A 69818-nucleotide genomic window follows, 5' to 3' on the forward strand; every position below is an offset into this window, starting at 1 on the left:
GACAAGGAGACCTCCTTCATCCTCCATGCCTGTTTCTCAGACAGTGAAGACGAGGCACAAATGTGTGCTTTGGAGGTGGCTGGGGGGCTCAGACACTGCAGTGTGCAGGCGCCTGCCAGGCCTGATGTAGTGATGCTCGCTCAGGGCCTCTAGGGCAACCCAGGGTCATGTTTGATTTGACGAAGGGGTTAAGTGCGCTGCTCTTTAAAAGCCGGAACACAGACAATGTGAAGCTTCCTCCCTCAGACCCACCACATTGGTGGGCTTTACTTCAGCCCTAGGGCCTCCTTCTGTCCCCTCACCCCTCTCAACTCCAACCCCCCCTCCCCAGACTGCAGAGAGGGGCCGGTTCTTGCCAGAGTCGCTCTTAGCCATTTTGTGAAAAATCCGTTTATTGTCTTCATTGCTTGGGAAGTTATAATCTTGAGGCTGCAGCTTCCTAAGGCGTTGCCATGGAGATGAATTTTCTGTCATAAATAAAAGTATTCTGGGGTCAGGAGATCTCAAGCATAACTAGGACAGATTTTGAGGGGGAAAATGCCAGAATTTCAGAAGCACATGAGATGATTTGGGCTGCCTTTTCCGGAGGGTGTTTTTCAGGCTGTCCTGAATTTGGCCTCTAGATGTGGGACCGTCCCTCTGCCGTACCCCCAACCCCGTTCCCCCCAGCCGACACTGTGTCTGCCTGCCCCTCCCCTCCTCCACCTGCTCAGGGCCAGAGCCTTGGGGGACCTGGTTTGGAAATCCAGGTTGGGGTGACGTCTGGGGTCACCCAAAGACGGGCTGGCTCCCAGTGTGTCCTCAGACTAGCCTTTCTGTCCCTGGCCCTAGACCCTGCCTGGGTGAGGGCCTCATTCATTCAGCCTAGGATTTTTGGAACATTCCTCACACGCCTCCTACGGGCCAGGGCTCACTCAGGTATTTCCCCTTGGGCTTGGGGCGGGCAGGGGGACACTCCCACTCCCGCATGACCCCCGCTTCCGAGGGCCCTGACCCCACCCCCACTCTTGCTCACTTCCCACCAGCCCCCATGGACGTTAGCTTTAGGGATTTCCTTTTGTTCAGGGTTGCTGCAGGTCAGTGTTCGGGAAGGTGGGGGAGGCGGGACTGGAGCCCGGGAGGAAGGTATGCAGGGCTGAGGGGCCTCTGGAAGCCACCCAAGCCGACAGCCTCCGCCAGCAGTCAAGGGCTGTTTGCCAACCCCCATGCACCCCCTCATTAGGTAAACACAGAGTCCTCCATCAGCACAGGGCCCCAGAGCCATCCCTTGCACAGAGGCCCCGGGGTCCCCCGCGCTCGAGGGCCCCCCATGACCCTGGGACTGGGACTGCGGCACCCTGGGCCTCTCCTCCCAGCCCCCTGAGGCTCTCACTGGAGGACCCATCTTCCAAGGCTGCCACAATCCCAGGAGGCGGCTCCAGCCCCAGTAGCTCCAAAAAAACGAATGGGGAGGTGAGGAGGGAGAGAACAAAAGAAAGGAGGGAATGAAGGAGGGAGGAGGCTACGGGGTGAACCCTTTGCAGTTTGGACCTCAGACTGTGGTCCCCTCACCTACCTCCCCGGACAGCACCACCCTCCCTTCCCACCTTTGATGGGTCCCTGTCCCAGGAGAAAGCCCATAGAGACATCACGCGGGAAGATCCTGCAGGAAGCCCTTCCTCCCTTGCAAACACTCGCAAAAAACGGCCCTTGATCATGGAGAAACAGGCTTCCAGGGCCCCCAGGGGCTGGGGTCCACGGTTGCAGGCCAGCAAGCCACAGCTCCCAGGCTGGGGCTCTAGTGAGTCTAGCCTCCCCAAGACCCACTTCTGCCAGGGGTTCTCTGCCTCCTGATAAATAACTGTGACACTATCTGCCCACACCCCTTGCTGAGCAGCAAAATCAACACGGGACAGGCTGTGACTCGCCAGGCCACGAGGAGCTGCAGGACGTACACACTGCATCGCCATCTGTGGGGCTTGGACAGCCACAGGAGGAACATGGCCCCAGGAGCCTGGCAGGGCATCCCACTGCGAGGGCCCCTCAGTGCCAGCTCTCGTGGCCTCTCACCAAGTCTGGCCCCAGCCCAGCGTTCCATCGCCACAAGCTTGTGCAGTCCACACCCGCCACCAAGAAGGGCGCTGGGGGTTGGGGCCAATGCCAGGTGGGGCGGGGAGGGGACGCTGTGGGAGGGAGGGGTGGCTGAACAGGATAAGGGCCCTGGAATGCACGGCTCCACCCCTGGATGGCTGTGTCCTCGTCCACAGAACAGGGACAGGGCCGCAGAAGGGCACTGTCAGGAGGCGGGATCCCTGTACCCTGATGAGTCCCGGGAAGCGGCAGAAATCACGGTCATGAAGGATTCGTAACCGAGGCAGGGCTCTTCTCAGAGCGGGAGAAACAGACAGCGTCCAAGGAGCACCCCACACTGTCCCAGCTGATAAATGAACACAGCTGCAGACCATAGCAGGGTCCTCAGGACCTGCAGACCTCAGCAGAGTCCGAGCTCTCCTGACTCCGCGTCGGACTGAAGCATCCTCGAGGGTGTCTATATGAGCCTGTGTGTGAGCTTGTGTGTGAATGTGTGCGTGCCTGTGTGTGAATGTGTGTGCCTTTGTGTGAATGTGTGTGCCTGTGTGTGAATGTGTGTGCCCGTGTGAGCCTATGTGAGCCTGCATGTGAATGTGTATGCCTGTGTGTGAATGCATGTGCTTGTGTGTGAGGCGCGCTTGTGTGTGAGGCATGTGAATATGTGAGCCTGCATGTGCCTGCATGAGCCTGTGTGTGCCTGCGTGAGCCTGCGTGTGACTGTGTATGCCTGTGTGAGCATGTGTGTGCGTGTGACTCCATGAGCCTGTGTGTGAATGTGTGAGCCTGCATGTGAATGCGTGTGCCTACATGAGAATGCGTGAGCCTGTGTGCAAATGCATGTGCCTGCGTGTGAATGTGTGTGCCTGTGTGTGGACCTGCACGTGAGTGAGTGTGCCTGCATGTGAATGGGTGTGAATGCATGAGCCTGTGTGTGAATGTGTGAACCTGTATGTGAATGTGTGTGCCTGTACGTGAATGTGTGTGGTGCTCCATGTGTTTTTGTGTCTATGTGTTTGTCTCTGTGTGGCTGTAACTTTCTGTGACTCTCCAAAAACCCTGATTCAAAACCAAAGACACCACAGGAAAAGAGGACTACAGAACAATTTCCCACTTAAGCATGGACACAAAAATCCTTAACAAATGATTAACAAGTAGAATCAATATAAAAAGAAACATATTTAATGACCAAGGTGGGTTAATCTCAGGAATGCAAGGTTAATGTAGCATTTGAAAAACTAATCAATGTAATTCACAATAATAGAATTATGTAAGAAAAAAATCACATGGTAATTTTAACAGATGCAGAAACCATACAATGAAATGCAATAGATGCAAAAAAAAATGGACACAATTCAACAACTTTTCATGATTTAAGAAAAACAAAAAACCCTCTCAGAAAACTAATAGGAGAAGCAAAGCTCCTCAACTTCATTAAAGGCATCTACAAAACAGCTACAGCTAACATCTTACTCAATGTTGAAAGGCTCATTGCTTTCTAGCTAAGAACAGGCATAAAGCAAGATTGCCCATTCTTTTGTCACTTCTACTTGTTCTGGAGGTCCCAGCCAGTACAACAAGGCAAGAAAAAGAAATAAAAGGCATACAGAATGCAAAAGAAGAAATGCAACAGTTCTTATTTCCAGATAACATGATCATGTATGTAGAAAACTCAAAGGAATTTCAAAAGAATTCTACTAAAACTAATAAGTGAATTTAGCAAGGTTGCAGGATCTAAGGACGAGATACAAAAACAAATTGAAATTGAACAACTAGACCAAAGATCAACCAGCAAGTAGAAGACCTGGACAACATCATACACCAACTCGATCTTATGTGCATCTACAGAACACTCCATTCGACCATAAAGGTATACACATTCTTTTTCTTTTGGAGATGGAGTCTCGCTCTGTCACCCAGGCTGGAGTGCAGTGGTGCAATCTCAGCTCACTGCAGCCTCCACCTCCCGGGTTCAAGTGATTCTCGTGCCCCAGCCTCCTGAGTAGCTGAGATTACAGGCATGCCCAACCATGCCCGGCTAATTTTTGTATTTTTAGTAGAGACAGGGTTTCACCATGTTGGCCAGGCTGGTTTCAAACTCCTGACTCAAGTGATCCGCCTGCCTTGGCCTCCCAAAGTGCTGGGATTACAGGTGTGAGCCACTGCGCCCATCCAGAAACACACATTCTTTTCAAGTGCACGTGAAACATTCTCCAGGATAGACCATATGTTTGGCCATAAAAGAAGTCTCAATAAATTCAAAATAATGAAAATCATACCAAGTATGTTCTCTGACCATAATGAAATAAAATTAGAAATCATTAATCGATGAAAATTTATGAAATTCACAAATATGTGGAAATTAAACAACACACTCCTACATAACCAATAAGTCAAAGAAGACATCCCAGTGAAAACCAGAAAATACTTTGAGATGAAAGAAAACTCAACTTACCAAAGCCTATGGGATGCAGCTTAAAACAGTGCTTAGAGGGACATTTATAGCTAGAAACTCCTAATTTTTTAAAATAAAAAAGAAAAGATGTCAAATCAATAACTTAATCTTCCATCTTTTAAAAAATGGAAAAAAGAAACCAAACTAAACCCAAAACAAGCAGAAAAATGAAATAACAAAGATTAGAGAGCTACTTGAAAGGCTGAGGCAGGAGGATCACGTGAGCCCAGTTCAACACCAGCCTGGGCAACATAGCAAGACTCTGTCTCAAAAAAAAAAATTACGGGGGAAATAAATTTTAAAAATAAAGAATAGAAAAACAATAGAGAATATTAACAAAACCAAAAGTTGGTTCTTGAAAAAAATAAAATAGACAAAACTTTAGCTACACTGACCAAGAAGTAGACAGAATAATCAAATTACTAAACTCAGGAATGAAAAGAGGGAACATTAGTATCAGCCTTACAGAAATAAAAATAATAAAGGAATGCTGTGAACATTGTGTGCCAAGAAATTAGATAACCTAGATGAAATGAACAAATTCCTAGAATCACAAACTGACTCAAGAAAAAGAGGCCCGAAGAAAAATGAAGACTTATAGTAAGGAAAGAGATTGAATTAGTAATCAAAAAACTTCCTACAAAGAAAAGCCCAGGACCAGATGGCTTCGCTGGTGAATGCTACCAAATATTTAAAAAGGAATTAACACAAATGCTTCCCAAACTCTTTGAAAAAATAGAAGAGGAAAGAACTCATTCTGTGAAGCCAGTCATAACCTGTCACCAAAACCACACAAAGACATCACAAGAAAACTACAGACTACTATCCCTCATGTATGGACACACAAAATTTCAATAAATAAAAATATTAAATAAATAAAATATTAAAAAGCCAAATCCAGCAACATACAAAAATAATGACTGTGCTCCATGACCAAGTGGGATTTATTCCACGAATGCAAAGGTGGTTCAACATACAAAAAAAAAATTAGCATAATATACCATATTAACAGAATAAAAATAAAAATCACATGATCATCTCAACTGATGCAAAAAAAGGACAATCCAATATTTTTTCATAATAAAAATAAATAAATAAACACTCAACAACTAGGAATAGAAGGGAACTTTCTCACCCTAATAAAGGACATCTACATAAAACCCACAGCTAGCTAAGGCAAAAGATTTAGAAGTCTTCCCCTAAGATCAGGAGCAAGACAAAGATGTCGGCTTCAGCCACTTCTAGTCAACATTCTACTGGAGGTACTTTCTAGCCAGGGCAATTATAAATGAAAAGAAAACAGTTTTTACAAAGAACAAAGCTGGAGGACTCACAATTTTGGATTTCAAACTTACCACAATGTCAGTAATGAAGACCCAAGGCATAGGGAGAGACATATAGATCAATGAAATAGAACTGAGAGTTCATTTAAAAAGCTATACATTCATGGTTGATTGACTTGTCAAGGGTGTCAAGACCATTCAGTGGGGAAGAAGAGTCTCTTCCACAAATCGTGCTGAGACAATTGGATTTCCACCATACAAAAGAATGCAGGTGGACCCCTGCCTCACACCACATACAAAAATTAACTGAAAGCAGATCAAACACCTAAACATGAGAACTAAACTATAAAACTCTTAGAAAAATATCATAGTCACAAACCATCATGAATGCATCTTGTGTACAAAATTCTGAGCAACTCTGGTCTAATGTGGTTTAATCCAACAGTTCAACCACCTTACAGATGAGGAAACTGTGGCTCAGAGAGGGGTGAGGCTCTGCTGAAGGTCACTGACCCCCCATGAGCAGAAATGATCTTCAGAACACCCCTCCCTTTCCTGCACCAGGCCAACTCACTGAGCCATTTTGGTATGCAACTCTCTGCTGAGCCAAGAATGAACAAACAAATTAACTTCTCGGCAGGGTGCAGTGGCACTTGCCTGTAATCCCAGCACTTTAGGAGGCTGAGGTGGGAGGATCCTTTGAGCCCAGGAATTTGAGACCAACCTGGGCAACAAAGAGAAGCCCCGAGGCCACACTAGTCCCACCTACTCAGAAGGCTGAGGCTGGAAGGATCAATTGAGCCCAGGAGGTCGAGGCTACAGTGAGCCATGATCGCGCCACTGCACTCCAGCCTGGGCGACAGAGAGAGATGCTGTCTCAAATGAATAAATACGTATAAAAATAAACAAGTGACTTTCTTGAGACCCAATAGCCATAAGTCCTCCCTGACATCCACAGTGCAGGGTCTAGGCTTTTCCATCCATCAGGGCTGGAGGTCTGGCTGTGTAGACAAGTCCTAGCTCTTGGTTCCTGGGGGAGGGGATTTGGGAGTCGACCGTGCCAGTGGACGCTGAGTAGCACAAGGCTGTGCCAGGAGGTCCAGAGGAGCCCAGGACAGGGCAAAGCCTGGACTAGAGACAGGCAGGTGGTCCTGAGGTCAGGTGGGGTTCACCACTGAGTTATGAGTCTCTGCCTGACAAGCTTGAGAAGCCTCCCACGCCAGGTGGCAGCTGCCTCTCTGGACCACAAGCCCCGGCACGCCAGAGCGGCTGCATTCCCTTCTGAAATGCAGCTGTAGGGAAAGACCCAAAGCTCCGACCGCTGACCCCTCCCTGGGGATTCAGTGAGACCTCGGAACCCCTGGGGCAGGCGTGCTGGGGACTATGTGGGGGGATACCTGCGCCATTCCCCAGATGCCTCTGGGGACCTGCTGGGGCTGAGCAGGGACAAGGAAGCCTCAGTGTTGGGAGCACCTAGATGGAAAGGTTCCCAGCCAGGCCTCCCTGGCAAGGAGGTATGCAAGGGCAGCAGAAAGTGCCAAAATGGGGCTCCCAACCCAGCCTCTGCCCCACAGCCACATCTCCCAGCCCTCTCCGGAAGGGGTGTCACAGTACTGGCACCAATGGCCCTAGTGGGGGACAGGGGCTGTGAGGCTGGTCCTGCCCCGTGTGTGCTCTGGGCTTTTTCCTCCCAGAGTCCCCTGAGGGAGACAGATGGGGGTTGCAGCTGGTGCTCTGTGGCCAGCAGGGGATGGGGGGGTCTGTCGGCAGTGGCTCCTGCAGCCTGGGTCTAGGGCCTGCAATGGGCTTCCCTGCCTGACTGGGGTTGCCTAGAAGTCAGAGTCAAGGAGGGGTGTTTCTGTCTGTCTATATGTCCTGCACACCAGACAACTAAGGGCCTTGGTGGAGCCCCATGTCCAGGGCCTTGGGGCCACCAGGCTCCAGCTCAGAAACCAGAAGGGCCCGGGATGGCTTCCACCACCCAGGGAGGGGCGAGCAGGGGCCTCAGCTGCCGGATGCTGGTGCGTGGCTGGGTGACCGGGGGCCGGATCATAAATACTGCACATTTTTTGGTGGCTCAAAGGCCAGGATAGAAACAGTGGCTGTTTTATTCTGTAGAAACCACACGCTTTTCATCTGAGTACCCTCAGGGAGTGGGGTTGGACTCCAGCTGTGCCAGGCCAGGGTGGGAGTCCAGGGAGCAGGCCAGCTCCCGCTTGCTGCCGTCACCTTTGAGGCCCCGCTGGGTCCCGGCTCCCACCCCAGGGAGAACGGGAGCAGCCTCAAATGCTGATGGCAAAGACCCAGGGCCCCCAGAAGTGCGAGGGCCTCCTTCAGTGCCCGCTCGGGGCCAGGGACTCTGCCAGGTGACCTGGTGTGCCCAGAAAGGACTCAGCCCCCAGCGCTGGGCAGGGCAAGGTGGCCTGGGAAGTCCTTCAGGGAGGGCAGGCAGGGACGCTTCAAGAGCCCGGGGTCTAGAGGTCTCATGGTGCCGGCCCTCACCACACCTCCTGCAGCTCTTGCCTCTACAAGGGCCGGCCACTAAGGAGTCCTCTCACTCAGTCTTTCCATCAGGGAAGCCACTCACAGGTGGGCAAAGGGGGGTAAGGGTTGGCGGTCCTGGAGCTCAGCCCATCCCACCGAGCCTCCCTCTCTTCCAACCAGGGCAGTGGTGCAGCCCAAGGTCACAGTGAGGTCATCCAACGTCAAACAGCTGGGCAGAGCCCAGCAGAGCCCAGTACTCTCACCCCATGCTTGGCCGAACCTGGGAGGGGGCACCTGTCTCCCAAGCACTCTGACTCCCTGACCCCAACCCAGACCAGGCCCACCAAGTACCTGTGGTCCAGCTCACACCGGGCCCTGTCACCAGGCAAGCTTGGAGGCCTGGACGGGGGGCTCTGGTTGCCAAGGCCCTGCACACGGCCATCCCATAAACAGCCCTCCCCGGCCACTCACTCCGTTTTCCCAGCTGCCGCCCCATCAGAAAAGTCCTGCCCTTCAACCCCGTTCCTTCAGCCTGGGCAGCCCCACCTGCTCCGGTTCCCCCGTGCCACGACGAAGCCAGCTCAGCTGAGGTCATGAGGTGGCAGACAGGGGCCAGGGTGTGACTGGGACAGTCGGGGTCAGACAGGGCCCAGAGCCCTGGAAGCTTCTCAACTTTGTTCTAAGCCTACAGAGCAGCAGGGGCTCTAGGAGGGGTGGGGAGAGCAAGGTCGCCTTGGGTTTGGAGAAGATAACCCTGGCTGCTCTTGGGAGAGCAGGTGGCTGAAGATGGCACGCAGATGGGTGGGTGACAAGGTCGTCCAGGTGAGAAGCAGCCAGCCATGGGGAGGCTGGTGCAGGACCCGGAGCAGTGGGGGCCATACATACACGGGATCTGCCCTTGGGCTGCATGTATCCTCCTGCCCACCTCTGCTCAGCTCCTGCTGCTGCCACCTGGCTTCCTGCCCAGGCCTTCTTCAAGCCTCTGGGGGGATCCTGGAACCTCCCGGCATTCATGTGTGCAGGCTCCAGGTCTCAGAATTTGGAGCCCGGAGCTGATTCAGTGAGGTCTCCCACTTGAACATTTCACACCCCAGCCCCTCCCTGTATTGCTGGTATCTGCCCTCCCGTAAACCACATGCCCACAACTCTGTCCTTCAGGCTCTGCCTCTGGGGCACCCAGGCCAAGGCACCCCCCAACATCCCACTTAGTAGCCTCATCTATGAACGGCACCCCGATTTCCTCGGGAAACCCCATCCTCCCCCATTTTCTGTCTTGAGCTTCTGATGGAAATCTATCCGACAACAGAAACGGTACATGGGACTCAGACCCAGCGGATCCCAGGACTCCGGATGGAGCCAAAGTGAAAGGTGGGGCCTGGCGCGGTGGCTCACACCTCTCATTCCAGCACCTTGAGGGGCCGAGACGGGAGGATCGCTTGAGGCCAGGAGATGGAGACCAGCCTGGCCAACATGGTGAAACCCTGTCTCTACTAAAAATACAAAAAAATTAGCCTGGCGTGGTGGCAAGTGCCTGTAGTCCCAGCTACTCGGGAGGCTGAGGCAGAAGAATCACTTGAGCCCGAAAGACGGAGGTTGCAGTGAGCAGAGATCGTGTCACGGCACTCCAGCCTGGACGACAGAGCCGGACTGCGTCTCAAAAAAAGAAAAGAAAAGAAAGGCTGGGCGAGGCAGGCGGGTGCCCTGGACATTGGGGGACGATCCCGCGGCAGGGCTGGGGGGTGGTTCATGACACCCCTGGACCTAGGAGCAGGAGGCACGAGGCCATGCCAGGCCCCACTCCAGGCCCCACACCCGGGGCTGTCAGCTTGGAGAAGCGCAGGGTAAGGGGGCACCGGGAAGCCGGACCCCGCGGAGACCAGGCACCGCGCCGAGGTCGTGGGAGACGCTTCGGCCCCCTCCTGGCTCAGAGGCCCCACCACTTCCCCCGGCTGGCGACCCCTCGCAGATGCTCTTCAGGACTCTCCTCCCGCCTCGGCGCTCTGGGGACCCACGTCCTCCCGGGCTGCCAGAGCGGAAGGCGGGGCTGAGGCTGCCACAGCCGCCGCCCACCCTGCTCAGCGCCACTCACGGGTTCATCCCGCGGCGCACCCGCCTCCCGACGGCTAGGGGGGAAACTGAGGCTCTGAGGCGTCAGGAGCCGGCCAGCGTGGCCGCAGGGGCAGGGCCACCGGACTGTGAGGCGCTGGCTGGGCCGTGGGAGGAGCCCGGTGTCAGCCGCTGGGCTGGGGGTCGAGGCGCGCCCACCTCCAGGGTCCCCGGCACGGGAGCCGCAAGGGCCAGGCCTCCTTCGCCCGCACCGACCCTCCTAGCCCGCCCGTCCCCGGGGCGCCGGAGCCTGGAACCAAAATTCTACCTGCAAACGGAGGAGGCTACCTTCAGCTTCATCGCTGGGCACGGGTGGCGGTCACAGCGCTCCCGGGGTCTGTCACCCTCGCCGGGCGCCCCCGGAAGCGGCGGAACCCAAAGGCGGCGGGAACCTGCCACTTCCGGTCCAGGCTTGGCCCCGGGCCGCGTCCACGTATCAGGAGCCTGGGGTCCCCGTTCTCAGGATTGGGCCTGTGTCCCCTCCTCCTGCCCATCCCGGAAACCCGGGGGCCTCAGGACCAGGACTTGCTGGAAACGGCTGTACAGAGCGGACGGGGGATCTGTGAGGGGGATGGAGGGGATCTGTGAGGGGGATGGGGGATCTGTGAGGGGGATGGAGGGGATCTGTGAGGGGGATGGAGGGATCTGTGAGGGGGATGGGGGATCTGTGAGGGGGATGGAGGGGATCTGTGAGGGGGATGGAGGGGATCTGTGAGGGGGATGGAGGGGATCTGTGAGGGGGATGGAGGGATCTGTGAGGGGGATGGAGGGGATATGTGAGGGGGATGGAGGGGATCTGTGAGGGGGATGGGGGGATCTGTGAGGGGGATGGGGGGATCTGTGAGGGGGATGGAGGGATCTGTGAGGGGGATGGGGGATCTGTGAGGGGGACGGGGGATCTGTGAGGGGGATGGAGGGGATCTGTGAGGGGGATGGGGGGATCTGTGAGGGGGATGGAGGGGATCTGTGAGGGGGATGGAGGGGATCTGTGAGGGGGATGGGGGATCTGTGAGGGGGATGGGGGATCTGTGAGAGGGATGGAGGGATCTGTGAGGGGGATGGGGGATCTGTGAGGGGGACGGGGGATCTGTGAGGGGGATGGAGGGGATCTGTGAGGGGGATGGAGGGATCTGTGAGGGGGATGGGGGATCTGTGAGGGGGACGGGGGATCTGTGAGGGGGACGGGGGATCTGTGAGGGGGATGGAGGGGATCTGTGAGGGGGATGGAGGGATGTGTGAGGGGGATGGAGGGGATCTGTGAGGGGGATGGAGGGGATCTGTGAGGGGGATGGAGGGGATCTGTGAGGGGGATGGAGGGGATCTGTGAGGGGGACGGGGGATCTGTGAGGGGGACGGGGGATCTGTGAGGGGGATGGAGGGGATCTGTGAGGGGGATGGAGGGATGTGTGAGGGGGATGGAGGGGATCTGTGAGGGGGATGGAGGGGATCTGTGAGGGGGATGGAGGGGATCTGTGAGGGGGATGGAGGGGATCTGTGAGGGGGATGGGGGATCTGTGAGGGGGATGGGGGATCTGTGAGGGGGATGGAGGGGATCTGTGAGGGGGATGGAGGGATCTGTGAGGGGGATGGGGGATCTGTGAGGGGGATGGAGGGGATCTGTGAGGGGGATGGGGGATCTGTGAGGGGGATGGAGGGATCTGTGAGGGGGATGGGGGATCTGTGAGGGGGATGGAGGGGATCTGTGAGGGGGATGGGGGATCTGTGAGGGGGATGGGGGATCTGTGAGGGGGATGGAGGGGATCTGTGAGGGGGATGGAGGGATCTGTGAGGGGGATGGGGGATCTGTGAGGGGGATGGAGGGGATCTGTGAGGGGGATGGAGGGGATCTGTGAGGGGGATGGAGGGGATCTGTGAGGGGGATGGAGGGATCTGTGAGGGGGATGGAGGGGATCTGTGAGGGGGATGGAGGGATCTGTGAGGGGGATGGAGGGGATATGTGAGGGGGATGGAGGGATCTGTGAGGGGGATGGGGGATCTGTGAGGGGGACGGGGGATCTGTGAGGGGGATGGGGGATCTGTGAGGGGGATGGAGGGATCTGTGAGGGGGATGGAGGGGATCTGTGAGGGGGATGGAGGGGATCTGTGAGGGGGATGGAGGGGATCTGTGAGGGGGATGGGGGATCTGTGAGGGGGATGGAGGGATCTGTGAGGGGGATGGGGGATCTGTGAGGGGGATGGAGGGGATCTGTGAGGGGGATGGGGGATCTGTGAGGGGGATGGGGGATCTGTGAGGGGGATGGAGGGGATCTGTGAGGGGGATGGAGGGATCTGTGAGGGGGATGGGGGATCTGTGAGGGGGATGGAGGGGATCTGTGAGGGGGATGGAGGGGATCTGTGAGGGGGATGGAGGGGATCTGTGAGGGGGATGGAGGGATCTGTGAGGGGGATGGAGGGGATCTGTGAGGGGGATGGAGGGGATCTGTGAGGGGGATGGGGGGATCTGTGAGGGGGATGGGGGGATCTGTGAGGGGGATGGAGGGATCTGTGAGGGGGATGGGGGATCTGTGAGGGGGACGGGGGATCTGTGAGGGGGATGGAGGGGATCTGTGAGGGGGATGGGGGGATCTGTGAGGGGGATGGAGGGGATCTGTGAGGGGGATGGAGGGGATCTGTGAGGGGGATGGGGGATCTGTGAGGGGGATGGGGGATCTGTGAGAGGGATGGAGGGATCTGTGAGGGGGATGGGGGATCTGTGAGGGGGACGGGGGATCTGTGAGGGGGATGGAGGGGATCTGTGAGGGGGATGGAGGGATCTGTGAGGGGGATGGGGGATCTGTGAGGGGGACGGGGGATCTGTGAGGGGGACGGGGGATCTGTGAGGGGGATGGAGGGGATCTGTGAGGGGGATGGAGGGATGTGTGAGGGGGATGGAGGGGATCTGTGAGGGGGATGGAGGGGATCTGTGAGGGGGATGGAGGGGATCTGTGAGGGGGATGGAGGGGATCTGTGAGGGGGACGGGGGATCTGTGAGGGGGACGGGGGATCTGTGAGGGGGATGGAGGGGATCTGTGAGGGGGATGGAGGGATGTGTGAGGGGGATGGAGGGGATCTGTGAGGGGGATGGAGGGGATCTGTGAGGGGGATGGAGGGGATCTGTGAGGGGGATGGAGGGGATCTGTGAGGGGGATGGAGGGATGTGTGAGGGGGATGGAGGGGATCTGTGAGGGGGATGGAGGGGATCTGTGAGGGGGATGGAGGGGATCTGTGAGGGGGATGGAGGGGATCTGTGAGGGGGATGGAGGGATGTGTGAGGGGGATGGAGGGGATCTGTGAGGGGGATGGAAGGGATCTGTGAGGGGGACGGGGGATCTGTGAGGGGGATGGAGGGGATCTGTGAGGGGGATGGAGGGGATCTGTGAGGGGGATGGAGGGGATCTGTGAGGGGGACGGGGGATCTGTGAGGGGGATGGAGGGGATCTGTGAGGGGGATGGAGGGGATCTGTGAGGGGGATGGAGGGATCTGTGAGGGGGATGGGGGATCTGTGAGGGGGATGGAGGGGATCTGTGAGGGGGATGGGGGATCTGTGAGGGGGATGGGGGATCTGTGAGGGGGATGGGGGATCTGCGAGGGGGATGGAGGGGATCTGTGAGGGGGATGGGGGATCTGTGAGGGGGATGGAGGGGATCTGTGAGGGGGATGGAGGGGATCTGTGAGGGGGATGGAGGGGATCTGTGAGGGGGATGGAGGGGATCTGTGAGGGGGATGGAGGGATGTGTGAGGGGGATGGAGGGGATCTGTGAGGGGGATGGAAGGGATCTGTGAGGGGGACGGGGGATCTGTGAGGGGGATGGAGGGGATCTGTGAGGGGGATGGAGGGGATCTGTGAGGGGGATGGAGGGGATCTGTGAGGGGGACGGGGGATCTGTGAGGGGGATGGAGGGGATCTGTGAGGGGGATGGAGGGGATCTGTGAGGGGGATGGAGGGATCTGTGAGGGGGATGGGGGATCTGTGAGGGGGATGGAGGGGATCTGTGAGGGGGATGGGGGATCTGTGAGGGGGATGGGGGATCTGTGAGGGGGATGGGGGATCTGTGAGGGGGATGGAGGGGATCTGTGAGGGGGATGGGGGATCTGTGAGGGGGATGGAGGGGATCTGTGAGGGGGATGGAGGGATGTGTGAGGGGGATGGAGGGGATCTGTGAGGGGGATGGAGGGGATCTGTGAGGGGGATGGAGGGGATCTGTGAGGGGGATGGGGGATCTGTGAGGGGGATGGGGGATCTGTGAGGGGGATGGAGGGGATCTGTGAGGGGGATGGGGGATCTGTGAGGGGGATGGGGGATCTGTGAGGGGGACGGGGGATCTGTGAGGGGGACGGGGGATCTGTGAGGGGGATGGAGGGGATCTGTGAGGGGGATGGAGGGGATCTGTGAGGGGGATGGAGGGATCTGTGAGGGGGATGGGGGATCTGTGAGGGGGATGGGGGATCTGTGAGGGGGATGGGGGATCTGTGAGGGGGACGGGGGATCTGTGAGGGGGATGGAGGGGATCTGTGAGGGGGATGGAGGGATCTGTGAGGGGGATGGGGGATCTGTGAGGGGGACGGGGGATCTGTGAGGGGGATGGGGGATCTGTGAGGGGGATGGAGGGGATCTGTGAGGGGGATGGAGGGATCTGTGAGGGGGATGGGGGATCTGTGAGGGGGATGGAGGGGATCTGTGAGGGGGACGGGGGATCTGTGAGGGGGACGGGGGATCTGTGAGGGGGATGGAGGATCTGTGAGGGGGATGGAGGGGATCTGTGAGGGGGATGGAGGATCTGTGAGGGGGATGGAGGGATCTGTGAGTGGGATGGGGGATCTGTGAGGGGGATGGAGGGGATCTGTGAGGGGGATGGGGGATCTGTGAGGGGGATGGAGGGGATCTGTGAGGGGGATGGAGGGGATCTGTGAGGGGGATGGAGGGATCTGTGAGGGGGATGGGGGATCTGTGAGGGGGATGGAGGGGATCTGTGAGGGGGATGGAGGAATCTGTGAGGGGGATGGAGGGATCTGTGAGGGGGATGGGGGATCTGTGAGGGGGATGGAGGGGATCTGTGAGGGGGATGGAGGGATCTGTGAGGGGGATGGGGGATCTGTGAGGGGGACGGGGGATCTGTGAGGGGGATGGGGGATCTGTGAGGGGGATGGAGGGGATCTGTGAGGGGGATGGAGGGATCTGTGAGGGGGACGGGGGATCTGTGAGGGGGACGGGGGATCTGTGAGGGGGACGGGGGATCTGTGAGGGGGATGGAGGGGATCTGTGAGGGGGATGGAGGGGATCTGTGAGGGGGATGGAGGGGATCTGTGAGGGGGACGGGGGATCTGTGAGGGGGATGGAGGGGATCTGTGAGGGGGATGGAAGGGATCTGTGAGGGGGACGGGGGATCTGTGAGGGGGATGGAGGGGATCTGTGAGGGGGATGGGGGATCTGTGAGGGGGATGGGGGATCTGTGAGGGGGACGGGGGATCTGTGAGGGGGACGGGGGATCTGTGAGGGGGATGGAGGGGATCTGTGAGGGGGATGGAGGGGATCTGTGAGGGGGATGGAGGGATCTGTGAGGGGGACGGGGGATCTGTGAGGGGGACGGGGGATCTGTGAGGGGGATGGGGGATCTGTGAGGGGGACGGGGGATCTGTGAGGGGGATGGAGGGGATCTGTGAGGGGGATGGAGGGATCTGTGAGGGGGACGGGGGATCTGTGAGGGGGACGGGGGATCTGTGAGGGGGATGGGGGATCTGTGAGGGGGATGGAGGGGATCTGTGAGGGGGATGGAGGGATCTGTGAGGGGGATGGGGGATCTGTGAGGGGGATGGAGGGGATCTGTGAGGGGGACGGGGGATCTGTGAGGGGGACGGGGGATCTGTGAGGGGGATGGAGGATCTGTGAGGGGGATGGAGGGGATCTGTGAGGGGGATGGAGGATCTGTGAGGGGGATGGAGGGATCTGTGAGTGGGATGGGGGATCTGTGAGGGGGATGGAGGGGATCTGTGAGGGGGATGGGGGATCTGTGAGGGGGATGGAGGGGATCTGTGAGGGGGATGGAGGGGATCTGTGAGGGGGATGGAGGGATCTGTGAGGGGGATGGGGGATCTGTGAGGGGGATGGAGGGGATCTGTGAGGGGGATGGAGGGATCTGTGAGGGGGATGGAGGGATCTGTGAGGGGGATGGGGGATCTGTGAGGGGGATGGAGGGGATCTGTGAGGGGGATGGAGGGATCTGTGAGGGGGATGGGGGATCTGTGAGGGGGACGGGGGATCTGTGAGGGGGATGGGGGATCTGTGAGGGGGATGGAGGGGATCTGTGAGGGGGATGGAGGGATCTGTGAGGGGGATGGGGGATCTGTGAGGGGGACGGGGGATCTGTGAGGGGGATGGGGGATCTGTGAGGGGGATGGAGGGGATCTGTGAGGGGGATGGAGGGATCTGTGAGGGGGACGGGGGATCTGTGAGGGGGACGGGGGATCTGTGAGGGGGACGGGGGATCTGTGAGGGGGATGGAGGGGATCTGTGAGGGGGATGGAGGGGATCTGTGAGGGGGATGGAGGGGATCTGTGAGGGGGACGGGGGATCTGTGAGGGGGATGGAGGGGATCTGTGAGGGGGATGGGGGATCTGTGAGGGGGATGGAGGGGATCTGTGAGGGGGACGGGGGATCTGTGAGGGGGACGGGGGATCTGTGAGGGGGATGGAGGATCTGTGAGTGGGACGGGGGATCTGTGAGGGGGACGGGGGATCTGTGAGGGGGACGGGGGATCTGTGAGGGGGACGGGGGATCTGTGAGGGGGACAGGGGGGATCTGTGAGGGGGATGGGGGATCTGTGAGGGGGATGGGGGATCTGTGAGGGGGACGGGGGATCTGTGAGGGGGACGGGGGATCTGTGAAGGGGACGGGGGATCTGTGAGGGGGACGGGGGATCTGTGAGGGGGACGGGGGATCTGTGAGGGGGACGGGGGATCTCTGAGGGGGACGGGGGATCTGTGAGGGGGACGGGGGATCTGTGAGGGGGACGGGGGATCTGTGAGGGGGACGGGGGATCTGTGAGGGGGACGGGGGATCTGTGAGGGGGACGGGGGATCTGTGAGGGGGACGGGGGATCTGTGAGGGGGATGGGGGATATGTGAGGGGGACGGAGGGGATCTGTGAGGGGGATGGAGGGGATCTTTGAGGGGGACGGGGGATCTGTGAGGGGGACGGGGGATCTGTGAGGGGGACGGGGGATCTGTGAGGGGGACAGGGGGGATCTGTGAGGGGGATGGGGGATCTGTGAGGGGGATGGGGGATCTGTGTGGGGGACGGGGGATCTGTGAGGGGGACGGGGGATCTGTGAGGGGGACGGGGGATCTGTGAAGGGGACGGGGGATCTGTGAGGGGGACGGGGGATCTGTGAGGGGGACGGGGGATCTGTGAGGGGGACGGGGGATCTGTGAGGGGGACAGGGGGGATCTCTGAGGGGGACGGGGGATCTGTGAGGGGGACGGGGGATCTTTGAGGGGGACGGGGGATCTGTGAGGGGGACGGGGGATCTGTGAGGGGGACGGGGGATCTGTGAGGGGGACGGGGGATCTGTGAGGGGGACGGGGGATCTGTGAGGGGGATGGAGGGATCTGTGAGGGGGATGGGGGATCTGTGAGGGGGATGGAGGGGATCTGTGAGGGGGATGGGGGATCTGTGAGGGGGATGGAGGGGATCTGTGAGGGGGATGGAGGGGATCTGTGAGGGGGATGGAGGGGATCTGTGAGGGGGACGGGGGATCTGTGAGGGGGATGGGGGGATCTGTGAGGGGGATGGAGGGGATCTGTGAGGGGGATGGAGGGATCTGTGAGGGGGATGGGGGATCTGTGAGGGGGATCGGGGATCTGTGAGGGGGATGGGGGATCTGTGAGGGGGATGGAGGGGATCTGTGAGGGGGATGGGGGATCTGTGAGGGGGACGGGGGATCTGTGAGGGGGATGGAGGGGATCTGTGAGGGGGATGGGGGATCTGTGAGGGGGATGGAGGGGATCTGTGAGGGGGATGGAGGGGATCTGTGAGGGGGATGGGGGATCTGTGAGGGGGATGGAGGGGATCTGTGAGGGGGACGGGGGATCTGTGAGGGGGATGGGGGGATCTGTGAGGGGGATGGAGGGGATCTGTGAGGGGGATGGAGGGATCTGTGAGGGGGATGGGGGATCTGTGAGGGGGATGGGGGATCTGTGAGGGGGATGGGGGATCTGTGAGCAGGATGGAGGGGATCTTTGAGGGGGATGGGGGATCTGTGAGGCGGACGGGGGATCTGTGAGGGGGATGGAGGGGATCTGTGAGGGGGATGGGGGATCTGTGAGGGGGATGGAGGGGATCTGTGAGGGGGATGGGGGGGATCTGTGAGGGGGATGGAGGGGATCTGTGAGGTGGATGGGGGATCTGTGAGGGGGATGGAGGGGATCTGTGAGGGGGATGGAGGGGATCTGTGAGGGGGATGGAGGGGATCTGTGAGGGGGACGGGGGATCTGTGAGGGGGATGGGGGGATCTGTGAGGGGGATGGAGGGGATCTGTGAGGGGGATGGCGGGATCTGTGAGGGGGACGGGGGATCTGTGAGGGGGACGGGGGATCTGTGAAGGGGACGGGGGATCTGTGAGGGGGATGGGGGATCTGTGAGGGGGACAGGGGGGATCTCTGAGGGGGACGGGGGATCTGTGAGGGGGACGGGGGATCTGTGAGGGGGACGGGGGATCTGTGAGTGGGACGGGGGATCTGTGAGTGGGACGGGGGATCTGTGAGGGGGACGGGGGATCTGTGAGGGGGACGGGGGATCTGTGAGGGGGACGGGGGATCTGTGAGGGGGATGGGGGATCTGTGAGGGGGATGGAGGGGATCTTTGAGGGGGACGGGGGATCTGTGAGGGGGACGGGGGATCTGTGAGGGGGACGGGGGATCTGTGAGGGGGACAGGGGGGATCTGTGAGGGGGATGGGGGATCTGTGAGGGGGATGGGGGATCTGTGAGGGGGACGGGGGATCTGTGAGGGGGACGGGGGATCTGTGAAGGGGACGGGGGATCTGTGAGGGGGACGGGGGATCTGTGAGGGGGATGGGGGATCTGTGAGGGGGATGGAGGGGATCTGTGAGGGGGACGGGGGATCTGTGAGGGGGATGGGGGATCTGTGAGGGGGACGGGGGATCTGTGAGGGGGACGGGGGATCTGTGAAGGGGACGGGGGATCTGTGAGGGGGACGGGGGATCTGTGAGGGGGACGGGGGATCTGTGAGGGGGACGGGGGATCTGTGAGGGGGACAGGGGGGATCTCTGAGGGGGACGGGGGATCTGTGAGGGGGACGGGGGATCTTTGAGGGGGATGGAGGGATGTGTGAGGGGGATGGAGGGATGTGTGAGGGGGATGGAGGGGATCTGTGAGGGGGACGGGGGATCTGTGAGGGGGATGGAGGGGATCTGTGAGGGGGATGGAGGGGATCTGTGAGGGGGATGGAGGGATCTGTGAGTGGGATGGGGGGATCTGTGAGGGGGATGGGGGATCTGTGAGGGGGATGGGGGATCTGTGAGGGGGATGGAGGGATGTGTGAGGGGGATGGAGGGATGTGTGAGGGGGATGGAGGGATGTGTGAGGGGGATGGAGGTATGTGTGAGGGGGATGGAGGGATCTGTGAGGGGGATGGAGGGGATCTGTGAGGGGGACGGGGGATCTGTGAGGGGGATGGAGGGATGTGTGAGGGGGACAGGGGGGATCTGTGAGGGGGATGGTGGGATGTGTGAGGGGGATGGAGGATCTGTGAGGGGGACGTGGCATCTGTGAGGAGATGGAGAATCTGTGAGGGGGACGGGGGATCTGTGAGGGGGATGGAGGGGATCTGTGAGGGGGATGGAGGGGATCTGTGAGGGGGATGGGGGATCTGTGAGGGGGATGGAGGGGATCTGTGAGGGGGATGGAGGGGATCTGTGAGGGGGATGGAGGGATCTGTGAGGGGGATGGGGGATGTGTGAGGGGGATGGAGGGGATCTGTGAGGGGGATGGAGGGGATCTGTGAGGGGGTGGGGGATCTGTGAGGGGGATGGGGGATCTGTGAGGGGGATGGGGGATGTGTGAGGGGGACGGGGGATCTGTGAGGGGGATGGAGGGGATCTGTGAGGGGGATGGAGGGATCTGTGAGGGGGATGGGGGATCTGTGAGGGGGATGGGGGATCTGTGAGGGGGATGGGGGATCTGTGAGGGGGATGGAGGGGATCTGTGAGGGGGATGGAGGGGATCTGTGAGGGGGATGGAGGATCTGTGAGGGGGATGGAGGGATGTGTGAGGGGGATGGAGGGATGTGTGAGGGGGATGGAGGGGATCTGTGAGGGGGACGGGGGATCTGTGAGGGGGATGGAGGGATCTGTGAGGGGGATGGAGGGGATCTGTGAGGGGGATGGGGGATCTGTGAGGGGGACGGGGGATCTGTGAGGGGGATGGAGGGGATCTGTGAGGGGGATGGAGGGGATCTGTGAGGGGGATGGGGGATCTGTGAGGGGGATGGAGGGGATCTGTGAGGGGGATGGGGGATCTGTGAGGGGGATGGAGGGGATCTGTGAGGGGGATGGGGGATCTGTGAGGGGGATGGAGGGGATCTGTGAGGGGGACGGGGGATCTGTGAGGGGGATGGAGGGGATCTGTGAGGGGGATGGGGGGATCTGTGAGGGGGACAGGGGGGATCTGTGAGGGGGATGGAGTGATGTGTGAGGGGGATGGAGGGGATCTGTGAGGGGGATGGGGGATCTGTGAGGGGGATGGAGGGGATCTGTGAGGGGGATGGGGGATCTGTGAGGGGGATGGAGGGGATCTGTGAGGGGGACGGGGGATCTGTGAGGGGGATGGAGGGGATCTGTGAGGGGGATGGGGGGATCTGTGAGGGGGACAGGGGGGATCTGTGAGGGGGATGGAGTGATGTGTGAGGGGGATGGAGGGGATCTGTGAGGGGGATGGGGGATCTGTGAGGGGGATGGAGGGGATCTGTGAGGGGGACGGGGGATCTGTGAGGGGGATGGAGGGGATCTGTGAGGGGGATGGGGGATCTGTGAGGGGGATGGAGGGGATCTGTGAGGGGGATGGGGGATCTGTGAGGGGGATGGAGGGGATCTGTGAGGGGGATGGGGGATCTGTGAGGGGGATGGAGGGGATCTGTGAGGGGGACGGGGGATCTGTGAGGGGGATGGAGGGGATCTGTGAGGGGGATGGGGGGATCTGTGAGGGGGACAGGGGGGATCTGTGAGGGGGATGGAGTGATGTGTGAGGGGGATGGAGGATCTGTGAGGGGGACGTGGCATCTGTGAGGAGATGGAGAATCTGTGAGGGGGACGGGGGATCTGTGAGGGGGATGGGGGATCTGTGAGGGGGATGGGGGATCTGTGAGGGGGATGGAGGGGATCTGTGAGGGGGATGGGGGATCTGTGAGGGGGATGGAGGGGATCTGTGAGGGGGATGGGGGATCTGTGAGGGGGATGGAGGGGATCTGTGAGGGGGACGGGGGATCTGTGAGGGGGATGGAGGGGATCTGTGAGGGGGATTGGGGGATCTGTGAGGGGGACAGGGGGGATCTGTGAGGGGGATGGAGGGATGTGTGAGGGGGATGGAGGATCTGTGAGGGGGACGTGGCATCTGTGAGGAGATGGAGAATCTGTGAGGGGGACGGGGGATCTGTGAGGGGGATGGAGGGGATCTGTGAGGGGGACAGGGGGGATCTGTGAGGGGGATGGGGGATCTGTGAGGGGGATGGAGGGGATCTGTGAGGGGGATGGAGGGGATCTGTGAGGGGGATGGGGGATCTGTGAGGGGGATGGGGGATCTGTGAGGGGGATGGAGGGGATCTGTGAGGGGGATGGAGGGGATCTGTGAGGGGGATGGAGGATCTGTGAGGGGGATGGAGGGATGTGTGAGGGGGATGGAGGGATGTGTGAGGGGGATGGAGGGGATCTGTGAGGGGGACGGGGGATCTGTGAGGGGGATGGAGGGATCTGTGAGGGGGATGGAGGGGATCTGTGAGGGGGATGGGGGATCTGTGAGGGGGACGGGGGATCTGTGAGGGGGATGGAGGGGATCTGTGAGGGGGATGGAGGGGATCTGTGAGGGGGATGGGGGATCTGTGAGGGGATGGAGGGGATCTGTGAGGGGGATGGGGGATCTGTGAGGGGGATGGAGGGGATCTGTGAGGGGGATGGGGGATCTGTGAGGGGGATGGAGGGGATCTGTGAGGGGGACGGGGGATCTGTGAGGGGGATGGAGGGGATCTGTGAGGGGGATGGGGGGATCTGTGAGGGGGACAGGGGGGATCTGTGAGGGGGATGGAGGGATGTGTGAGGGGGATGGAGGATCTGTGAGGGGGACGTGGCATCTGTGAGGAGATGGAGAATCTGTGAGGGGGACGGGGGATCTGTGAGGGGGACGGGGGATCTGTGAGGGGGATGGGGGATCTGTGAGGGGGATGGAGGGGATCTGTGAGGGGGATGGGGGATCTGTGAGGGGGATGGAGGGGATCTGTGAGGGGGATGGGGGATCTGTGAGGGGGATGGAGGGGATCTGTGAGGGGGACGGGGGATCTGTGAGGGGGATGGAGGGGATCTGTGAGGGGGATGGGGGGATCTGTGAGGGGGACAGGGGGGATCTGTGAGGGGGATGGAGGGATGTGTGAGGGGGATGGAGGATCTGTGAGGGGGACGTGGCATCTGTGAGGAGATGGAGAATCTGTGAGGGGGACGGGGGATCTGTGAGGGGGATGGAGGGGATCTGTGAGGGGGATGGGGGGCTTCTGTGAGGGAACGGGGGTCTGCGGGGTGCGGGAAATTCTGTGATTTTTGCCACTTGAGTTCAAATATCTGCTCTTCCTTTTGGACCTGGAGGTTGCATCTTCCCTGGGGTCTGTATCTTGGTCGTTGCTGACCCCATTTCCAGGGAGCATGCAGAGGCAAATCTCTCTGTGAATCTTGGCCCTTTGGTGATAGGTGCAGGGCAAGGAGCTTCAGTCCCAGGCTGGGCACCTGCCCAGGACACAACCCCAGAAGAGCCTGGCTGGTCCTGCTGTTTGCAGGCACTTGGGGAGCTCCCGCCCCAATGCTGCTCCGGAGTCTGGGGCCCAGCCCACCCCTGGGGTGGGGCAGAGTCAAGGCCCAGGAGATGGAAGGGCCCCTGGATGCCCAGCCACAGCACAAGTCCTGCCTCTCTGTGTCCTGCGACGCTTCTACTTGGGGCCCCCTAGGCGTTCAGGGCCTGCCAGGGGCACAGCTCACTCATCTTTAAAATGGGAGCCAAGCCCTCAAGTTCCCACCCCTAGAATTCTTGGAGGAACCCATGGCTAAGTATGAAAAGCTCAAAAAAACCGAGGAGGCCCCAGGAGGGCCGTGGCTTCTCGTGCTTGACAAGAGGGCACAAACCAGAAGGGCTTCTCTGCAGAACGGGATCCCCGAGCCTGGCCCAGCCCAGCAACTGCTCTGTGCACTGGACCCGGGCAAAGACTCAGGCCTCGGCCTCACCTACCGCTGGGAATCCCAAGACAGCTGTAGGGACCCACGGCTGGAGACCACCTGCAGTCACTGACTCTCCCAGCCAGTTCCAACCCCCTCCACAGCCAGGACACAGAGGCCTGGGTGAAGAAAAGGAAACACCCCCAAGCTAAAGGAGAAGCCCAGCAAAGGCTGGGCCCCAGCTCTCACGACCCCTGGCAAGGGCACGGTGTGAGCAGGTGCGTTCAGGTGTCCAGGCAGGTGCAGGAACCTCGTTTTAACAGGCGGCACCATCGCCGCTCAGCAATCCCTGAGCCCAAGGGCTCTGTCCTCTGCCATGCTGGGGCCTAGAAACACTACAGGTGGGAGTGAAGTCCCAGCAGGAGGAGGCAGCAGACAAGACCTGCACCAGGTGAGTCAATGGCGAGACGTCCTTACCCTGCCTGAGCTGCAGCTCCGTTTCACAGATGTGCACGCCGACATGTGGATGGAGGCCCCTCGGTCAAGGTCACAGGGCTCACAAGACATGAAGGGCTGATCCTGGGCAGAAAGTCACCTTCCTGAGCCCAGACCCAGGTGCAGCCCAGGGGTAGGGGCCGGGAGGGGGCCCAGGCAGGAGCAGAAATCCCAGGAACGCAGGGCAGAGCCGCGACAAAGGCTGCAGGCCCATGTGGGTGGAGAGGCTCGGAAAGGATCCAGCCTCAGACCACAGCCCCCGCCACACTGCAGCCCTTCCTGGCTGGAGTGGCCTCCACTCTGCCTGCCCCTCCCCAGGGCTCTCCCCATGTCGGGACAGGAGGGGCTGGCACTAGGGCCCTGGCCTGCATGGATGAACCAATGAGGGAGAAAAGGAGGGAGTGAGGGAGGGAAGGAGGAAGTAGGGAGAGAAAGCAGGCCTGAGTTCCCACCTCTACTGCTACCGCAGCCACCCCTGGGCTCCAGACCTATGGAATTCTTATGGAATTCTCTCTTCCCCACCTGGCTTTTCTGCCCCATCACTTGAATGGACACGGTATTACACCAGACGACTTTACACAAAAAAGAAAAATGGAGCATTGTGGCCAGCATCTCACGGAAACAAATACATGTTACATTGCCACACGTCACATCCAATGCACATTCCTGGGCAAGGCGCTGTAACCGGTGCAGATCTGGACAGCAGCCCACAGGCCCAGGCAGGGCCCCAGCAGGTGTCCAAGGAACAGGAACCAGCTTGCAACCACCTGGCCCTGCACTTCCCCTCCAGCCTCCAGGCTGCCCTGACGAGGCTGAAAACAGCACCATGAAGATGAGCTGTTGAAGACAATCCTTCATAAGAACCTTCCAGCAGCACATGGACAACAGACGCCAGCCGGCCGCCAGTCCACAGATGGTCCTCGGAGAACGCGGGGTCAAGATTGAAAGCAACCTCGATGGTTTGTCTCGTGGGCCTGGAGGTGGTGGAGGGGCCAGCCCGGGCAGGGTATGGTGAGTGCTGCACATGGACACACCAAGTCAGGTGGGCTCCCTTCTTGGATGAGACTCTTCATGGTCTTCTGGCTACTCTGACACTCCTCATCCGCTCCAGGGAGTGGAGCCTGCAGGACGATGTCCTCGGCCTAACCCCCATAGGTGCTGAAGTCCGAGGTAGGCGGGCATCCCACGGGTGCCACCATGGAGGCAGGTCCAGGGACCCCACCCAGAAAGCTCTGACCTCCGTTTCCACCTAACACAGCACCGCATGACCTGGCAACCAGGGTCTAGACTCAGTGCTAGAAAAACGTACCACAAAACGCTTCTCACGTCCACGGGTTTTGTTGGTGGTATTTTTTTTTTTAATTTTGGATCAACAAAAAAAGAACATAGCAGGCTCTCAGGTATACAAAACAGGTAATATTAGGTAAACATACAAACTTCACCTTTACAAAAAAACCACACACACACACATTTCTGTTAATACACGTAAAGCACAATATCTTACCAAAAATAAAGAATTTGGGTTCTGTCCAAACACTGGCAGCAGAGGGAGTGACCGCCACCACGGCACCAGGGCACACCAACAACACAGACAGAAGCGGCAATGCATCTCACGTGCCGCGTGGGAACACAGCATTCTAGGTGTGCACTGCGGGGAACAAGGTGTCACTCAGCCACAAATGGGCTCTGGGGCAGGTGCCGCAGGGATGGCATACGATTGGTTGACGCATAGTTCTTTCAAAATGGCTTAAATTAACAAATAAAGCAGGGTAAGGGAGAAACACAAAGCCAGAAACATTTAGGAAATGATGCATAGGTAGGTATACCATGTTTATTTTAATACATCTCATTAGTTTGCATCTTGCTAGGAAAAATACCGTCGCACTGTCCTGACAGTTACAGCAGCCTGTGTGTTATCGGTGTAAATGTCATCCAAGAGATAATTAAAAAAAAAAAAAAAAAAAAAAGCTAGCCAAAGAGTAAAAAGGAAAGCTTAATAATCACTTCATGGTGTAAAAAAAAAAAAAAACAAAACAAAAACAAAAACAAAAAAACAAAAAAAAACCACTTAAGGCTCTCAGGAAGGTTTCTGTATGGGCTTAAATACTACAGCGAGGAGGTGTGGTTTCTAAAGTTCGCGTGGCGGTTTCCAAGACATTCCTGCTTCCTGCGGGCCCCTGCAGAGCCCACCAGCACCCCTCTGGAGTCGTTCCCAAAGCAGGCTCTGCATCCTCGGCAATAAAGCACCTGTGACCACCCGGACAGAAATCCAGTCTGCTGAGACCTCTGCACTTCCATCCCACGGGGCGACCCTCCATCTCATCGAGTTTAGATATTTTTGTGAGTCCGTTTTGTTTTTGTCATTTGTGGTTTTGTTTTCTCTCTCTCTCTCTCTCTCTCTCTTTGACAAGGAAGCTTCTTACTGCTTCACCGAGTGCTACAATACTTGCTTTGATGTCACATTAAACAAATGTGCACTGTCTCTTTGTTCTCCCGAGTGTTCTCGGACACAGTTTTTCACGGAGGAGAACAAAGACCGCACACTGGCAATAAAGCACCGTACATAGTAGGTTCAGGAATGTAACACGCCATGTACATCCATGTCCCAGGAAAGGGCTGCGGCTCATCCTCACCTCACATCTGCAGGGAGAAGGGAAAGACAGACACTGAGACCACCGACCAAGTGAACCACCCAGCACACACATCGCTGCATAGGAGGAAAACAGGGTGAAAACATTTAACCCAATCAAGGGCACACAGGGATTTCAAGTTTTCATGAAATTTCCAGAATCACATTTGCCACATTGGCCATGTTGCAGCACCCTGACAGGAATTGGGATTAGGCTCACAGCATCTCACAGAACATGTCTAGAGACCAAGCCCCATTCTCCCATTGTACAGATGGGGGAAACTGAGGCCAAGAATGGTTCATTTGCCCTTCTCTCTGCCTTCCTTTCTTCCAGTCTAGGGCTTAGATGTGATTTCTGGAGCTCTGGCAGCCACCTTGGGCCATGAGACAACCCTGAGGATGGAGGCCACCAGCCAGACAGAAGAGTCTGCACCTAGGCAGACCTATGCTGATCGTTTAAGAACAATTCTTCCGCATCCCATGTGGCCTCTCCATCACACACTCCAACACGTGGGCTGCCTATAGGCTGAACATGAGTACCAGCCAGGCATGGGACAACAGGAGTGCCAGCCTCTCACCATGGGGTCTGTCACCAGCAGGCCCATGGAGGCCAGAGCCTAAACGCTCTGTAGAAATGGGACCCACAGGCAGGCACAAAACCACCCACCACGCCACACTTTCAGCAAACAAAGCCAAGGCTGACCGACAGTCCAGGACTGCTTCAAAGACCCGCCCAAGTGGACAATTTCCTCCCAAGAGGCTCCTCATGAATGGACCTCACCCGCAGACCCAAGTCCCACATTGCAAACAGGAGCCAGGGTTCTCAGACACCCTATCTCTGAGATCCTCCTCTCTTCTAAAGAAACTATTTGTTTTGGCCGCCATGGAGTCCCAAGTGCCAGGAGGGGGAACCAGGCCAGACAGGGCTCCAACTTTCCCAAGCCAGACGGGCCAATGCCAAGGACCAGGAAGGCTTGAAACTGCCTCCTCCGTGATGATGGCGGCTGCCCAGGTCCCACCTCCATCTGGGAAGTGACATGTCTTGCTAGGAGACATTTCCCCAGCTCCCTTGCAGTGGAGGGATGGCAGCTGAGGAAAACACAAAAGTCACTGGGTGGGATTTCCAGGATAGCTCTCTAAGGGTGTTATTTTGCCCTTCCCCCACCCCCGTCACTCCTTCTTCCAGCCTGGAGCACAGATGTGGTTTCTGGAGCTTTAGCACCCACCTTGGGCCATGAGGCAACTGCAGATGGATGCCACTAGCCAGACAGAAGGCGGACCCTGATGATACCTCAAGACTACCCTCCCTGCTCTGCAATACCACCCTTAGATGAAAGTCATGAAGCTCGACCTTATCTCAATCCCTGTGCTGTCTGGTGTTACTAGCAGCCAAATGCAATTTCCAACACAGTAGCCAACAGCCCTGCACGTTTATAAAGGATTTCCAGATATATTCAGCCTCCAACAGTCCTTATCCGTAATCTCAGTTAAGCCTCAGTTTTTTCATCTGTCAAATGGGGTGGGTGATCCCAGAGTGGCCAGGCGCTCAGAGCTGCCCCACGGCTGCTCAGGTCGCCCAACCTGTTCCATTCATGTGCAATGCTCCTGCATCCCCAATCAACGACAAAGAGAAGGACAAAGCTGGAGGCAGGCTCCCAAGCGGGAGTGAGCCACGGGCCAGGGCGTTCTGCGAGGCAGGAGCGGACGGGGAGCAAGGAGACCCAAGCCCAGCAGACACCATCAAGGCCAATCAGGGCCACATCCCCGCCGCACCCGGCGAGACAGGAAGCGTGATTTGCTGGTATGATCAGTCAGTTGCACCTCCCCGCCCTGCAGGACTCAGTGTGTCCGGCAGACAGGTCCTACCTGGTTGGCTGCTTTAGGTGGGTTTTAACCTTTTTCTTTTCCGTTTTTTACCTGACTCCCTAGGCCTTCCTGTTAACAAAAGGGCAGGGCGGTGAGTGGGCCGACGGACGGCCGTCGGGGTGAAGAACTGAAGCAACAAATACCTACGGCATTTGTTTATCTTTCCAGAAGAGAAGGCCAGCACCCTGGCACAGAGAAACTTCTGAGTCCGCTCGTGCTCCCAGGGCCCAGCCATAGCAGGGCACAGAAGCCATTCTGCTCCTGGGTGGAGTCCGCGTGGCGGGGTGAAGGAGAGACCCCAGCCAGCCAGGGCAACTGCAGTCCTCGAACCTGCTCCTCCCGCCCACCCTGGCAGGAGGCCCTTCTGCAGATTCTTCTCAGCTCAGCCCCGCAGCCCACTAATGAGTTGGGTGTCTTATGCACTCCCAGCCCCTCTCAGTGAGACCTGAACCTCCTCTCCTGCCAGTGCCGCAGCTTGGGCCACCCTCCCCACCAGACACCTGCAGGTGCGGGATCCGTCTCCCCCGCAGGCATCTGGCCCGGGAGCAGGGCAACGAATCCTTCAACAGCAGCCCAGATGCTCACAGCAGTAAGCGTTGCGCTCAAGGGGGCCACCTAACACCCCAAAAGCAAGGCTCTGAAGACCTGTTCTCCAACACCGATGCCGATGAAGGCAGCGACTCACCCGTGTCCTCTTCCCGATAATCCGGATTCAGGCTGGTGGTCGCGCAGGCGCACTCCAAATGCTCCTCTAACCTCACCTGGACTTCTTTTAATTTTGGCTTCTTCCTGACGTATTCCACCTTGGCCACCTGCCAGAGAGAACAGAGCCCGGCCATGAATGCCTGCATGGAGCTTCGGACATCACGACGTGCTGGGAGCCGGGGACAGGCTGAGAGGGAGGAGAGAGCAGCCTGACCCCTGACCTCCTCCCAGAAACACTACCTTGTGGTGGGGAGTGTAGGAGTACCAGGTGAAAAACCTACAAGCTGCAGTGCAGTTTTGTGTGTGTGTGTTTTAGTTTTTTCTGAGTAGGGTCTCACCCTGTCACCTAGGCCAATCATAGCCTCTGCAGCCTCAAGCTCTTGGGCTCAAGTGATCCTTCCACCTCAGCCTCCCACCTGTAAGCACAGGCCACCATGCCCAGCTAATTTAAAATATTTTTTGTGTGTGGAACAGATGAGATCTCGCTATGTTGCCGAGGTTGATGCTGAACTCCTGGACTCAAGTGATCCTCCTGCCTCAGCCTCCCAAAGTGCTGGAACTTCAAGTGAGAGCCACCGCGCCTGGTGTTGGAGCATGGTATTTAGCAGATTCATCCTATTTTTGTTTAAAATAAACCCAAAGGTTCACGTTTGCCTGGGGGGGCTGAAGGATGCACACTGCTAAGGTGTGGGAGTTTGGGAGTTCTGGGGTGCAGGTGGCCAGGGAAAGTGTTTGCTTGTGTGTGGATGTGCAGCTGGGAAATGTTTTCAAATGATCACGTTGTTTTTAAATACATTTTTAAAGCCAGGCTGAGCATGGTGGCTCACGCCTGTAATCCCAGCACTTTGGAAGGCCAAGGCGGGAGGATCACTTAACTCCAGGGGTTCAAGACCAGCCTGGGCAACATAGTAAGACCCTGCCTCTAAAAACAATTTAAAAATTAGCAAGCCATGGTGGCACCTGTAGTCCCAGCCTACTTGGGAGGCTGAGGTAGGAGGATCGCTGAGCCCAGGAGTTTGAGGCTGCAGTGAGCTGTTATCACACCACTGCACTCCAGCCTGGGCAATACACCAAGACCCTGTCTCTATTAATATTAAAAAAAATTTTAAAGCCATGGCCTAGGAATGGGGGGTTCGTGGCTGTATCCTAGCCCAAGGTTGTTGTGGACTCGAGCGTCCAGATGATAATCCCAACTGCTGGCCTGATGAGGGCCCCACCTCCCCGCCGGCCCCCAGGCAGCAGGGCCAGCACACCCATACCCAGGGTCCCCTCGTGGCTCCCCCAGGTCCGAGGCTCTCCTTGGGCTCGGAGAGGCCTGACCTCGGAAACCAGGGCCCGGGACCCTGGGCCATCACCGAGGCTACACAAGATGATCCAGGAGGAGCACAGGCCAGCAGGTCGTGGCTGTCAGGCACAGGCAGCTCAAAAGCGAACCAGACCTCAGCCGGGTTCCCCTCTTCGGACTGGACTCTGCCTGTCTGCGAGCCACGCCTGCCCTCAATTCTCCAGGCACAAAACCACAACATGGGGGTCCTGCCTCCACAGCCCCTTCCCCGGCTTGCTGCAGGCAGACAATGGCCCAGTCCAAGCCAGAGAGGGGAGCTTCAGGCATTCAATAAGAGAGGCAAGAAATCACACACACACACACACACACACACACACACACACACACACACACACACACACACACGCATAATGCACATATAGGCCCTGTCATGGGAACACAACTCCACCCCACACACACACCTGTATAATGCACACACATACCCTGTCATGGGGAGGCAACTCCACCCCTCCCCCAGTCATGCATGCATAATGTACACAGGGGCCCCATGGTGGGAATCTTACTACACACACAGAGTGCAAGCACGCACACGCCTGGCATCAACAGACCCCTAATACACAGCCAGGGACTGCATGAGTAGAGTATTGGCTCTCCCAGCCCAAACCCCAGCATTCGTTTCATCCTCCCAACCATGGTATAAGGAGGCAAGACTGGCACCTCCATTTACAGAACAAACTGAGGCACAGGCAAGCCCTAACTAAGCCTGTCCCTAACTGCTAGGCTGTCCCACCTGCCCCCTGGAGCACACGCCAGGGAATAGCCACCACCTTCCTGCCCTCCCAGGCCCTGGGGAGCTGAGCGCCCAGCAGGCGCTCCATCTGTGCCCACGGAACCAGCCCTGCCGCATGCAGGGTCTAAATGCAAGAACAGCCACTACGGATCACCCACTTCACCCCTCACGGTTCATGGGGAAACTGAGGCTAGAAAGGAAACAGAGGCCGGGTCACCCCCTGAGCACAGGGGCGTGGGGGAATGCACGCTGCTGGGTGAATAAGGAGACCTCAGCCCAAGGCCAGATGCCCCCAGCCCAGTAGCCCTGCCTCCCAGGCAGTCAGGAGGGTGAAGGAGGGAGGAGGGGAATGTTTCCCAACCTTCTTCGGGGGAAGGGGGGACTCCAGACTCTGGAGACTGGGCATCAGCAGGGCCCCCAGGGAGAAGGTCAGCTCTGCACCCTGGGACCAGGCAGGCTCCGAAGGTAAGCCGGTCCCTAAGGCGCTGGGGACCAGGCTTGTCCGAGGCTGAGTTAATGGTTAACCCACAGTGCAAAGGGTGCCTGTAGGCGTGTGAAGTGGTCTGGGCTGCCTGGGGCGTGAGCAGACAGCCAAGTATGAGCTCAACAGGTGCAGGGCGTGGGGCGCCTGGGGTCAGGAGCCAGCTCAGAAACAGGACCTGGCCTGGGAGGTTTCGCTACGTCACAAAGCGTGAGAGAAAGCGGCCAGGACGCTGCCGCTTCCTACACGGGGCTCCGTTCCACTCAGGAGGCCTCAGATCAGCCCCCACACTCCCGCGGCAATCTGCCCCTTTCCCCAGGACAGAATCCTCCAGAGAGAGGCCTCTGCAGGCCGTGCACACACTTCCACCTCCCATCTGTAAAACGGAGACCAATCACACCCACCCAGGAGTTGAGGAATAAATGAGGCTGCACATGCAGAAGGCCCCAGAAACGAGGACAAAGCCAGCCTTCAAGAGTGGGCTGCCACTGGCGTGGATTCTAATCCAGAGCCCCAAAACCAACCCGCCCCCTGGTCCCCAAGCTCAGCACAGTACCACCCCCCACCCACCACAGGCAGAGAGTGGGTCTAGAGCCACCCTCCTGTTGAGGGCCTGGGGTGGGAGAGGCCCGGCCCGAGGATGAACTGCAGCAAAGCCCCAAGAGGAGCAGCAGGGCCACCTGGGACCTCAGCCACCCCCAGCCCTCCAAGCATGTCCTCAGCCCTCCCTGAGTCAAGAACTGCCCAGGTAGTAAATAACTAGGGATCCCAGTGCGCAAAACCAGGCCCAGCCCCCTCCTGCCTCAACAGGGGCCGAGTTCCTTCCTCCCCTCCCCTGGAGGCCCTGGACACAGGTCCCAGCAGGAGGAACAGCACCAGCCTCACACCCTGCCATCTCCCAGGCTTGAAGCACCCATACTCTGCTGCTCCCACCCACCCCCAGCCTCTGCAGGGGTGGCCAAGTGAGGCATGGGGCAGGTGGGCTCTGAAATCTGGGTTCGTGGGGATGGGCTCGGGCAGGGCGCCCTGTTCTGCTCCCGGCCCTGACCCTCCGGATGGCACAGCCTCTTTGGTCAACAAGCAGCCTCACCTAGTTCCCTCAGCAGGGCAGATACCAGGGCCCGGCTCGGCAGAGACTGCAGGCCCGTCTGGCCAGACACCAGACGCCCAGGCGAGGGGCAGGCTCGCTCTCAACCACTCGAGATGGCCGGCCGCCGCGGGCGCGTGGGCTCCCAGGACACAACAGAAATGCCACCCCTCTGGGCACCGTGCGAAAGGCACATGGCACGGCCGCTCGTCTGGGAACCCACTGCCTCCTCAGACAAGCCCGTTTTTATCAAACAAAAACAAACAGCGATGATTGCACCTGTTTCTGAGTATGCCAGGATTCCGGGCCGTTCCGCCACCTCTGTCTGGCCAGGAAATAGCTACATTTTTCTCCCAAGAACACAAAATGAATATTGGATTCTCACAAAAACCTCCTCCATAAAAGAAGGCCAAGTCCAAAGAACAGACTACAATGTCCTCAGGACCCCCACGGGGGGTACCCCGGCCCCCAGGCCCCAAGCCGAAGCCCAAGTGATGGGGGGGTCCCCATGTCCCTCCCCTTTTTCCGTCCCAGAAATGTGGGCTGCACCTTATCACACCTGACATTCCGATTCCCCACGGCTGAGTTCATCTGCATCATAAGCCGCCCCACCTCAACACTCCCGGCGCGAACTCACCCAAGACTACAACCCAGGGATGCCGTCACCCCTCTAGACCTGGGATGCCGAGTCCCTACTGCTACAAAGCCCAGAAGCTGCAGAGACCCCCTGAGGAGCCACTCCCTGCGGGGGACCCCACCCCAACTCCAGGTTACGGCCTGACCCTTTCAAGGCTCCAAGACAGAGTATTAGCCATGAAAGACACCTGACTGGACCACACGTGCCCGTCACTGTAACCCTCACAGCTACCCTGTGAGGACACCATCGTGGTCCATTCTAGAGATGAGAACACACAGCACAGACAAGGGAAGCCCCTTGCCCAGAGTCACACAGTGTTGAATCTCCATCCCTAGCCTGCACTCCTTCTCACCTCTTTCACGGAAAGAAAGCCTAGACTCCAGAGCCCTGGCCCCACCGCCCCACAGCCCAACCTGGGTGTCTCTCGACAGAGACTTGGAATGTCACTCAATCCAGATGCTGACTTGGGTCATGAGGACCCCAGCTGGGTGCGGTGGCTCACGCCTGTAATCCCAGCACTTTGGGAGGTCGAGGCGGGCAGATCACCTGAGGTCAGGAGTTCAAGACCAGCCTGACCAATATGGCGAAACCCCATCTCTACTAAAAAAAATACAAAAAATAGCCAGGCGTGGTGGTGAGTGTCTGTAATCCCAGCTACTCGAGAGGCTAAGGCAGAAGAATTGCCTGAACCCGGGAGGTGGAGGTTGCAGTGAGCTGAGATTGGGCCACTGCACTCCAGCCTGGGCAACAGAGTGAGACTCTGTCTCAAAAACAAAAAAATCCCTCAAGTCGGGCGTGGAGGAGGTTCATACCTGTGATCCCAGGAATTTGACACCAGCCTGGCCAACAAAGCAAGACCCTGTCTTTATAACAAAGAAAAAAAAAGAAGATCCTGCCTCCTTCAGCACTGCCCCCATATCCATGAAGAATGGAAGCAATGCCCAGACCTCAAGCTCGTGTAAGAGGCCCCTGCCCAGCCTGGCTCAAGGACCCCCGCTCCGCCCACCTAGAGACTCCTGCACCAGACCCCAGAGAGTGGACAGAGTCGTGGCTGGGAGCTTCTCACCCGTAACACCCCAGCCACTCTGTTCCAGGGAGCAGAGGCCCATCCCGAGCACCAGGTGAGCACACACCTTCTGGAAGCCTCCAGCCCAGCAAGGTGGGCTCAGAGCCAGCTCCGTCCAGGCTAGACCCCTGCAGTCCTCGGGCTGGCATCTCATCCCCATGGTCCACGTTCAGGCCCACACTCCTGTCCTACCCCCGAGGCTTGGGTCTGGGGGAGAGTCGGGCGTCCAGGCACCAAGAGCTAACTGTGCCAGGCAGAGTGCAAGGAAACACCCACCCAGCTAGGGACCCCGGCCAGTCACTCCCCCAGGGCTGCCAGTCAGTCACATCCTGGTGATCCCAGCAGGGTCTGTGCCAGGCAGTGAGCACTCCCAGCTTCACTACCATCTTCTAACAAGAGACCTCTGAATGTTGACCGGAAAGGCATAAAAACTGGAAATGGGGGGTGCCATGCCCATCCTGGGTGGACAGACTTTGGGGGCCCCTCCCGGCCAGCCCCAACCCCTTTGACCTCAGCTGACCCCATCCATGCCCACTCACAGGCACAGAGTCTGAGGCTCTGGGGCCCATCTCCTCGCCAGGTTGACAGCCGCCTCCATCCGCAGCGGCAGGACTGGCCTCTTGGCTCAGCCTCCAAAACGGGCCTCCTGTTCCCTCTGACCTTTGTCCCCTCAGCCAAAGCCCCCTGTGTCCAAAGCCGGATGTTTTCCTCCAACCCTCGGATGGGTGGGCAGGGAGAAGACGCCTCCCAGAAGCGGGAACATGAGGGGGGCCTGGGTCTGAGGAGGTGGGAACTGGGCCGCCAGGCTCTGCTGCAGGACACAGCCCTGAGGCCTTAGGACACCCTGTCCCCCCTTGGGCTGACCAGGACCCTGTCCCGGCAGATGAGACCCAGAGGCAGAGCCCTGGTCCTGGCTCTACCACTGCACAGAGCAAAGCAGGGGCCACTCCCGGCGGGGAACTGGCCCTCACCCCCAACACTGCACTGGCCAGAGGGTGCTGGAAGCCTCTAGACCCCACCCAGCCTCCTCAGGGGGCCGGGGGAGGGAGAGAACACTGCCCTGTAGGGCCAAGCCCTCCTATCCTCACCCCATGACAGGCCACGGTGGGAAGGGCAGGGGCTGCACAAGGCTGAGCCATGGGCTGAGAGCCTCTCCCCGTACCTCCAAGCCTCCCCCAGCACCCAGAACTGACATGAGCATCTCTAATGAGAACAAGACCACAGGCATCCCGGACTCAGAGCTCACAAGGGCCTCCAAAATATAACCAGGGAGGACGCCGAGGCCCACCACAAGGCAGAAACTGCGCCCCAGGGAGGCACACAGGACAGAGGGGATGGTGCTGGGCTCATGCCAGGGGGGCTCATGCCAGAGGGGCCCAGCCACACCTGGACCTGGAGGCCCGAGTTAGGCCCTCCCCTCCCCTCCTTCCCTGACCCCCGGCGGTAAATATCCTGAGGACAGAAGAGTGCCGCAGACAAGCACTCGCAGGGCCCTGGAAAAATCATGGGGCTTCAAAAGGGGAGTGAGTGGCCTTGGAGATCCCGGGTAGTAAGATGTGGAATCTGCTTACTCAATACCCAGCACCTCAGAGGACCAAGTCCCCAGAGGCCAAGATAAGTCCCAGTTATGGGTCTAAAGTGCCCGGTCGGTCGTGTGACGAGGAAACGACCCGGCTGGCTGCAAAGTCCTTCCCGGAGAAACTTCTCCCCCAGCCCCATCTCCCTCCGGGGCCTGGGAGTCACAACAGTGGGGGGCGGGGGCGTGAAATAATTCTTTTCTAAAGTTAAAGAATGGTTACTAATGTAGCCCCAAAACTTAAATCCTCAAACATCATTTCAGTGACCCCATATTCCAGGAAAAGCAGGCTCAGCTGTCACCAAATCCTCAGCTGACTTGAGCCCAGGGGGTCCAGAGCAGGCTGGGCAACACAGCGAGATCCCCGACTCTGCAAAGAATTTAAAAATTAGCCAGGCATGGTGGCATGCACCTGTAGCATTCAGGAGGCTTAGGTGGGAGGATAGCTTCAGCCTGGGAGTCTGAGGCTGCAGCAAACCACGATCGCACCACCACACTCCAGCCTGGGCAACACAGCAAGACGCTGTCAAAAAAAAAAAAAAACAAGGTCCTCAGCTGAGGCCTAGCCAGGAGGCTCTGAGTCAAAGCAACAGCCTCCTGGACTAGGGGCCGCACCCGCCTGCGCCCGCTGCTCAAACTCATGGGTCCTGCAGGTCAGGTGGGAGCATCAACAGCACTTTAACCCAACTGAAGCCAGTTTCCAGGGAGAAGAGCCCATCCCTCCCAGATGGGAGCCCCAGGGAGGTGCCAGCCCCAGCCAGGCCTCACAGAAGCTAGAAGATACCTTAGACACTCACCCTGCAACCCCATCCCGAAAACGGGAGACTGATGCCCCAACAGGCAGGAAACCTCCCTTGCAAACAAGATGGCAGCAGCCTCGGCTCTCTCAGAAGGGCCAGGCCCTGCCTCAGACCCATTGCACAGGTGAGGAAAATGAGGCCAGAGAGGCGCAAACACAGGCCAAAGCCAGCCCATCCAGGGCGCTGCATCCTGCAGGTCTCTGGGCACACTTCCCTGAAAGCAGGGAGAAGGGGCCCAGCCATGCAGCCCTGGCCCCAGGGCCTCAGCAACGCAAGACGACCTTCAGCAAGTTCACCCGGGTGCCGTGCCTCCCCCAGCGCAACCCCAGGGAGGAAGGCCCTGCTGTGGCAGGAACGCCAGCGCCCCCAGGATTCTTACCTGAAATCCCAGATCAAGGGGATGGCGTTAGGAGGTGGGGTGTCTTAAGGTAGCCATTAAGTCCTTTCTTCTCTTTTTTTTCTTAGAGTCTTGCTTTACTGTCCAGGCTGGAATGCAGTGATGCCATCACAGCTCACTGCAGCCTCAACCTCCCGACTCAAGGGATACTCCCACCTCAGCCTCCAGAGTAGCTGGGACGACAGGCACGTGCCACCACACCCAGCTAATTTTAGTATTTCTTGTAGAGATGGGGTCCTGCCATGTTACCCAGGCTGGTCTTGAACTGCTAGGCTCAGCGATCCTCCAGCCTCAGCCTTCCACGGTGGCTGGGACTGCAGGTGTGAGCCACCTCGCCTGGCCCGATTAGTTTCTGGGGTAGAGGCTTCATGAATGGAATTAGTGCCCTTCGAAAGCAGCCTAGGGAGCATGTTCATCCCCCGCCCCTCACACTGATGGCAGAGCGAGAAGGCGTCATCTATGAACCCAGAAAACACGGCTCCAGCAGAGACACAGTCTGCCGGCACCCTGATCTTGGACTTCCAGCCTCCAGAACTTTGAGAAATACATTTGTTGCTAATCAGCTCCTAGTGGATGGAATTCTGCTAAAGCAGCCTGAAGAAGGCAGGCCCCACCCCCAACTTAAAGAAAGAGGGGCTCACCCTGGGATTCTATGGAGGGAAGTCTGCTGTCTGGCGTCGAGCCCACCCCAAGCACTCCTTCTCCTTCTCCTGGGCTGCTTTAGGGGGGAAGCCCGGGGGGCCCTCCAAAGGTCAGGTGCTTCAAGAGGCAATGCAGGCTCTGAATGTCCACCCCCTACTCCTCCTGCCATGCTCCTCGACCCCCACTGAAGAGCCCGCACAGGACCCTCCAGGACCCGGGGACGCCAGACAGCTTCCGGCTAAGCAGCTCGACACCTCGCAAGGCCCAAAACGGCCCCTGCACTGTGGTCTAGAGCGTGGAAAGGAGGCCAGGCTCATCGCCAGAGCAGCAGAGCAGAAGCCCCGGCCGGCCCTGCCTTTCCCGCACCCCCAGGTGCTCCTTCTCCTCCCTGGGCCTCAGTGTATCTGCCAGGGAGATGGGAGCGCAGCCGTGCACCCCCACCAGCCACGCCAGGGGCACCTTGTGGCCTCCCAGGAGGGACCCTGGCAACCCAGTAGGGGCGACCCTCAGGCCTGCGTGGGGCAGGGCTCACCTGGATGCTGCGGTGTTGGATGCGTGAGGGACCCTGGCTGCTTGGTAGGGGCGGCCCCGGGCTCGGGTGGGGAGGGGAGGGGAGGGGCAGGGCTCACCTTGACGCTGCAGTGGTGGATGCGGGAGGGACCCTGGCTGCTTGGTAGGGGCGGCCCTGGGCTCGGCGGAGGGGGGAGGGGAGGGCAGGGCTCACCTTGACGCTGCAGTGGTGGATGCGGGAGGGACCCTGGCTGCTAGGTAGGGGCGGCCCTTGGGCTCGGGTGGGGAGGGGAGGGGAGGGGAGGGGCAGGGCTCACCTTGACGCTGCGGTGGTGGACACGGGAGGGCTGGCACTTGACACTGCTCGTGTTGCAGCAGCCGGTGCAGCGTTTCACCTCCACGCACGGGGGCCAGATCAGGAAGTTGGCGGATGTGGGGTCGACCTGACTCCGAGGAATCTCGTAAATGACCGTCCTGGTCTTGCAGACAGCGGGGACAGCTTCCTCTGCAACGGCGGGGGCACAGTGAGCGGGGACTGGCCTCCGCGACCACAGCCCCACCCCAGGGCTGAGGCGGCTCCAGCTGGGCCTGGGGGGCAACCAGGGTGAGCCACAGGCCAGGATTCCTCCCAGGCAGCAGAGGCTGAGCTGGGAGCAGAGGCTCAGGGGCTGGGTGGGCAGGAGCACCACACATCTAGAGGAGCCCAGCCCGGTGCCTGCAGGCTGGAGGGACCTGGACAGGTGGGGCCAGTGGCTCGGAGGAGAGGGGAACTTAGTCCAGGTGGGGCCAGTGGCTGGGGGTGGGGAGAGGGGAACTTAGTCCAGGTGAGGCCAGTGGCTTGGGGGGCAGAGGGGAACTTAGTCCAGGTGCGGCCAGTGGCTGGGGGTGGGGGGCAGAGGGGAACTTAGTCCAGGTGCGGCCAGTGGCTGGAGGGGCAGAGGGGAACTTAGTCCAGGTGCGGCCAGTGGCTGGGGGGGCAGAGGGGAACCTAGTCCAGGTGAGGCCAGTGGCTGGGGGTGGGCGGGGGAGAGGGGAACTTAGTCCAGGTGAGGCCAGTGGCTGGGGTCGGGGGAGAGGGGAACTTAGTCCAGGTGCGGCCAGTGGCTGGGGGAGCAGAGGGGAACCTAGTCCAGGTGAGGCCAGTGGCTGGGGGTGGGCGGGGGAGAGGGGAACTTAGTCCAGGTGAGGCCAGTGGCTGGGGGCGGGGGAGAGGGGAACTTAGTCCAGGTGCGGCCAGTGGCTGGACGGGCAGAGGGGAACTTAGTCCAGGTGCGGCCAGTGGCTGGAGGGGCAGAGGGGAACTTAGTCCAGGTGTGGCCAGTGGCTGGGGGTGGAGGGCAGAGGGGAACTTAGTCCAGGTGCGGCCAGTGGCTGGGGGTGGGGGGCAGAGGGGAACTTAGTCCAGGTGTGGCCAGTGGCTGAGGGGGGCAGAGGGGAACCTAGTCCAGGTGGGGCCAGTGGCTGGGGGGGGCAGAGGGGGCCTTAATAGTGAATCCTACAGCACTTGCTGCATGCTCTAGCCTTCAAGACTAGTCTGAAGGGTGCAAAATGCAGACCCCACAGCAAATGTCACCTGGAGAGGGCCTGCTTGCATCAGCTGGGACTAGCCAGCCACACATGACACTTTAAGGTGGAAGATACAAAATCCATCTTCATGGAGGAAACCACAGCTCAGAGAGGGGGGTCCACCTGCTCAGGGCCCCAGAGCCATGAGCAGCACCAGGGCTCAAACCCATCAGGTGGGACCCCCGAGGACGCGGGACTTGGGTAGAAAGCAGGGACTGGCCCCGGAACTCCCCAAACCTGCTAGTTCCTCCTCAGGGGGCTGGAGGGCCATGAGGCTGTCCTGTAAGAAGGGACAAAATATCCCCCAAATGGACGCGGGGGTGGAGCCCTGGAGCCAGGTGTGAGTGGGGCGGGGCACACGGGTGTGGTGAGGGCGTCCGGGGGGCAGCCGCGGGACACAGCACGCGCGTCCCCACCAGTTCAGCAGCCGGCGCAGGAGCACGATGCCCACACTGCGAATTGGAAATTAGGCGCGACCACGTTTCCAGCAAGGCTCCTGGGGACAGGCCCCGACAAGACAGGGCGCTTAAGGAATTTATGATGGCTCTTCTCTCCTGGAAGCTCTCTTGGCCCAGACCAGGACTCCAGGAGGAGCAGGCGGGCTGGGGCAGGAGACACCCCCGAAGGAGGGAGGCCTCGGAGAGGCCAGAGCCAGAGGCACCAGGGCCAGGCCTATTTTAGGGAGGAGGGAACGGATGGCTTGCCTGAGGCCACTGCGTTGGGAGAGCGGGCAGCTCCTCCCCACCCGGCCCTGCCCTGCCCATCGCAGCCTCCTGGACTCACCCCAACCCGGCCCTGCCCTGCCCATCGCAGCCTCCTGGACTCACCGATGCTTCTCTTCCTTCGAATGGGCAGGGGCCGCTTCTCGGGCGCATGCTTAGTGGCGTGGACCCCGTGAACTCTCAGGCTGGTGTCCAAAGAATCCTCACTCCCTGCAGGCACCGTGAAGGAGAGCACCGTGAATGCTCCAGGCCCGTGCGCTGTGCCCTGGGCCTGTCCAGCCGCACTTCCCACAGACCAGCTTTGGGAGCCACTGGGGAACAGGCACCTGGCGGCACAGCCCCTCACAGCTCCTGCCATTAGGGGCCCCCCAGGAGAACCTCGATTCCCACCAGGGCTTTCCAGAGATGCAGGGCATGAAACACTGGAAACCGCAGAAAATGCCCCATTAGCACAGAGGTCCCCAAATTCAGGGGCCCGTGACGAAGCGCAGGGCCCTTCGGGGAAGAGGTTGCAGGTGGTCTCCCCTACGGTGCCTCCTCCAAGGTAGCCCAGGTGAGGGCTGCCCCGGGGCAGGAGGGGCCTGAGGCCGCCCAGCTCCGCGCACCTCCCCGAGGGGCACAGGGCTAAGCCAGGCCCCACCTCTGTCTGGGGGCTGGAGCGAGGGAGAAGCAGAGGCCGCTGAGATTTCTGCAGGTGCCTGTACGTCTCCCTCCCTCCCCCTCACTAAAGCGCTCCTGGAAGGAGTGGCCTAACCTCTGAGGGGCACTGGAAGCCGCCAGACTGGGCTGCGGGCCAGACCCCACTCATTCCTGAAATGAGTCTACTCTAGGGCCAGCGGCCACGAGGAGAGGCAGGAGGGCACGTGGCCTCTCGTGGAGGCTACACGGAGGAGTTCCCGCAGCCTGACAGAGGGAGGCGGCCTGCGGAGAGGGGTTGAGAGAAGCTGGCATCTGCAAGCCGTGTTTACAGCCAGGCGGCCAGGTGCAGGTGGGGCAGTGGCCCAGAGCCAAGACCAGCACTGACCCGGGAGCAGAACTGAGAACCTATCCCCGCCACCCCACCCAGCGCACACATCACCCCTTCACAGGCGCTGACGGCTACAGCAGACAGGCTGGGGGAGTCTCAGGTCTCTCCAAATCCCGCAGCAGGGAGAGGACCCACTGTCCTGCCCATGGACACTGCCCGCACCTGGGCACCGCGGGTGGCTCTGGGCCTCCTTGCCTTGGCCCCCTGGTCCCAGCTGGGGGGTCTCTTCCCATCTCCCTCCATCCTGCCCCCCTCCACCATATAACCAAGGGTGAACAGGCGCGGAGACAGTGAGCCTCACAGCCAGGATGCTCCAGAGGCACAGAGATCTCCCCGCCCCCTCCTGGGAAGCTCAGGAAGTCCCGGTCACCAGCCCAGATGGCTAATGGGCTCTGCACCTCCTGGGTTCAGGACTAGCAGCCCAAAGTGTCTCTCCCCAGCCCACCGAGGCATCCGTGACTATCCGCAAACCAACCGGAGAAACCTCAGCTTCCTCCGCACCCCCGAGGAGCCTGCGGATTTAAAATGAAGCCCGCAAACCTCACAGAAGGTGTCAAAGACAAAGCTCGCCCGGAGCCCAACTTTTTACCGAAAATGACTCAATGTTCCAATGACACTAATTTTTTTTGAGACCCAAAATAAGATCAGAACAGAACTACTCATGCAGTAAGAATTTCCCATCAACCAACTGTTACAAGCAGCATTTCTTTTCATGAAAAAGTGACACTTATGAGTCACATCCTGGTGGTGGCCATCTTGCCATGGCCAAACCAAAGAGTAACGGGTCCGTTCTCCACTCGTAGGAGAAAATTCAATAACACCAGCTCCCATTTTCCGATGCCTCGTGATAGCCACGTTTGCATTAGCTGCTTTACCAATGACTTAGCTTCTGAGTATGCGGTGGGTGCTATCACTTCTTCACATCCGAGGAAACTGAGGCCCAGAGAAATATAACAAGACCAGGAGAAGTGGCTCGCAGGAGACTCATGTGGTCTGCGTCCACAGAGCACAGTCCCCGTGCCCCGCCACCCTCCAGCCCTGGCTTAATAAACAGAGAAGACGGCAGCCGTGCTAGTTCATTGACCCCCAGAAAGCCTGAGCTGGCGAATTTCTTGAGACAAGGGACAGAAGGGGAAATAGCTCCCAGTCTACCAAGCCCACCCTCTGCTCCCAGCTCAAGATGCCGAGAGTGGACCACGCTCACCAAAGCCGCCCTTCCGATCTACGCTGGCAGCCGCCCACAGCTCACCAAACACAGCTCCGAGCAGCCCAGGCCCAGGTGGCCTGGCCGGCAAGAATCACCCCTAAAACTGCTCCCAGGACAGTTAACCAGGAGGCTTTCCCTTTTGTCTTTTAGGCACAGATGTCCCAAGGACAACTCCAGGACAGGGAGAATCTCCCAACCATCAGTCCTGGTCTGGCATTACTGGCCCGAGATGGGGCTATTTACGTTATCAGCCGCTCAATGAACCACGGGCGCCAGGCCAGACCACTTTGGGGAACAAAGCTCCCCAGCTGCCACTGCACACAGGACAAACAGGCCCTAAACGCCGGCTGCCGGTCATTAAAAGACCACATGCTGGCCTCTGGCTCTAAAAGCCACAGGTGAAAAGCCTTCACTCTTCACTCCAGCACACCCTCCGAATGAAACGCTCGGGCTCCGGGAGGATGGTGAGGAATCCCACTACCCGTGCTCCTCCAGCCACAGTCAAGGAGCGGCCAAGACCCCAGACGGTGCCTGGCTCAGTCTCCCCAACTGTACAGTGGGACGCAGCCTGCATGCTGGGAGGAGCCAAATGCCAGTCACAAAGCCCCACCCACCTGGAGGAGGAGTCAGCATAGCTGGGGCGCACCCCTGGGATTCCTCAAAGCCTCTTTTCTGCTTCCTACAGCGTGGGCCTTAGAGGCACCTAATGCCAAGAACATCAGCCTGGAAGGGTTATAAAGGGACTCCGAGGGAAAGTTCGTTGCGTTGGGTTTCTCCCAGCACCCAGCCCCTTCCTCATGAGCCCCTGCGCTGTCCCCTGCCCCTAACAGACCAGAAGCCCCTCTGGATTGAAAAGGGAGTCCAGGACCCGGAGGGATGCTTACCCAATGAGAACTGACCTCAACCAGTTTACAACCCTCCCTACGACAGAGAACGGGAGTTGAGGAAAAGACACCCCCTATAAGCTGGAGAAGCAGCCGGTGCCTCTCCTGTCCTCAGGCGAGAGACTGTGGGTTTCTCTGGTTCTGTTTTCAGCCACACCTGGGGAGGGGACTGGACAGGACCAAGGAGGCCCCCCTATGTTAAAAAAGGTCCCCCACCAGGGGCAAGAGAGGAGGTAGATGCCACCCCCATATTCTCACACACAAAGCCTCCCAGACACTAGGAGAATCCTATTCAGACCCCAAAACCTCTCAGGGACACAGGAGGGCTGAGATCCACTCTCTGCATTCCCTGGGGCAGGAGGAGAGAGCTCCTGGGACATGACTGCAGAGGGAATTTGAAACCGGCCAGGAGGACTAGCTTAGGGGCATCCTTGTTTTTTTCTGTTTGGACCCTACGACCTAGAAGCCCCCGGGTGAGGAATGCCATCAGCATACCCCACGAAGCTGCAATGCTAAAGGCGATAATGGGTGGGGGTGGAGGAGGCGGGGCGCCAAGACCAGAATAAGAATAGTCCCAGCAGAAAGTGAATGGCCCATTTCCCTGCAGCTTCCAAAGCCAGTCCCACGAGGAGGCCCAGCTCTCCACAAGTCTCCCCTTCTGCTAGCAGCCCCCCCCCCCAGAAAAAGCCCTGAAACCTTCTCCAGGAAGCAGCCCCCCCCCCATTTTTCCAAACCCATCCAGGACCAGCGAGATTCAGGCAAGGGATTCCCCCCCACAAACCAGAGCCAGATCCTTTTCCCTAGAGTTATCCATTGAGGGATCCGGTCAAAATCCCCCCGCCCAGCTGTGCTGTGGGAGTGAAACTCTACCGCACCCCCCACCCTCCGCCCCCGATAAGGATCAGCCCAGGGATTTCCTGGGTCAAGAAACTACAGAAACCATCGGCCTTGTTAGAAAATGGTTTTGGCATGAAACGAAAATAGTTCAGGCCTCTCCACCACCATAATTAGGTACAAATTTCCAAATGACTAGACCATGTGATTTCACTTAATCCCCCCCATGCCCCCCCTTTTTCAGAGTCCTTTGCAGGGAGAGAAGAATCTTCATGTCACGTAACTTCTTCCAATTCTGCTGCCTCCAGTTACTCTTTTTAACAAGTTTACCGCAGACCCCCTTTTTAAACCAGGTTAAGGCTCCGATTGGAGTTCCCAGGCCGAGTGCTCATTTTGAAAAGAGCGCCACACACGCCTGGAAGAGAGACCTCGCCTTCTAGGAAGGGGCTCTCTAGCCCTGAGGGGGCGGGCGGCCACCCTACACCCTCGCCCCTCCCACCCACCCGTGGTCCACCGGGGTCCCCCGGGGTGAGAAGCCCCTTTAACCCTTGCCAACCCGCATTAAAACTGTGCTTGCAAACAAGCTGTGTTCTCTAGTGGCCCAGCCCCAGGGCCCGAGGGTGAGCCGCAAAAATAGCCCCCAGGCAGCAGATGCGTCCAAGGCTTTTCATTGGGTCGTGAAAACAGAAAGACACCGGCTTCTGCAGCCACAGAGGCCCAGCCTTGCGGCAAGAACGCGGCACCAGCTCGCAGGGATTACAAAGGGGGCCGGGCCCTGACCCGGGGGCCGCCTCCGCCCGCCCGTCGGACCGGGAGCCGCGCCTGCCCTTGGGGCCTCGCTCCGCGGGCTGCCCGCCCGGCGCACGGGCCAGGGCTCTGCGCCCAGGGTCTGGGCCGGATCCTGCCGCTCCCCCGGCCCGAGGGCAGGCGCGGGGCCCGCACACCTGGCGGAGGCCGCGGCTGAACTTTGTGTGACACACGCGGCGTTTTCCTTAAAGGCGAAAACAATCCCGGGGCGAGCGAGCAGCCCTCGGCCGCCGCTGGGAGAGAAAGTGGAGACTGGAAGAGAAACTCCTGACTCATCCGCCCGGGCGCTTATGGCTGGGGATTGGATTCTGACCTTTCGGTGCGCTCCTGCGCGGCGCCCCGCCCGGCCCCAGCTCGGGGCGCACAGGCCGCCCGCCCGCGCCCTCCCCGCGCGCGGAGGGAAGGGGCGCGATTTACCTACGGAGTCTATCTCCAGGAGTCGCTGGAGGTCCCGGATGCTGTGGATCTGACTGCGGGCCAGCCTCTCGATCACCTCGCGGGGGATCTCGGCTTCCTGCAAGCAGAGGCCACACGGTCAGCGCCCGCGGCCCCGACCCCGCCGGCACGCGCCCCCGGCCGCCAGGAGCGCCGCCGCCCCGGGCCCGAGGAGACCCCGCGAGCGCCAGCCGCAGTCCCCACCCCAGCCCCCGCGGAGCCCTCGCCCCGGCCCTGGAACCAGAAGCCGGGGGTGGGGCTGGAAGAGACCCCAAATTCTCCACCCCCATCCATGTTCCGCCCTTTGCAAAATCAAAGCCCCCCCCCTTTATATTTTCAGACAAAAGCTCCCGCACTCCGGCCCCTCCACCCAGGGTGTCAGTTACAGAAGGTCTGGGGGGCAGCGAGGGGGCCGAAAGTTTCTGATTTAATAGTGAGATCAACATCTAGAAAGATCAAGTTAAAATGCGTCACGGGTCGGCGAGAGTCACGGCAGCCCTAACACTTTAATCCAGGCAGGGCTTAAATTTCACGCCCCGGAATCCCGGGCCGAACCCGTGGAGAGGTCTCTCCGTCTCACAAACACACGCACGCGCGCGCAGACACACACACGCGCACACACATCTCACTCACACACTCGCCCCACCCCGGGCTCCGGCCCAGCCGCGGCCCTAGCGCCGACTAAGACGCCCAAATCCAGCCGGCGGCCGGGAGAAGAAGCCTCCAGGGAAAGCGAGGGTTAAACTTCCACCTCGCGCAGCTCTCCGTGCCCTGCGGAGACCACCCTCACCTCTGGCCTCCCCCACTCCCCTCCCCGATTTTTAAGGAGAGTCGGGGGTCGCTGGGGAGCCTGAAGCACTAAGTTCCCACGACGGGGGCTGTGGAAAGTCATTCATCACAGCAAAGCTCCCGGGGATGGGGATGGGGATGGGGGGGCGGGGACGCCGCGGTGGGAGGGTGCGGACGCCTGGCCCAGCCCCAGCTCGCCTCGCTCAGCCACCTGTAAGCAGGCCCGGGCGGGCGGGACTGCGCCGGCCCTGAGCCCCGCCGGGCTTGGGGACTGGGAACCGAGGGCTGCAGCTTGGCGCTGCCCACCCTGCCCGGCCAGGGGCTTCCGCAGCAGCCGCCCCTACCTGTTTATCCGCCGCCCTTCTCTCCTCCCCAGGCTCCGCCGGCTCACACACACCCCCTTCCCCGCTCCCCGCACCCCGCTGCTGCAGCGCCCGCTGCGCCCCAGCTCCCCTTCCCCGGAGAGGGCACTGCGCCCCCCGAAGTTTCTCCCCACTCGTCCACCTCGCTGCTCCCCGGTCCCCCCGAGGCAGAGCGAGCGACGCAACACGCTGGAAACTCCCCACACACACTTAGGCATGGCAGAAAATAGAACCCAGTTGGGAAAATCTAAACATCGACCACCCTGGCAGGAACCAAAACGCTCTCTGCAGAGCCCGTGGCGCCCCAGCCGGCGGGGGGTGTGCGCCGGAGGAGCCGGCGCAGGGACGGGGCGCGGGGGCGGCACCAACCTCGGCCAGAACATGGGCGAGGTATCCGCAGCCGAGGAGCAGCAGGCAAGCCAAGGTCCTCATCGCGTCCCGAGGCGCTGGCTGCTCGGCGGAGAGGCGAGGCCGCGGGGCGGGCGCTCCAGCCGGTCTCCTGTGGCGGCGAAATTCAGTACCATCCCTTAGGGAGCGCGGCCCGGAGGAGGGTGGCGCGGGGAGCACGGAGCTGGCGGAGCGCGCCCGGCGCGAGCAGTGAGTGCGGAGAGGCAGGCAGCGCCAGCCAGGAGGAGGAGAAACAGGGAGTGCGCGCCCGCAGCGCGGGGAGCCTCCTGGGCCGCCGGGTAGGGGGTGGGGACGGAAGGGGCGGAGGGCGGGGGCTGGGCTTCTTCCTCGGTGCGTTCCCGGTGCTGGCCGCCGCCGCGCTCGCTCCCCGCGCTGGCTTCAGGAGCGACCCGGCCGGTAATTCTGCATATTTGCGGACATCAGCCCCAAGAAGAACTCCGGAGGGAGTCTGGGGCCGCCGCCGCCGCAGCCGCCACACCGATCACCTGCCTGGACGCCTGGCCCGGCCCCGGCTGCGAGCTGCGAGCCGCCCTGCGCGCCCACCGCCGGCCCCGCGCTCGCCTCCGGCCTCCTTTCGCAGCCGCCGCCCGGCCGGGCACAGCGCGGCCCAGCACCCCCTCCGCGGCGCGCCCTCGGCTCCGGCGCCGCGCTCCGCCCTCCGCTCGCCGGGGCCGGGCAGCGCCCGCGGCCGAGCCGCCTGGCAGCCACCACCCGCCCGGGGCCTCGCTGCGCCGCCCGCGCGGGCCTGAGGGCGGGCTCAAGGCCGAGTCGGCGCCTCCGCCGCAGCCGCCGCCGGGAGAGGAGGAGGAGGAGTAGGCGCAGGCCCGGCTCGCCGGAGTTGGGCGGGCTCCGCAGGGCGCGCGTGTGGAGCCGGCCGGCGGCGGGGAGAGGGTTATAGCGCCGCCGCCGCGCCCCTCCCCCGCCCCCGCCCCCCCCCCCGCCTCCCCCGGATTCCGGGCCTGGGACCCGCACCTCGGAAGCGCTCGGGGTTCTTGCGGACCCGGCAGGGCCCGGGCGCCGCCGCCGCGGCAGGGAGCACACACGCGCTCGCGCAAGCAGCTAAATCCATCAAAGCCCCGCGCCCGGCTCCGCGCCGGGGCTCCGCGCCCCTCCCTCGAGCTTGCCCACCCTCCAGTGCCAGCTGCAATCCTGCGGCACCGGGTGGGGTGGGAGGAGGCCGCCGCAGAAGCGCCGCCGTCGCCGGCTCGCCTCTCTCGGGCCCCAGCGGCGGCAGCGGGCAGCGCCCAGAGCTGCTGCGCCAAAAAGGGCGAGAGAGCCGGTCCCCGCCCCCGCCCCGGCCCTCCGGCCGCTCTCCACGGTTCGGATCCAGGGCCCCAGCCTTCCTCTCTCCATAAAAGGAGGGGGAGTCAGTCTTTGGGGAAGGAGGGGGGCGGGTTTGGGGCACTCACCTGGCGGCTGCCACGCGCCCCCGCCCAGGATCCGAAGCCTGGGGCATCTGAATGAGGACCCTCCACCCACATTTCCACTTGGGAGCGAGCTCCAGTCGGGGGAAGGGCCTGCAGCCCGCCTCGTCCCCACCCTGGGACCCCGCGCCCCCCAGTCCCCCACTCCCGCGCCGAAGGCAGGGCCGCGCCCTGAGCCGGGAAGTCGAGGGGATGGAAGGGAAAGGAGCCACCGGTGAGGGTCCCCCGGGTTCTGAGCCTCCCGCGTCGGGATCCGTGGGGCGCACAGAGCGCCACCTCCGGCCGAGGCGCAGCTCAGAGCGCGATGCGGGGGAGGAACGCGCGCGGAGGCCGAGGTCTGAGCGTGGCTAGACGGCTCCCACGCCGAGAAAGGGCGGGTGCGCCTGGGCTGGATGGATTTCGCCTCCCTAGACCAGGAGGGATTGGACCCTGACTACAGGTCCAGGTGCTCGTCAGTGCCCTGCCAGGGGGTCTACGCGTCCTGGTACTGGGTCCAGCGGGGTGGCGTGCTGTGCAGACCCCGAGGCTAGACGGCCTAGGCCCCTGGAGCCCAGGAGACGCTTCCTTGGGTGAGCAGGGGAGAATCCCGCCCGCCCCAGCCGTCACCCCCAACCCTGTGGATTAAACCCCTGCCCCCGTCGCGGTCGCCCTCCCTCCAGACAAAGGCCGTTAAGGCGCAGCCCCGCGGGCGGTCTTTCATCCCCAGCTAGGCCAGCTCTAGCATTTCAAAGGCCGAATCCGGAGAGCGCTTCGGGGGCTCTCCCCTTCCCCCAAATATTTGGGGGGCGAGGCCTCTCCCTCCGCTCCCAGTGGGTCGCGTCTACACGCGCCCTTCCACACACCTGCAGGCCCCCTCCCCACGTCTCTCCCTTCCGTTGGCCGCAGCCCCACACCACGACCCCCGCGGTAAAGCATGCCCCCTGGGTGGTCAGGACCAAGCGGGGCCGGGACAGAACCAGGGGAGCCTTGGAAACGTGGAGGAGCCCCTTAAAGCCAGGCCTTGTCCCTCCAGGGGGAACTTGCGGCTTGGGAGGGGACACCCACTGGATGGCTTCTGGAAAGAGCCGGACTCGCAGGGCCAGGAGGCAGGCCGGACCCCGGCCTCATTCTTCGGCCAGTTATCCCGGAGTGGCGCGCATCCTGTCTTCCTGGGCCTCGGACTGCTCGCGCGCAGAGGGGGCCCGAGGACACCTCTGTGGGGTTAGAGGACTCGGTAAGACGGTGTGGAAGGCAAGGAGGAAGGTCGCGTTGTATTGGGGATGGGGTACCCGTCCCTCCCAGCTTGAGGGATCCTGGGGGTCCTCGCCGCCTCTGAGGGCCTAGATGGCTGCTTCCCTCGGCTCCCCTGCCCGGCCTGGAGCTACGGGTGCGCCCAGCTAGAGTTTAGGGCCATCTGGGGACGTGCAAGGGGCGCTGGAGCGAGGCGGGGGCTGGGGCGGGGCGTGGGTGCTTCACCCGCGGGGGACGCAGAGCTTAGGCGAAAGCGGTGCAGGCATCTCTCTAATCGCCGGCCGCTATTAAAAATAAAACCGCGACCCGTCGCCATGACGACCACAACAACAGCGGCCGCGCGAGGGAGGCGAAAACTTGTGCAGCCGCGCGACAGCCGCCTTCTGGGGAGACTCGGGGCACGGCGCACCCGGCGTGGGACTGGGACCCCCCTGCCCGGCCCCGCCACATTCTCCGCCGGATCCCCGGAAGAAACAAGGAGACGTGGACCCCCACAGGCTTTTTGGGGGGATTGGGCGCTGAAACCGCAGGGCTGACTTAACCAAGAGGTCACCGACTTGGATAAAAAACCCACGCCCGCGCGGCCCCCCCTCCCCGGCCTTCGTTTCCATTCAAACTCCCAGCGTCCTCATTGCAGCCCCTGGGGAGGGGGACGGAGGGACGAGGTGGGTTTCAGGTGCTCGGCCCAGGAGGGGACGGTGCGACCCGGGCCCCGCCGGCGGGTTTTGCGCGCGGAGGCTGCAGCACCTGCCCCGCCCGTCCTGCCGCGATCCTTGCAGATGGGGGCGGTCACATGCTTCTTTCTGGCCAGGAATCGAGTTTCACTTCCAGCCGCTATTAGTCGGTTCACACAGTTCACTGCAAACATTTGATAATGAGGCTAAATATACTCCCGCGTCGGAGGAGGCGTGGGCGTCCCCGCCCAGGCCCGGGAGACAGAGGCGCGGACCCGGGGACGGAGCCTGGCTTTGTGCGGGAGGCAGACGCGCCCCGCGCGCCGCCCCCGAAACATTCGCACCCCATGCTGCGGCGCGCGTCTGGGAGTCCGTGGGCGCCCCGAGGTGAGCCCGGGGCCCCTGGCGGAAGCAGCGGGGAGCTCCCGGCGGGTGCGGGGAGGTGCTGGTGGGAAGCAAGGTGCACCTGGCGGCCTGGGATGTCCGGTCGCCCCCGGAGCCGGTGCATCCGGCCTCTCCCGGCGCGCCCCGACGTGCCCGCGGGCCCATAATTACCGTGAGTCAGGTGCCCCAAATAGGCCGAGCGAGGGGGGCCGTCGCGCAGCAGGGGCGGGTGGCCGGACGTCTGCCCGGGACTGGTTGCCTCCCGCCCCTCCCCAAGACCCTGGCACCCAGGGAGGGCGGGAAAGGCCTTGGCCATTCCTCTGGGTAGGGGACTGGAGAGAAGAAACTTTCGCCGAGCCCAGCGCTGCCCCCTCATACCCATCCCCACCCAAACTGCGTGTCCGGGGCCCCTCCGGGGCTTGGCACCAGCAGGCACGCAGCGATCGCCGTCGTTGTTATTTAGTAGTAGTAGTAACGGCTGACATTTACAGCGACGTCAATGGCGCCAGGTGCCAAGCTCTTTCCTTGTATAATTTCATGGACACTCACGCATCAACTCTAAGCGAAGACTTGGAGCGGGGCTCAGCACCCCAGGGGTACCTCTGCAACCTCGGTAAATATAGACTATCCTCAATTCGCAGGGGCATTTGTACGTGGGGTGTACAGGCAGGAACAGGAAAGACGCTGTGGCCACCCAGGAGTACGGGTGGCAGCCAACACCCCCTGGATCCCCAGTTCCAAGGCGCAGGGAGGGGGGCAGAGGCCAGTTCCCTCCGCTCTCTGCCCCTTGACCTTGGCGAGCTCTGTCCCTAGACTGCCCTGGGTGTCTGTTCCCTCATCTGAAAAGCGTGAGGCCGACAGCCGTCACTGCACACAGCTGCCTCCACTGTTGGGAAGCCTCCCTCCTGCCCACCTGCCCAGGAAAAGCTGCGCTAGTGTGCCTTGGGCAAGCGCACTGCTGGCCACCTGCCTGCGCCTGGGTTGGGGGTGGGGGGACCAGCTGAGCCCCCAAATCCTGGCCTCTGCCCCCAGCGCCAGAGCAGATTTCAGAACAATTTGTAATGACGAAACCCCACGTTTCCCTTTATCTCTGGGCAAGGCTTTCTTCGTTCTAGGCAATTAATCCAAAAGCAACACCAGCCGAGTGGGCTGGACTCCTTGAAGATCAAAACTGCCCAGCGCAGGCGTTAATTAAGTCATTATCTCAGGCCCCCAGCGACTAGGGATCAGGCCTTTCCAGTTCACACTCCCCAGAAAGGGAGATGACTGCCCCGCCAGCAGGGTGGGAAGCCTCTCTCTCCACGTCGTTTTAACTCCCTATTAAATCATTTTATTTTCTTTTAAATACACAAACAGAAATGAAGTTGAAAATAGCACAGGAGCCCACTATCATTGTGTGAACATTTTGTGAATGAAGACATGTACGAAAGGATGTTTGGAGGCTTCAAGGAACGAAAGCCGAGAGTCTAGCTACACCAGAGCCATCCAGCCCAGGAGGGATGGCCACGTGTGGCCGCTGGACACGAGAGACGTGGCCGGTCCAAACTGCGCAGTGCGGTAAGGGCAGAACACACGCCAGCTTTCAAAGGCTTAGTAAAGAATGCAAAATTTCTCAATTGGGAATTTTTGTATGAATTTCAGGTTGAAAAAAACATTTTGGATATATAGAGTTAAATAAACATGATTACAGTGACTTTTGCCGTCAGCCTCCCGGAGGCTCGTCTTGCTCCCCTGGGCCACAGTCAGCTCAGAGGGTTGCTCTAGGAAATATCTACACACTCTTGAAGCACAGGTTTATGTGCCAGGCACTGTACTAAGTGCTGGGGACACGGCGTTAAGACCAGGCCCTCACGGAGCCCTCAGTCTCTGAGGAGGAACAGTAAGTCAGAGAGCGCCGCGGGTGCAGCCCTTCAGGCAAAGGATTTCAGGCCCAGGTCAGGAAGGCCTTGTCTGAGGAGTCTGAGAAGAAGCCAATTGAGAACAGCTAGAACATCTAGGTCAGGCACTCCAGGCCGACACGACAAAGCAGGTGCAAAGGCCCCAGGGCGGGAACCAGCGCGGCTTGTTCACAGAACAAGGAGGTAGATCGCTTGCCTTTGGGACCAAAGGAAGGCTCTGGATTTTATTCTAGGGGCAGTGGAAGCCGTTGGAGGGCCTCAGGCAGGAACACAAGGTGTCGTGGCAGAAAGGAAGAAGGGGCCGGGCACAGTGGCCCACACCCATCATCCCAGCACTTTGGGAGGGAGGCCAAGGCAGGAGGATCGCTTCAGCCCAGGAGTTCAAGATCAGCCTGGGCAACACAGCAAGACCCCGTCTTTACTAAAACCCTAAAACTTAGCCAGGCTTGGTGGCGTGTGCCTAAGTTCCCAGGTCCTCGGGAGACTAAGGCAGGAGGATTGCTTAAGCCCAAGAGTTTGAGGCTGCAGTGAACTATGATCACACCACTGCACTCAGCCTGGGTGACAGAGTGACTCTGTCTCAAAACTAAATAAACAAAGGAACAATAATCATGTTATTCTGTCTCCATTTCTCGCATCCTGAATTTAAGGTGGACTCAGCCAGCGGGTTCAGGCTCAGGGTCTGTCCTGCAGCTACAGTCAGGGTTGGTGGCTGCAGCTGTCATGGGGAGTGGTGAGGTTGGGGGAACAGGGGGGCTGGCCTGCATCCCCCACTTTCAGGTGGGCTCAACTCCGTCTCGTGGCCTATTGGGGGCCAGCATGGGCTTCCTTACAGCATGGAGGCCTCCAGGGTCAAGCTGCCTCTGGGATGGCAGAGGGCTTTGTGTTCGTGCTCCCACGCCCACAGTGGAGGCAATACACCCTTTCCAGATCTAGCAGTACATGTGCGCAGCACCACACCTCTGTACGCTCTCAGCCTAAGCTGTCCCCAGCCCTCCTGGCCTCTGGAGGAGGGGACGCAGAAACTTCATCCCGGACAGAGGGAGAGCCAGTGTGTGCACAGGCAGCTTCTAACACTGCTTCGTGGTTTCACACGGCTCCCTAATGGAGAAGGGGCTGGAGGAGGACAGGGAGGTGTGCAGTCGTCTGGGTGACATATGAGGGTGGCTGGGCTTCCAGATGGCTGCAGTGGAGACCGTAAGAAGAGTGCACGAGGTAAGGCTTCCGAAACGCCCAGCAGGTTCCTGGCAGCTGCAGACAACTCAATTCTTAGCACTTGCCAATAGCTGGGGTGTAAACACTCCCGCCGTCGCTATTTCGGGCTATGCTCCTTGCCTCCACTGGGTCTGGCTCTTAAAACAGCAAGAAAGCAACTCGGAAGCTGAGTCAGCCCCGTCTCCCCACCGTGCCCACAGATCCTTCCCTGTTCCAGAGCTCCTGTTGGCGCCAGCTGGGCTTCTCAGGGGGCATCTCCAGTCCTGTGCAGTCAGAGAAAACCAAGGAAGCGTCTTGATCTCACCTAGAAATTAAGGCCATCACATCCAACACCTGCATTTTACAGGTGAGGAGGCTGACATTACAAGTAGTGGTGGTGGTGACATTTGAACCCAGACCCCTGTTCTCTGGGGCCTGCTGTTTCCCTGGGAGCTGCGGACTCTGCGTGGAGACAGAAATACAGACCCAGATGGCTCCCATAGAAACAGAGTCACCCCCCAGGGCAGCTGGAAGGGAGTGGGCGAGGACAGGTCCTCAATGGCCTCTGCTCTCCACTTCCCTCCCCGCCTCGCAGTGTCCTCTCCCTTCCTCTCTCCAACCCCTGCAGGGGGAGGCCTGGCTGGGAAGAGACGCTTTCTGAGTAGATGTTTTGGCTGGGCAGACTGAGCTTTGAGAAGCAGCCAGGCCGAGCGGGGCTAGGGAGTGAGGGCATTGGGGAGCCTGAACTTTAGTGACCACTGCCCCTCCCAGGCCAAAGCCGCAAACCCCTCCCATCCCCAAGGGCTTCAGACTCAAGGCCCAAGTTCCTGCATGTTGGATGTGAATTCCAAGGTGGGGCAGGGGTGGGCCTGAGTCATCCGGCAGGTCACTGGGGTCACTGGGGTCACCCGGTTAAAGCCCAGGCCAACCCCAGAGCGCTTCCCCTGGGCGCTGCCCACAGCCTCTGTTCCTCTCGTGACCGTGGATGGTTGGGAGCAGCCTGTGGTCCCTCATTCCATCCGGTTTTGAGGGCCTCACCGCTGTCAAAAGGTGCAGGTTAGACATCGGGAGAGGCGAAGGAGCCAGGCCAAGCCCCCGCGCCCCTGACCTTCCTCGGCCTCTGCTGAGGGAAGAGGATGAGACGCCGGCCCTGCCCCATGGAAAAGACCCCAAATCGGGGTGACCAGCACCTCCCTTGAGCAGAAGCACAAATCTGACCTTCACCAGCAGGGCTGAGGCGGAGGGGACCCGAGCTCATGGGGCAGAGAAAGGAAGTGGCCTGTCGAGGCCAGAGAGAGGGGCAGCCAGAAAGCCACATGCATGTATGCATGGGAAGCACAGAAACTTCTAGAACAAAGAAAGTATGTGGGTGGGAGGGGGAGGAGGAAGGTTAAGCATATTGTACTTTTATTTATTCATTTGAGACAGGGTATCTCTCTGTCACCCAGGCTGGAATGCAGGGGCACGATCTCAGCTCACTGCAATGCCCACCTCCCAGGTTCAAGCCATTCTCCCACCCCAACCTCCCGAGTAGCTGGGACTACAGGAGGGTGCCACCACGCCTGGCTAATTTTTGTATTTTTAGTAGAAACAAGGCTTTGCCATGTTGGCCAGGCTGGTCTTGAACTCCTGGCCTCAAGTGATCTGCCTGTCTTGGCCTCCTAAAGTGCTGGGATTACAGGCGTGAGCCACCACAAGGCCAACCATATCTTAGAGCCACAATAATCAGAACAGTGTGGCACCCATGTGACCAGAGACCCCAGAAAAGGCTCTGTTGTAGATGAAGAATTTTAAAAGACATTGAAAGGATTGTGGATTAAATGCAGTTGAAGCTGTTCTAAAAAAAAAAAAAATCTGATGAAATCCTCATTTTACCCCACACTAACTTCAGATGTATTAAAAATTAAGTTTATATATATATATTAAAAGGTTCAGGGATAAACTTGTACCACGTGAAGCAAGGATAGGCACACATCCCCTGCCACGTTCCTGCCAAAGATGTTTAGCCCTGATCGGACCTCAAGGAAACAAGGAGACAACCCAGACTGAGACACATTCCACTTAACACCTGGCCTGACCTGCAAAAACATCATTGCCATGAGAAAAGCACCAGAGGGCGACCGTTCTAGACTAACAGGAACTTAAAAGACCTGACAACTCAATGCCATGTTCCATTCTTGATGGACTCCCACATTCAAACCAGCAGACAGCTCAAAAGCTGATTGGGACCACTGGGGAAATATTAGATTACTTTACTGTATCACTGTTGAGTCCTTTGGGTGTGCTGATGGTGTGATGGTGGTGCAGGAGGACCTCCTTGTTCTTGGGTGATGCCATGGCAGTTGGGGTAAAGTGTCATGATGTTTGCAGGTTATTTTCAAATGGTTGGGAGGGGAATATAGATGATGGACAGACAGATAAATGATGAATAGATAGATGATTGATGGAGGGATGGATAGATAATGAATGGATGGATGGATACATGGTGGATGAATGGATGCATAGATGAATGAATGAATGAATGGATGGATGGATTATGGATGGATAGGTGATGAAGGAATAGATGATGGACAGATGGGTAGATGATGGATAGATGGTGAATGGATGAATAGAAAGATGATGGATGGATGGATAGATAATGGATGGATAGATGATGGATGATGGATGATGGATGGATAGATGATGAATGGATGGATACATGGTAGATGAATGGACGCATAGATGAATGAATGGAGGGATTATAGATGGATAGGTGATGACGGAATAGATGATGGACAGATGGGTAGATGATGGATGGATGATGGATGAATAGACAGATGATGGATGGATGGATAATGGATGGATGGATACATGATGAATGGAGAGATAGATGATAGATGGGTGGATGATGGATGGACAGACACATGATGGATGAATGGATGGATAGACAATGGAGGGATGGATACATGATGGATAGATGGGTGGATGAATGGATAGAAGATGGATTGATGGATATAGATACATGATGGATGGATGGATAGGTGATACATGGGTAGATGGATGGAGGGATTGATAGATGATGGATGGATAGATGATGGATAGATAGATGAATGGACAGATGATGGATGGATGGATGGATGAGTAGATGGATGGACGGTAGAGTGATAGACATAGGTAGATAAATATAGAGATAGATATAGATAGAAATGAGAGATAAAATGGGGACAACAGGTGAATGAGGTGAGGGGTATACAGCTGTTCATTGTATTATTCTTATGACTTTTCTGTAAAATTGAAGTTTTCAAAACAAAAAGTGGTGAAAAAAAGCTAATTCCTATTTCCTAGTTTTCCCATAGTTTATCAAACTTCTAAAATGGAGAGAACGTTCAGAACTTAGAAGGCACAGAGGAAACCCCAAATAAAAGACTAGAAGGAGTGTTATGTTTCATGTTTTATTATTATTTTTAAAAGGCTCTCCAAACCTTATTTTATTTTATTTTTTGAGATGGAGTTTCACTCTTGTTGCCCAGGCTGGAGTGCAGTGGCACGATCTCGGCTCACTGCAACCTCCACTTCCCAGGTTCAAGTGATTCTCCTGCCTCAGCCTCCCAAGTAGCTGGGATTACAGGTGCCCGCCGCCACACCTAGCTAATTTTGTATTTTTAGTAGAGATGGGCTTTCTCCATGTTGGTCAGGCTGGTCTGGAACTCCTGACCTCAGGTGACCCGCCCGCCTCGGCCTCCCAAAGTGCTGGGATTACAGGTGTGGGCCACCGCACACGGCCTTTCATGTTTTAAGTTTAAAAAAAAGACCGTTGGGTTTGACAGTGTAGACAATCGAAAGATCTCGTAAAAAATTTAAAATCTAAACAAATGGAATCCTTTAGTTTTGCGTTACACTTAATTTCCAGTGTCCCTGTGTTCTTATCTGCATGTACAGAACAATATATTTGCCACATTTTTAAAGCACATTTATCTATCGGGGATCTCTGCTCATGCTCAGAAAACCACTGATGATGTGCAGGAGAATCACAGCTGGGAAGAAACACAGGAGGGCCTTTTCCTTCATCACCAACCATCCCCCCCCTCCAGCCTCCCCCCGCCAGCCTCCACCCCCGCCCCGAGGGACAGGCCTGGGGAGCACAGGCTACTTTCTGAGCTTCCGGAAGTTGCAGGTCAACCTGGCGGCAATTTGGCACCAGGAGCCACCAGTGTGGCCGCGGCCCCTGACCCTGTAATCCCACATCGGGCACCCAGCCTAAGAAAACGACACGTTTGCTTCAAGGGCTCAGAGCACCAGGATTTAAAACAGCAACTAGGAACAACCTAAGATCCTAGGTGCTCCGAGATCAAGATGCCAGAAAATAAATCAAATCAAATCAAATCCCAGGCGCAAACGGCCCTCGTGTTCTTACCCCTCCTCTCGCTGTTGGAAATCGCGGCTCCATTTATGGGTGGACAGAAAGACAGCCTCCTAGCACCGGGCTTATAGCTTCCACGCCCTGTTCTTCTCCAAGCCCTCGCCAGGCGCTCCCCGGTCCTCAGTGCGCGACACGACGCTGCCCGCTGAGGCGTCAGAGCTTGGGGCTGCTTGTCACGTTTCCTCCACACCCAGCGTCGGGATGCTCTGTGATGTGTTAATGTTACTTCTCTAAGAATCACCGTTGCTTCTGGGGTTTTTTTTGTTTCTGTTTTTGTTTCGAGATGGAGTCTCGCTCTGTCGTCCAGGCTGGAGTGCAGTGGTGCAGTCTCGGCTCTCTGCAACCTCTGCCTCCCGGGTTCACGCCATTCTCCTGCCTCAGCCTCCCGAGTAGCTGGGACTACAGGCACCCGCCACCACGCCTGGCTAATTTTTTTGTGTTTTTCAGTAGAGACAGGGTTTCACCATGTTAGCCAGGATGGTCTCGAACTCCTGACCTCATGATCTGCCCACCTCAGCCTCCCAAAGTGTTGGGATTACAGACATGAGCCACCGCGCCTGGCCCCAGAAGTGCTGTTGCTTCTGTTTTATAAGAGGCACTGGGGCATGAAAAGCTGTATCTCTGATGGGGCTGTGTGCCCGGCGGGTCCTGCCCGGCTCTGGCCCCCAGGTGCCCTCTGAACGGACAGTGCTGCCTGGGGACGCCACACAGGCCAGCCCCCGCCACTGGGCCAGCAGAGCTGGGCTTCAGAGTTGACCTCCTGCTGACTGTGTGACCTCAAGCAACTCACGCTGACGCCCTGAGCCTCAGTTTACCCGTCCGGGATGCGATGACTGCCACTCCAGTGCTGCTGTGATGGGAAAAACAGAAACTGTGCTGAAGACCCTCCCGGCCCCTGCAGACTTGCCACCAGCCTGGTCCCTGTTCCACCAAGCCTGGGAGTGGGGCCGGGCAGGGGCAGGCGGGGCAGGGGCAGGGGCCAGGGTGGCGGGGGGTGGGGGGGGGCAGTGCTCAGCGGGTGGGCTGGTTGGGGGCGTGGCTGTCCTCTGACGGTGCCATGGCTCGGTGGGCTGGCCTCAAGGGGAGGCTGGAGGGTCTGGGTCACTCCTCTTCCTGGCTGAGAGAGACTGCTTCACCCACACTGCCCTTGGGGGCCAAGTGAGGTGTGGGGGCAAATGACTTTCTTGTGAAACAGACTCTGAACACCCTGGGGTGGGCACCAAACCATGCTGAGGAATAAAGAGCTGAGAAGTGGGAGGGAGACAGTAAACTGAAGGAGAATAGGAAAGAGGAGGAAAAGGAGGTGAGCAGGGAGGTAAGCCACGAGGTGGGGGGTGAAACAGAGAGAGAGGAGGTGAGGGAGGAGGTGAGCCCCAGGGTGGGGTGAGAGAGGAGGAGACAGGGGAGGTGAGGGGGACAGGGGAGGTGAGGGGGACAGGGGAGGTGAGGGGGACAGGGGAGGTGAGGGGGACAGGGGAGGTGAGGGAGACAGGGGAGGTGAGGGGGACAGGTGAGCCACAAGGCGGAGGGTGAAACAGACAGAGAGGAGGAGATGGGGGAAGTAAGCCACAGGGTTGGGGGTGAGACAGAGAGGAGAGGGGGTGAGAGAGAAAGGAAGTAAAAGAGCAAGAGAAGGTGAGAGAGAGAGGAGGTGAGAGTCAGAGAGGGAAGTCCCCAGCCCCATGCCCACTCCATGGCTGCCTGGTCTTTCCCCTCAGCCCACGCAGAGAGCAGGGGGAAGCTGGTCCTCCCACCCCAATGCCCGTCAGGACCACGCTCACGTCACTGCAGCAGACGGGACTGAGTACGTACAGCATGGTGCCAACCAGTGGGACATGGAGACACCATCTCTCTGACCCCCAGACAGGACCAGACGTGCGCAGGTGTTCTAAACCAGGACTCCCCAGTCGGCCCTGCAGGTGCAAGATCGAGCTCCAGTTTGCGGCTGAGGAGACCCATTGACGTCCACGCCCACGGTGGCCCTGACCTGGGAGCTCAGGGGGTGAGGCCAGGCGGGGGAACTCCTGTGTCCTTGCTGAAGTTCTGCATTGGGGGCTGATGGCCTGACTGCTTAGCCTCCTGCAGGAGTATCCGGCTGCCCGTCATCTCCCACCTGTGAGTTTCCAGACAGGAAGAGAGAAAGCCACAGCCCACCCCACCTGGGTCTATCCTTAGACATCATGACCCTTGGCTGTAATGACAAGAACCCAATGCATTCTGGCCCAAGAAAGCAAGAGAATGCATTGGTCTATGTACCTGCTGGGCTCAGGAGTACGCAGTTTCAGGCATGGCTGGATCAGAGCACTCGGCCCGTGTCTTCAGAGCTGTCTCCTGCCCTCATCTCCCTTTCACGGCGGCAGGAAAGCAGACTAACACCCTCGCTGCCCCAGACTCTTGGAGTGGCTGGATCAGGCACTGGGCCCTCGTCTCCCTTTCACAGCAGCAGGACGGCAGACTGACACTCAGCCTCACACTCACTGCCCCAGACTCAGAGCTGCAAAGCTGCATCTCACTGGCTAAGTCTGGGCTCGTGCTGCCCCAAGTCAGTGACCATGGTTGGGGACAATGCTCTGCTTGGCCAGATCTGGACACAGCACCCAGGACCCCTAGGGTCACCAGTGAGAAATGGCCCCCGGCCGTCCAGGCAGAAGAGAACACCACGCCCCTCCCTTCCCAGGCCTGCCTGAGGGGACTTCCCTGTCCTCACCCAACTGCAGCTCCCGCACTGTCCTGGCTGGGCGACCCGTGACCCCTGGCAACTGTAACCCCAGACATAGCTGGCGAGCACTTAGCTGGAGCACTGGGGCGTGGGGTGGGAGAGACCTGGGGCTCAAACCTCCCCTCTGAGTGACCTCGGCACACTCTTCCTCATTGGGGTCTCGCCCCCTGGCCATTGGGCGAGGATTCTGGTGAGCAGTGGGTGAGCTCTGAGGTCCCTCCCTGTCTGGACCACTGGAGAAGCCATTTTGGCCTGGGGCTGTTTTTCTGGACAGGAGAGAGCAAAATACATCAGATAACCTTATCCTCGCCTCGCTGTGACCCAAGGTGCACCTCTGGGCTGTGGCACAGACTCCCCTCTGGGGGGATAGCATCCCCCTGCCCCTGCGTGGAAATGGCAGAAACCAGGCTTCCCCCAGCACCCGCGACGTCCAGTCCCGTGGGGTGCCAGACGTGGGTGGAGGGAAGGAGGGAGGTGGCAGCTCCGCCGCTGGCTGCTGTGCACCTTGGATGGGTTGCTTTCGTCTCTGAGCCCCGGTGGCCTAAAGGTGATAAGGCGCAATGCAGCCCACGTGGCTGCTAGTGAGGGTTGTTCACAGGAACACAACAGGCTCAGCACAGACATGGTGCATAGCCCAGGGCAGCTGGCACTCGTCCTGGCCTGGGGGAGAGGGCTGTGTGTGATGAGGGGTGCACAGACCCACTGCCTGGCATACAGCAGGTGCCCAGTGAACAGGAGCAATTCTGCCCCACCCCGGTGGGACAGGAGCCCGGTCAGTGCCCTGCTCTTCACAGCCTCGTCTGTTGGGCTGGACAGCAGGCAGCCCCCTGAGCCGCAGGTGCCCGGTGATCCCACCTAGCACAAGCCAGACCTTCCAAGCCCTCAGCTGCAGCCAGGACCACAGCGCACCCCTCACCCTCGAAATCCAAAATAATCCACACAGCAAACTGTGGTGTCCAAAATGATCCCCAGATCTGCTGACTGTAAACTTCTGGGTGAGATTACCAGAGAGGGCCTGTCACTCTGTCTCCCCACTCATCTCGCTATCTCTGTATTGCTGTTTCTGTTCTGGTCTCTCTCCCCGGTCTCTGTCTCCCTCTCTCTCCATCTCTCCCCATGTCTCTGTCTCTCTCCATCTCTCCATTTCTCTCTCTCGCTCGCTCACTCTCCCCCTTGCTTTGATAGTGTGATTTAAGACACTTCCATTCAACAGTATTTTAAGTTTTTGTAGCAACAGGATCTTGCTAAGTTGCCCAAGCTGGTCTCCAATTTCTGGCCTCAAGCTATCCTCCTGCCTCAGCCTCCCAAGGTGCTGGGATTACAGGGGTGAGCCACTGCGCCCAGCTGCATTCAACAGTATTTATTTTGCACGTACTGTGTACTCTGTGTGCACCCCGTTCTAGTCAGGGGACACAGCAGGGACACAGTCCCACCCTCATGGGACTGGACATCTGGAAGGTGAGGATGGGTGACAAACACGTGAACCAGGGGCTTAACCTGCCTGTTGGACAGTCTGGCTATTTCAGCCGATGCGTTCAGCTCCAGAAAATAGAAACTCAGCCCAAACACAGTCAGGGATCTTACTGAGAAGCCCAGAGGCGGGATTCAGGAGAGGTCTGATCAAGGGTCCGGCTCCACATCTTGGTCCTCCTCTTGGGTTCCCTCATGGTGACAAGACGGCTGCCAGGAGTGGCTGGAGAGCCCTGGTTCTCGTCAGCAAGAAAGAGTGCGAACCACCCCATCTGCCTACCGGTAAGATCAATGAAGCTCTTTCTCAGAACGCAGTGCTTGGCCAGGGGGCTGAGATGCCCACTCCTGAACTGCCATCCGACCCACGGATCGCCCGTTGTGAAGAGCGCCACGGCCTCGCCAGCGCTGACCGCTCTGGTCAGTTCTCTTATCTGATAGGACATCACTGCAGCATTGCACATCTGCCCCCGATGTGCCGCCTTCTCCTGGTACAGGACCCCCAGCCCTGTGTTCTGGAGTCAACCCCGGCTACTCCTTCCCGGGCTCCTCTTTTCTTATTTTTATCTTGTGAGACAGGGTCTTGCTCTGTTGCCCAGGCTGCAATCACAGCTCACTGCAATTTCCACTTCCCAGGCGTAGGTGATGCTCCCACCTCAGCCCCACGAGTAGCTGGGACTACAGGTGCAAGCCACCACACCTGGCTAATTTTTGTATGTTCTGTAAAGTTAGGGTCTCACTGTGTTGCCCAGGCTGGTCTTGAATTCCTGGGCTCAAGTGATCCTCCCGCCTCGGCCTCTCACAGTGGTGAGACTCCAGGCGTGACCCACCATGCCTGGCCCAGCTCCTCCTCTTCACCCTGGAGGGTCCAGAGCTCACTCTTCACCGTCTTCTCATGGGGGCAACGCTGCCTCCGTCCTGACAACTGGACTCGGGTCCACCTCTGCCCAACACCTCTGCATGGGTGTCTAAAGACAAGCTGATCTCATTATGGCCCAAACAGAGCCCCAAACCCACAGCCCCAGCTTCGTCCCCCAGGCAACAATGACACCACCTCCCAGCCACCCAGGCCAGCAAGGGGCACCCGGCCTGCACCTTCCCCCTCACCTGGTGCCTCTGGTCTGGGGGAACCCCTGTTGACTCAACCTCTGAGCCTCTCCCAAACCTAACCAGGTAGAACCTCCACCTGGCCCCACCTCTTCTCCAGGGATAACTGTGGCCTCCCTTCAGCCTTCTCCCTGGATCCCCTATGGTCCTACAGGGAGCCTTAATTTTAAAACCTAAGCCAGCCGGCTGGGCACGGTGGCTCATCCCTGTAATCCCAGCACTTTGGGAGGTCGAGGCAGGCGGATCACAAGGTTGGGAGTTCGAGACCAGCCTGATCAACATGGAGAAACCATGTCTCTACTAAAAATACAAAATTAGCCGGGCATGGTGATGCATGCCTGTAATCCCACTTACTTGGGAGGCTGAGGCAGGAGAATCACTTGAACCCGGGAGGGGGAGGTTGCAGTGAGCCAAGATCGCGCCACTGCACTCCAGCCTGGGCAACAAGAGTGAAACTCTTTCTCAAAAAAAAAAAAAACCCTAAGCCAGCCAGGTCACAGCTCTGCTGCTCCGTGGATACCCCAAAAGCCCAAGGAAAAGGGAAATCCACCGTAAGACGGTAAAAGGAACCCCTGGCAGGAGAGGTGAGGGGCTTGGCTCCTGAAGGCACCGCCCTTGCCAAGTCTGGGGCCTTCCCCTGAGTTACAGAGCACTTCCCTGGCAGATCACAGGTTATAAATAATTCTGTCCTCCCCGCCCAGGCTCTTGTTGGAGGAGCTGATGGGGGCAGAACCCAGACCCACTTTCCATTAGCAAACCTCAGGGGCTAGGTCTGGCCTGGGCCCAAGCCAGCCCCGCCTGGTCCCTAGGGAGCTCCTAGGAGGCAACACCGCCGGCTCTTGCTTTTCAAAGCCATTGCGGTCTTCTGGCCCATCAGCCAGGCCCTGTGTGAAACCCAGCAGGACGGGTCTCCAGGAACCACAGGGTGTCACCCAGAGTGTCCAACAGAGACCCCAGAATTCCATAGAGGCCATGAGGTACCACGGATGAGGGTCACTCAGCCCTGACGGCCCGGGGTACAGAGTCTCCTTCTAGCCTGTTCCTGGATGACAACCACGCTTATCCTCAGTATCCCAGAAATGATAACATTTGTTGCCATGGTTCTCTACTGCTGCCTAACAAACCACCTCCAAATGCAGAGTCTCAACCCAAAAGTGAAGACCTCATGACAGGCACCATGGCCCACGCCTGTGATCCCAGCGCTTTGGGAGGCCGAGGCGGGAGATCATTTGAGCCCAGGAGGTTGAGTCCAGCTTGGGCAACACAGACCTCATTTCTACAAAAAATTACAAAGTTAGCCAGGCGTGGTGGTGCGTGCCTATAGTCTCAGCTACTTGGGAGGCTGAGGCAGGAAGATGGCTTGGGCCCGGGGGGTTGAGGCTGCAGTGAGCCGTGATCACACCACTGTACTCCAGCCTGGGCAACAGAGCAAGACCCTGCCTCAAAAACCAAAAACAAAACAAATTCATGACTTCATGGTGTCTGTAGTTCAGGAATTCAGAAACAGCTTCCCCGGGATCCTGTGGACCAGGCCGTGGTTGTTAGGTGGTGTCGGTTTCTCACCCTGCAGCTGCTTGAGTGTCCTCACAACATGGCGGCTGGCATCCCGGGGAGCAAGAGGCCCAAACAGCAAGGCCAAAGCCACTGTGTCTTCTCTGACCACTCCTGGGAAGCCCCACCCCAGCACAGGCCCTGTCAATGCAGGAAGGGCTATAGGAGGACACAGACATGGGGAGGTGGGACCTCGGGGCCCACCTGGAGGCTGGCAGCCACCCTTGACTTAGTGCTGCGGTGAGGATGAAATGAGCCAATGCCAGTGCCTGGCACATGGGGGAGTTTTCTCACCACTGGGCACCCCCAGCCTCTCTCAGGAGACTTGCAGGGGCCTAAACTCATCCATATTCACTTCCAAGAAGTGGGCTCCGTGAAGCCTTGCCGAGCCGCGGAAGCAGCGACGGAGGGGGCCTGGGTGTGGTGGAGGGGGGCCTGGGTGTGGAGGAGGAGGCCTGGGTGTGACGGAGGAGGCCTGGGTGTGACGGAGGAGGCCTGGGTGTGACAGAGGGGGCCTGGGTGTGACAGAGGGGGCCTGGGTGTGGTAGAGGGGGACCTTGTTCAGGGGCCAGGGGGCACTCACCTTCATGGTACTGGAAGCCCTCAGGGATGGTGAGCCTGGCTTTCACCCTTCTGAAGGGTCCCCCCCAAAAAAGACATTGGCCTACCCAGCTCCCAGGCTTTCACTCTCCTGGTCCCCCCCAAAAAAAGACATCGGCCCACCTAGCTCCCAGGTGGGAGAGGGATCTGATCCACCTCCGGGGCCAGCCTGCCAGGGACCTGGCCTTACCACGACTGCCCTCAGTGTCCTCGGCTGTGAAGTGGGGCTGATTTGCCTACACTCCAGGGGAATCAGGAATAGAGAGAATGAGGGCTCGGAACAGCACTGGGCACAGGAAGCACCAGGAAATCGACTCCCCCACCAGGCTGTGGCCCTCACTCACCCGCCCCCCCTCCCTCCACGCCTGGCCACCGGCCTTGGGTGCAGGGAACACACCCACCCCCAGCTCCGTGGTTGTGGGCGGCCCGGCCAGGCCCTGCTTAGGTTCTGGGGTGCACAGCAGGGGTGCACAGCAGGGGTGCACAGCAGGGGTGCGCTGCAGTGGATCAGGGCCGTGGAGAGCCCAGCCTGGGGCTGACCTGACCAGAGCCCAGGGGAGCCAGGGTCCCTGGAGGAGGGCGCCCCTGGTCCAGGGGCTGCAGAGGAATCTGAGGCGGCTTCCAGGAGGAGGTGGCATTTGAATCCAGCCTTGAAGGACAGCAGCAGCTGTCCCAGGCCTGGAATTTCCTCTTCCCATGCAGCCAGGCCCCACCCCTCTTATCTGCCTCCTCGGGGAGCTGGATCCCAGGGACCTTCCCGAGAAGGGCAGCCCAGCCTGGCCCCGCCCCACCCCAAGGCCGCAGGCTGTGTCACCCGCCTGGAATGCACTTTCCAGTCCTCCCCTCCCTCCCCCATGCCAGCCCTTCACTTCCTGACCAGGCCAGGCCCCAGGCCTCAGAAAATCTGGGGGCCCCCCCGGGCCTGTCACCCCAGAAAGGTGGGGGGAAGGGGGCACCCCCTAGACAGGAAGAAGGAGCTCCTGACAGTCTCACCTTACAACCCCCCCATGGGGACAGCAAGCCCTCAGTGTCCCCTCCTAGGCCCCCAAGGAAGCCAGACTTGCTGAGAGGGACACAGCTCACACATCCCCCCAGGGCCCCCACTTCCTCACCAACCCAATGGGGGCTCTGGGGGCATCAGCATCCTGCAGTTTCTAAAGACGCTGGCGACCCCCCTTCACTCGGGTGGCTCCTCCAAGCCTCTCTACAGCCCGACTGGACAGTTGGGCGTGGCCCCAAGGTGTTTCGAGCCAGCCAGAGTCCAGGGCTGGGGTCCCCTCTCGGGCACAGTTGCCCGCCCTACCCCTTCCTTCCCCATCCCTCAGACTGGTGGGGTCCCAGGAGCCGGCCTAGAGGTCAGACCAGGAATGCCCAGAACCCAGTGGAGTCAGCAGGGCTCTGAGCATTTCCCACACGGGACCCCGCCTGCCACACGGGCCCTGCCTGCCACACAGTCACCTCCCCAGGCCCTGAGCTCAGAGCAGTTGCCCTCTGTCGCCTGCACAGGGGGTCCTGTCTGCCTCCCCTGGACTTGCAAGGCCCCTTCCAGCTGGCGGGGGGCTCCCGTTTGGGGACAGTGCCTCAGCTACGCCGGTGGAGCCTTGGTGAGGAGCCCCTGTGCCCCCACTCACTGCGGGCAGAGGCACCACCTCTGGGGGCCAATGTGAAGCCAGACTCCTAGCCAGCCCTGCAGCCCGTCCCAGGGGCCAGTAGAACCGGGAGGGGGCCGGGAGGGGGCCGGGTGTGCAGCTGCCTCCTGAGGCCGGCGAGTAGATTCCTGGGGCTCAGGGCGGTGCCCTCCTCTACCTGCCCACACGCTCCAAGGGAGCTTCAGTCCCCACCTGCCTGCTGGAACAGGGGCTCCCTGAGGGCCCGAGTCCCCAACGCTGACGCAGGAGGCACCAGGGAGCGTCTGTGGAATTAAACCAACACTCTGTGTGCACGTCACACGTTTAGCCGACACAGGCCCAGGCCCCCTACACTGGGGTCCCCGCCCCTGCTGTCCTGTGTTCCGAGCCTAGACGTGGAGGTGAACAGGCACGTGGCCTCCTGCACAGGCCTCCCCTGCGTCAGGGGTGGGGTGGGTGGTGAGGGGGTGTGCAGGGCTGCCCGGATGCACTCGGCCTCCTAACGGCCCGGGAAGAGCCTGGGGCCTGAGAATTCCAGCCACCGCCCCCCCAGGGGTGCCGCCCACACCTCTAGCCACCTCATCGGGCCTCCAGGCGGCTGCCCTGTGTGGTGTGGGGGGACTCCCAGAGGGAGTGAGCCTGCCCTCCTAGGAGGAGCCTGGCCAGGTTCCAGTGGGGTGGTGGCCCGGCCCGTAAACAGGAGGGGTTTATGGCCCAGTGACAGGCAAGACTGGTGGGGCAAGCCCAGGCTAGATCCCAACCCTGAGCCAGGGACAAGAGGATCCCAGAGTGGGAGCAGGAAGGCAGGGATCCGTGGAACCAACCTGCTCCCCTGCTCCCTACGGGCATCCTGCACCCTATCTCAGGGACCCAGGCCCCAGTCCCAGAGCACCCAGGGGCCACCCCCACCCCGTCCCTGGCCAAGCCTCACCCCCCTCCAGAGAGGCCCCTCACCCCCACCCCATCCCTGGCCAAGCCTCGCCCCCTCCAGAGCGGCCCCTCACCACCTCGGGGTGGGAGCAGCCTCTCTGCTCTCCATCAATGCGGAGAGTTGATACCAGGGTTGTCTACCTTCGTGAAAGTTTCCTGTTGTGATTTCTTCGGCCTACAGAAAAACGTAAACGTGGGTTCCTAGGAGCACCAGCACATGACCAGGGCCTCGTCCTTCTGAAGCGTGTAAAGTTTGCTTGAGTGTATTGACAGCAACAATAATCAGACCAAAAGCAAAATGACAAGACTCCTTCTCGCTCCGGTAGCTCCGAGGAACAAAGTGTGAGAAGCCCAGCGGGGCTCCAGCCTCAGCTCTGATACCCCAGCCAGACCCGCTGTCTCCCAGACTCAGTTTCCCCACCCCGCCTAAGGTCTCCGGGGCTCCTCCGCACAGCGATTCCATTCCTTCTGACCCAGGCTGCCTCTGCAAGAGTCCCGTCTGGGTTAGAGTTGGTCGTACATTCATTCATCCAACATCTGAGTGCCCCCTGTGTGCATGGCGCACAGTGTGGCCAGACACACACTCTAGTGTAGAGGAACCAGGCGGCCTGTGCCCGTATCATGAACGCCGTAGCCTGTCCCTGGGACTAGACAGCGAATCAGGCGCTGTGCGCAGCGTAACTAGCTTGATGCCTGCTGACCCCCAGCCAGAGCCCACCTGGGTCAAAAGAGTTCCTGGACCCTGGAGGGTAGTTTTAAAACAGGATCACCAGTCCCTCGATCTCTC

General features: G+C 59.5%; 1 protein-coding gene and 1 long non-coding RNA gene across 8 annotated transcripts; one reads left to right on the forward strand and one right to left on the reverse strand.

Moving 5' to 3' along the window:
• Positions 1 to 26111: 26111 nt before the first annotated feature.
• Positions 26112 to 49553, reverse strand: PDGFA (platelet derived growth factor subunit A). Of its 7 annotated transcripts, none has more exons than XM_034963409.4 (7): positions 49236 to 49553; positions 47788 to 47917; positions 46254 to 46346; positions 41179 to 41283; positions 39103 to 39290; positions 29495 to 29621; positions 26112 to 26954 (listed from the first exon to the last, which is right to left on the reverse strand). In XM_034963409.4, exons 1-7 carry the CDS (start codon positions 49305 to 49307, stop codon positions 26944 to 26946), a joined length of 726 nt encoding a protein of 241 aa, XP_034819300.1. In that variant the 5' UTR covers positions 49308 to 49553; the 3' UTR covers positions 26112 to 26943. The 7 variants fall into 7 exon arrangements, with proteins under 7 accessions (XP_034819300.1, XP_034819301.1, XP_034819304.1 ...); XM_034963410.4 differs by having other exon boundaries at positions 46250 to 46346; positions 49236 to 49548; XM_034963413.3 differs by lacking the exon at positions 49236 to 49553 and adding an exon at positions 48799 to 49105 and having other exon boundaries at positions 46250 to 46346.
• Positions 49217 to 56979, forward strand: LOC100992891 (uncharacterized). Its single transcript, XR_157075.5, has 3 exons — positions 49217 to 52151; positions 52895 to 53095; positions 53670 to 56979. It is a non-coding gene; the product is annotated as an uncharacterized LOC100992891 (long non-coding RNA).
• The last annotated feature ends 12839 nt before the right edge of the window (positions 56980 to 69818 follow it).

Source organism: Pan paniscus, chromosome 6 (assembly GCF_029289425.2).
Source record: "Pan paniscus chromosome 6, NHGRI_mPanPan1-v2.0_pri, whole genome shotgun sequence".
Taxonomy (NCBI): Eukaryota; Metazoa; Chordata; class Mammalia; order Primates; family Hominidae; genus Pan; species Pan paniscus.

Excerpts from the sequence above, each read along its gene's own strand:
- PDGFA (XM_034963409.4), bottom strand. The coding sequence starts at position 49,307 with ATGTGGGTGGAGGGTCCTCATTCAGATGCCCCAGGCTTCGGATCCTGG. Across the intron at positions 41,284-46,253 it reads GACTCCTGGAGATAGACTCC|GGAGTGAGGATTCTTTGGAC; the intron begins GTAGGTAAATCG and ends CGGTGCCTGCAG. Across the intron at positions 39,291-41,178 it reads TCGAAGGAAGAGAAGCATCG|AGGAAGCTGTCCCCGCTGTC; the intron begins GTGAGTCCAGGA and ends CCGCCGTTGCAG.